Genomic DNA, 62,594 nt, shown 5'->3' on the forward strand with positions numbered 1-62,594 from the left:
TTAAAGCGCCTACAAGCAGGAGCAGGGGCCAAGGGTTCAATCCCCGGGTCTGCCATACCAGCCCACCCCTGGGGTGCACTGAGACCATAATTGAGACTGGGCATGGTGGTGCACACCTGTAATCCCAGCACTTGGGAGGCTGTAAACAGGAGCATCAGAATGAGTCAGATCTAGTAGTGAGACCCTGAACACCCTATAGGCCCCTCCCTAAAATAAAAAAATTTAAAAAAAAAACAAAACCCTGCACCACTAGCAAGGTAATATGGGAGGAACCATCCCCAACCGTTGCTTTTGCCAGCCTCTTATCTTGCTGTGTTATTGGACTGTGCGGGGTCTTAATTCCTCCTGTGATCTTTTTGCTGGTAATGGGAATGGATAGAAAATAGTTGGGTTGATAATCCTTGTGCTTTGTTTTCCTCCTCATTTGCTTGTGCTTGATTGATCCCTTTTCCTCCCTCCTCTTTGAGTTCATCTGAGGCACCACAGTGACTTCACAAGCATCGGCAGTATCCACAGTGGCAAACCACGATGCTGACAGCACAGTCCTGGGACGTGCCCTCTTCTCCAGACCTGCTGTCACACATGCTGGAACGTGGTGCCCCGGGGCCTCCCAGGGTCCAGGGGAAGAGCGGATGGGGGTTGCCTGTCTGTCTCTGCTGGACACCAGGCCGTGAGCTCCACGCAGGGTCCTCTGCGAGCCCTATCAGAAGGCCACAGGGTCTGCGATGCAAATGGAAGACAATGCCCAAGGAGAAGGCGAGGACTAGAGCCTCCAGAGAAATAGGAACAGTCTTTCCTGCCCCCTTTTCTACCATTCTGGGACAATCCTCCCTAGAATGGGTCTTCCCCACCCAGAACTGTGCTGCGTTAGTTTAGTTGGATAGGTCTCACTCACCACTAGCAAGGTAATATGGGAGGAACCATCCCCAACCGTTGCTTTCGCCATTAACTGTCACTTTTTTATTTTATTTTTTATCTATTTATTTTTTGCTTGTATTTAGTATAGGCCAATCAATCTTCAAAAGGTACCACACTGACCAGATTATCAACATACTCTAAACTCCTTTAATGCCAACCTGATCACTTGCCAAGTAACACCTAAAGCCCTAAAAGAGGCATCCAAGATTTCCAACAGTCCAAACGCAGCCTGCTAATTTCACCTCCCACCTTTTCCCCACATGAGTTCTGCTGCCACCCCATGTTCCCTCCGTGGCGAGGTAACCTGCTTGTCCACACTGTACAGCACATTCCAACCGTTGTATCCTGGCTCAGTCTGTTCCTACCTCTCTGTGCTCCCTGAAATTCCATCCATTCATCAAGAAAACACCACCTGCTCCATGAAGTCCTTTGGGCATCCCCTGGGAAGCAGTCAGTCCTTTCTCCCCAACTCCTAGTATTTGCTCTCACATAACTTAGTCTTCCTGTCGCTCTGCCTATTCTTCAGTGAATTTTCTCCATGTCTTTTTTTTTTTAGCCTCACTTAACTATAACTTAAATATAACTCTTTGAAATTGGGATCGTATATTACTACTCCATTACAATTGCTAATATGGTGTGGATAGCGAGTAAATATTCGCTGGATCTAGGAGCTGGGGAGATAGCTCAGCAGCATAAGTGCCTGCCCAGCAAGCACAAGATCATGAATTTGATCCTAGTACTAAAAATAAAAATAAAAACAAAAATGCTGAATCTATGTTAACTAGAAAATGAAATTAGCAAGGATATTCCCCGGAGGTTCACAGGAGGGAGAACTTGGCCCTATGTCCTCCATAAGATCAGTACACCCTCGAGGGGGCAGTCTACTGTTCCCAAGTCTGGCCACCTCCAAAGGCTTACTATGGATCCTCCACTGTCTCCAGCCTCGCATGTGGGATTCCAGGGAATTGTCACAATGTCCAGACACAGAGCCTTGACCAGCTACGAGGCAGGAACGACAAGTGTCCAAACTATAGGTCACCTGGGTGCTTAGACGCTGGGACAGTGCAGCCATGACGTCCCAGATGCTTAATCTTCCCACTCTCACCTCACTCTCAGAGTGGGGTCCCCAGAACATGGTTGCCCTTGAGCAGGGAGGATCAACCATGACATCAGGTCCAGCCAACAGTGTCAAGATGGAGTGGGTGTCAGAAGACTTAGAGGCCATTGACGACTTCTGGTTTGCCCTGCACACACCCCAGTGAGTGGTGTTGTCCTTTTCTGATCCCTGTGGTGTGACATAAAGAAGGGCTAGGTGTCAGCTGCTGGCCACTCCATCCACTCATTTCCCTTGAGAGCTGTTTTTCCAACAAAGCAAGGGTAGCAGAGGGGCCTTGAGAACCGCCTTCCCCTACCCTGCCGAGGAAAAGAATTCCCAGTGCTGTTGCATCTCCGTGGGCATGAAGGAGCTTCTCAGAGTGACTCAGCACTGGCGTTTGGAAGGGGATTGGGTTGTGGAGGTTCTGTAACTGGCTCGCTGTCAGGAAGTGGGGCTGTCCACAGGGCCAGTCACTGTGAGTGTGTTCCAGAGCGAGGGATTTTCTTCCCGGTTTCCTCCCTGCTCTTGGCATCCTGGTGCCATGATGCAGCTGCCTTCCTCTGCCCCAGACCATTTCTGCCTTGCACCAGGTGACCTTGCACTGAAGCTTTTGACACCACGAGCCCAAATAAGCCACTCTTCCTTTAAGGTGCGGGTGTCAGGTATTCTGTCCCCATGATGAGAAAGGGACCAAGACCCTTGAGCTGGAGTCAGGTGAAGGGAGGTGGCTAGAGTGAGAACTGGCCCAGACCCCGGTGCGCAGCAGACACCTGGCTTGGGCCAGGCCTGCGGGGCGCCGGCATTTAGCTTCTGCGCATGTTCCTGGAGCCCGAGGTGCTACCCACAGACCTGCCGCTGCCTGCATAACTGAACCAGAGCTGCCGCAGCAAGCAGAGTACTCTTCCCTGAGGGTGTCGAATGGCAGCCACCTTATTCCACTAAAACCTCATCAGTAACCAGGGCTTTACCAAAACTTCTGACAAATACCGATAACATACTAGGGCAGGCTTGCCTTGTGCCATCCCAAACTTCCTATAGGAAAGTCCTAACCTCTAGGACCCAGAATGTGGCCTTATTTGGAAGTAAGGTTGTTGCAGATGTAATTAGTTAGGATGAGGTCATTAGCATAGGCTCTGATCCAAGATGGCTGCTATTATAAAGGAGAGTTGGACACAGACACCCACACAGACAGGGAGTGCCTCACAGAGACACAGGGGAAAGGCGCCACCTACAAACCAAAGAGCAGGGTCCAGAGCACACCCTTACCTCACAGCCTCAGAAGCACCCAGCCCAGGGATGCCTGGATTGCAAGCTTTAGGCCTCCAGAAGTAGAAAACAATAGATACCTGTTGTATGAGGGCACCTCAAGCATGTCACTGTTAGAGCAACCTTAACAATGTAAGCAAAGACTCAAGAATTCTCACTCTAGATCGTCCTAACAACAGCTCAATGTGCGAAGTCCTTCTATTGAACTTCCTTGTCCAGAGAGGACCCTACCGCGCTGAGAGGCTAGGAATCTTGCCCAAGGTAGTACGTCTCTGCGCCGTTATTTGACCTCCGCTGCTCAATTCTGAGTCCTTTCTTTGCACCATCTGCTGCTGCCCGAGCAGGGGAGATGTTCTCCTGCCTGATGCTGCCGTGGGTCCTGGGCTCGGAGGAGCTGTGCCTGTCATCCCACTGTCCACGTGGACATGCTCAAGGCACTGCTGTCAACGCAAATAGACTTACCGCTCGTGCCGCCCAGGACAGACAGGAGTGTCAGCTCCAGTTGGCTACACAGCTCTGGAGTGGCCAACGGGCCAGCGAGGAATCACAGTGGAGTCCAGGCTGGCAGGAGGAGTCAGGAAGGACAGCCAGGAATCACTGAGCTAGGGTTACTTCTGCAGAGCGAGTGGCACTGGATACCTTGAGAAGCCCACGGGGGTTCAGAGTAACCAGGAACAGTTGGGCAATTATGCTGGACAGTGCCCAGGGAAGAATCAGGTGACAGAAAGCATAAATGCAGGCTCTCAGACCCACATGGCCAAAGAAGCTGCAGTTCAGGGACAGAGTCATCCCATGGCTGGGAAGGGAGGGGAACCCCTCAGTAAAGATGCTGCCCAGACTCAGAAATGGTCTCAGGGGCTGAATCCCTGAGTCTGAGTTTGGGAGGAGCAAGTTGTAGAGGAGAAGAGGCTTTGCGGAACTGCCAGAGAAAAAACTCCCTTTCCATAAATGAAGCAAAGCGGGGAGTCTTATGTAAAGTGATGGACCACCCTGCAGGCCACATGTTTTTATGTGGGGTTCCCCCTCTGGTGATCGCAGGAGTCGTCGTAACAGCTCCCAGGAGGAACGCACCCCCTTCATTTATCTCCCCACACCAGGCCGACTTCCCACCGCATTACAGGCCCCACAGATGCCTCAGCCGATTTCTGAGGGTTCCATGCACTATCGGCAGCCACCACTTCCTTTCCCAAGTGTCTGGGGTCTCAGATACGGGCTTACAGATGAAGCACGTGAGACCTGACAGGCTTCAGGCAGCTGGTGGCAGGGGCTGCTTCCCGCTGAGCTGTGCTCGCCCGCCTTCCCAGCAGGCCTTCACATCCTAAGATGTGCACGTCCACCTCTCTCGGGACATAAGCAAGCATGTTTAGCGTCAGTTTATGTATTCTAGTGCATATTATTGAAAAAAATTCTAAAAGAGGCAAAATTTCCAACTTCCATCTTAAGTTGGCCCTACAGCAGGAAGGGCAAAGAGACTTCGCCCAATTTCCAAATTTGATTCGTTGGTAAGGGCTGCCGGAAGCTGTACAGAGAAGGGTCCTGAAAAAGTGATGTCCCTGGATCAATGCCCCTTGATCCACAGAGACAGTGCCCAAGAGCGCGGCTACGAAGGGTGGGGCATATATGCTACACATGTGCAACTCCAGGCCTGGTACTTTCTTTCGGCCCAATGCCCTCACCCCCATCTTGTTGGTGCCACAGTGCAGGGCCACAATTCCAGCCTCTTTAGCACCAGCGTGAAGCATAAAGGCCGGCGCATAACAAGCGTCCACATTTCTGCATTGATCCATCAGATTTTGGGGAGATCATCCCAATTCCCAGATTCTATAAATCTAAACTGGGTTATAATTCTATAAATTATTTATAATTCTATAAATCCCAGATTCTATAAATTTAGCACACCCTAAACTGGTGTTTCTCTCCAACACCCATGCAGGGAGACACTGGAATGAGCGGCATAATTCTCAAAGTCCTTTGGGGTAACAACCTCACAAGCAGTGTCTCCAGAGCCACGGAGATGTCCCCACTCTCCCACCTGGTGGCAGCATCTGCATGACACTATGCTATGGACACACTTCAAAAGCTGAGGACGGCGTTCGTTCCTGTGCGGGGTAAGCATGCTGCGGAAGCGAGAGCCTGGGGAGGGCTCTCTTGGCTGCGCGCTCGGATAGCCCGTGCTGTGAGCAACCCCACACTTCTCCTGCCCCTGTCCACTCCAGATGGCCCCGGGAGCTCCTTGGCTTCCTCCCTCCGCTTCCTCAGATTGTGCACCACTCCTTCAGCAGTGCTCTCCCTCACTGACTCCTGGATAGCCAGCTGCACAGGGAGCTCTGCATTCCTCCCTGCCCGCTCCACAGAAGGCGGCCAAAGTGGCTATTCCCGGAGCACTGTTCTCCCCCCCTATACTGTGGCCTCTCAGACAGTGGTTAGGAAAGAGAGTAAGTTATAACTATATGCGCTGAATGAAGAAGGAAGTCCATGGTTGATCATGAAGGTTTTGAAGATCCCAACCGGGATGCAGGCAGCACCAAAGCACCCTCCCCATAGACCCATGAGTTCTGGTGGGCTTTGGGCCAAGCAACTATCCATGGCTGCAACCTGTGCAGAGGAGAAGGTGTTGTGAAGAATAGCTACTTTTTTACTCTATATCACTATGTTATTTAATTGTTTTTAACAACGAAAATATATTAATTGTGCAATTTTTTAAAAAGATGTAGGGGTCCAGGGATATAGATTGGCCGTATAAGCAAGTGCCTGCCTGGTTCAACCCCAGTATCAAAAAAAAAAAAAAGTAGGATTCCAGAAGGAGGAAACCGACCAAGGACTGACGACTTCCTGCTTCTTGAAGAAATAAAGCTTAACCATGCGCTGGCTTGCAGGACGCCAGCCGCTGGCTCATCGGAATGCCTCCAGGAGGAGGGAGGGGTCCTGCTGGAGGTGCTGGGTGGAGGCTCAAATCTTTTCCACTCAGCACTGAGACATCACGAGAGGGTGACCACTTTCTCCCCACTGGATGCTGTGGCCTTTTCAGACTCCCAGCTGCTCCCCAGTGGCTGCTTCTTCAGCCTGAGCCAGGCTACTCTCTGTTCACCAGAACCACAGCTACTTCTCTTAAGCAGATGGGGAGGGCACCCTGGGCTGCTGCTGTCCTTTTGCACCTTCCTCAGGCTTCTCCAACTCCACCCAGTGACTCTGAATGCAAACAGGGAAGCCCTAGCTTCCACTCGGCCCTGCGCCCCCTCACTACACACCCTGCTGCCCACCATGCCTCAACCCATGGAAAGCAACTAGGCCTAGCAGCTGTAGCTTCCACCACTGGAGTAGAGCAGAGGAAGCTAGAGCCTTGGACACCCTCCTACATCAGACAAGAATCTCCCGCCTGCCCGAAGAAAAGGCCTGGCAATGTCACTGGGCAGCGCTGGTCCTTGTCCACATTAAGTCGCAATCATATCTTGGACTAATCAGAGAATATTATACCGCGCCAATATATTCCAACCTCCTGTAGTGTGCCTTTCTGTTCTGCAGAAGCTGATAAAAGAAAACGGCTCTAGGCTCTTCTCAACAGGTGACTCTCTAGAGAGGACTAGGTTCACCAATAACAGACACCAAAGCAAGACAGAGCCCCAAAGGCCCAGCTCCTGCCCCTCCTGCTGTTTCTGCAAGCAGCTCTGCTGCAGAAGTGATTGCTTTTCCTGCGGCCTGTAGCTGCAGCTCCTGGGCTCGGATACTGGCATGCAGTGTACAGAGAAAGGCTGGATGTTCTTCTGCCGTTATGTTGCAGAGAAGTGGCATGGCTCCCTGGTGGCAGCAGTGCCAGCTGGCAAGTGGCTTCCTGGGAGTAAAAAGTGCTCCGGACTTGAAGCACCCCATCTGGAGTCAGGTTGGGGGACTCGGAGCCCACAGACAGATTTCCTCCACATCCACTCCTCCTGACCACCCCAAAACCTGGAGGTGGCGACCAGCTCTGTGAGCAGGCACAGGCGGCCTGGCTACGGAAGTGCTGGGATTCTGAAGTTCAGCTGCAGAGACTTAAACAGTTTCACCTTTACAACCATCTCCTCTAAATTAAAGCCACCAAATGCTCCCCCAAAATATCCAACCCACTCTATTCTCTCACTCTTCTCCCCACTGACCCCACGCACACTTACCTGAAAACTGGCAACCAACCAAATGGAAGTGCCATTGGTTAACTGAAGACACAAATGCAAGGATTTGAGAACGTTCACAGGCCCAGTGGTTGTCAGAGACTCAACTTCCCTTTATGACCTTGGTGATGTCTGAGACAAGCTGTACAGCTTCGAAGGAGAAGTGGAGGCACAGATTAGAAGGCGGTGCCTACTGCTCTTGCCTTCCACCTCTAAGTCATCAGTGTCACATGCCAGCCGCCAGCAGCCTGTCTCCTGCACACACACTCCTTCCCGGACACTCTTCAAAACCCGCTATCTGTACATTCTCCTGATAAATATTTACAGTTCAAGAGACTGCGGGCTGGACAGCACACAATGGCCATGGATCCCACCCACAGTGGTTCTCGTTCGGTGTCAGCCTGGCTTGTAAATGTCTCCGGGTGCAGGGCAGGGTGTCCTGGGGATGAAGCTATAAACATATCCTGCCTGCTGAAGCCCTAAGGAACACAATCATAAACCCAGAGACTCATGGCCCTTGAGTTTTAGTTCTCCGAGGGACTAGTGTGAGGAGAACATAGATTTGACTTCTGAAAAGTGACTTTTTTTTTTTCATGTTAAGTAAAGAAACAGTGTCTGGATCATCTACTCCCTGAAAAGATCCCCTCACACAGCTTCTAGACTTTTCCGAAGCCCTTGTCTCTTTTGAGAATGTGATTAACGTTCCAGGGACTCCTCCCCATCATATGCACTTGTATGGGAAACACTCAGAGACCGAGGGATGAACTGGGGGCAGGACTCGGCCTTCCAGGAATTGATAGGCTGGCAGAGAAGGCAAACAACAACGCGCATGTCAGTGGAGGGGGCAAGGTGACCAGGGTTTGAAGCTTTGGGCGCTTGAGTACTTACAGAGCTCAGGGAGACAGCGATCCATTGTAAGGTAAGAGCTAGGCAGAGCACAGAGGAGCCCATCCTAAGTCCTCCTTGCACACTCCAGGCTCCTGCGGAAGGTCTGTGCTCCTTGATACCCGAGTTAGACGGCCTTTGACCTTCTGAGCCCCATGGGCTGAGAAATGACCTGCTGTCTCCAGCATTTCTGCTGGTTCCTTGGGAGGATGCACGGTCTCTTGACCCTTCTAGTTCTTGGAGCTCTGGTCCTCTCACAACATGTCTGTCCCCATAGTATGTTTTCCCCAACATAAAATTTAATCATTCCTTTGGATTCAATAATTAAAAAAAGAAAGTTCACACCGAGCATTTACTCAGGCTTTGTGGAAAGTGTGGGGGACGGAGTAGGGGTTCTGAGAAATGATATAGCATAATACAGCACCTGACTTTCTTTCTTTCTTTTCCTTTTTGGTGGAACCAGGGATTGAACTCAGACCCTTGCACTTGCCAGGCAAGCACTTATTCTACTGAGCCATCTCCCCAGCCCCAGCACCTGACTTTCTGCCACCCCTAAGTCTTTCTGCCTTTTCTCTACACTTGTTCTCTTTCCTCTCTTTTCAGGAGCAACTCAGAAAGCTCCTGAAGCCTTGGGGTGAGCTGACACCTAGGCCTAGGCTAGGAACGGGGTTGGGGTTCTGGCAGGGGATACCCTCTCTCCAAGCACTTACCAGCACATCCTTCCAAAACACACACACAGTGATTCTTCTAAGAGGAATCCAGCAATAAAAGTCTCCATCCTACTTGGGGTGGTTGGTTGGAAAGAAAAAAACTCCACTCTGGCTAGATGCAGCGAGGGTGGATTTATGACAGGGTATTAAGTGTCTTACAGAACTACAAGGAGGGATTTAGAAAAGAGTTTAGGTTGAGGTTTTGGCAAGGCTCCCCCAAGACCTGGGCCACCAAAGGAGCTGCAGGCTGCTGCTGACTAGGAAGCAGCTTGCTCCAGGAACAAGGCTGCTTCTGCCTCCTCCAGGCCTCCAGCAAAACAGATGACCCCACCTCCCACCCCCACCTAATACCCAGTAGGCTAGTGCCAGGAGTCCAGACTGTCTGCTTCTGCTTGCAAAGAAGCCTCAGTCCCTTTACTGCAAGGACAGCACAAACACTAGAGTAGAGAATGGTCTCTGTTGGCAATGGCCCAGACTCCCACAGTGCATCTGAACCCCCTCTGGAGTCCCAGTCACAGGGGAGTCTGGGAAATGCAGTTGTTTTAGCTTTATGGCCTTATGGCTCCGACAGGGAAGAAAGTTGATCAAGAGTCTACTGTGGATATGTAAACCATACCACATCATTTTAAATGGGAGGAGGAAGATAAGAGTGAGAGAAGGGAGCTTATTTTTATCAGTCACCTACTAAATACTAGGTAACTATTACTTATTTAACTCCTATTTCATGCTCCAAGTATTAAGGCCACATTAAAGGTGTGAGAGCTAAGGTCCACAGCAGCCATTTTATTTGCTCCAAGTCTCACCAGGATAGATGAGTCCCAGGACAGAGGGAGAACCCCACACCAACCTCCTGGAGTAGCTGAGGACACACCAAATGTTCCTTGTGGTCTCTACTTAGATGTCCTCTCTGCACAAGCTCCTCCCACTTTTGACACCCTCGTCATCTCAAGAACCACCCCATCTGCTGGCTTCTGCCAGCGCCACCATCCAGGTGTCCTGGGCAGGACTGACATGCTCACTGCCCCCTTCTGGAAGCATACAGCCCACTTCTCAGGTGGCCTCTCCCAGGGAGCCTGCTACTGCTGCCCCCAACATCACCGGCTCTGGAACACTGAGCGCACAACTGCTTCATAAATCCAAACCCAACCTCAGCCTCTGGGTAGTTACCCTGGCAAATTCATCCTTGTCCCTTTTTCAGTCTGCCATGAGAGTGTTGACCTTACCCTTTCAAGTGGTGGCTCTGGATCTGAAGTCTATTTTCTTGTTCCAGCTATGCTGTACCCATCACTAATCTCTGAGCTCCAAAAGCAAAGGCCCAACTGGCAGCTTCACACAGTGGTCAGACTTGATTTCCCTGGGTTTGCGTGGACCTCCCAAGCAGCACCAGCTCACAGCTCACCTCATGCTGCTTCCTACAGCCCACTCTCAAGGCGCAAAGCAAAAGAAAATGGTCCTATAGAGACTACAAGCATAGTGACTTTTATCAGAAGGGGACTTAGAACGCCTCTGACCCTGCCAGGCATTGTGTCTTTTACATAGTGTGATGGTAACAGCTACTGCTTTGGGAATGCCAGGAACTGTCAATGCCAGTACTTAGGTGCTGTAGCTATGATTTTGGGTTCTGGCCATACAAAGATCCTAGGAAACTGTTCTCAGTTTTAAGAATTCAAGCCTGGCCAGGTTTTAGACCTATGTGCAGTCTCAGAGTTACCACCTCACCATGCTGAGACTCGAACTTCCTAGGTGGGCTCCGATTTGGATGCCCAGCTGCTGTGCCCTGCTGTCTCCCTGGCAGAAGCTGACTTGCCAAGGGGATTTTTGCTTCCCCTTCCTGCCTAGCCCAGAACTTGGTGTAGGAGGTTTGTTTTTTTTCTAGTCCCTCTACCACTGTCAGGAAAAAAGTCAGGCAAACAAACAAGGATAACTCTTCTCTTTTCTCATTACTATCCCTTCTCCAAGAGGGCTACTAAGACCAAATCTCATACAGCGTGAGATAGGTGACACTCTACCTTGGAAAAGCAACCTAAGATTTAGACTCAAAGAGCCCTGAGTTGGAAACTGAGCTCCACTCCTTTATATCCAAGCAGGTAACTCTCTGAGTTTTATTCATTATTTATAAAATGGGATAAGTGATGTTCACTTCCCCAGTTTCCTGCCTTTTTTTAAATTCAGAAAACTTGGCCTGAGTCTCATCTCAGCCCCTGCAAGAAACAAGATCCTTTTAGAGATTTATTCCTCAACAGATTTGAATTGTTTCATTTTCCTTATAAGGCAGAAAGGCTACGGTTTGTCTTGGTATTAAGAACTATTTTCTTCCTCTCTGTCATATACATAAAGCTCTAAGGACCATGCCAGCTGCATCATGGTCACATGGAGGGCCAAGAGGCCCAAGGAGGGGAGGAAGGAGTGGCTGGATCCATCCCAGCCTTCCCAGGAGTTCTGGAGGGAAAGGAGCCATGCTGAGGTTTCCAGATGCAAGAAACAGAAAAGCAGGCTTCGGTGTGTTAAGCAATCGTGAGGCTGTATTGACTGATAGAATCTACAGCCTAGAGGCGATGCGGGCTTGTATAACGGGCTATGCAGTGGCTCGTGGTTTGGTGGCTCAGATCCCAACTGCAGGGCCCACGGCTGCAGCTCTCCATCAAGCCTCTCCGAGCCAGCCTTTCCTGGCATAGCGGGATGCTGTGTGTAGCTCCCAGGGCCACCGGCTTGCTCACCACACCTGATGGGTCAGTATGACTGGACGCTCACTCCTAAAGCAACGACAGTGGCCACGGGGGTGCCGGGGATTGGCTTGAGGCCAGCGGGAACCTTCCCTGGAAGCTAAGAGTTAACTTAATCCGAGACCTAAATCACACGGTGGCTGTACACAACAGTGGGGAGAGCACAGGGGTCTGGAATGGTTACTCGTGCACTGCACTTTTTCAGTGCTGGGGTGCTGTGCTGTGTGTGTTGGTGAGTACGCCCGCTGGGCCAGCGGGTGTGAATGCCTGTGTGCATTGCGTGCATGAAGTGTGTCCTTTGCCTGTGTGAGCGTGCGTGTGCGTAAGTGTATGTAAATTCTGTGTGATTGTGTGTTCATGTGAAGTGTGTATATATTAGTTGAGAAAACCCTAAGTCTAGGCCAATGTGGTCTCCGTGTACGCTGGAGTCCTAGGAAGAGCAAGATAAACGTCACCTCCCTTTCCACCCAGGGCTGGCTGGCCACACCACCCACGCACTGGGGTCCCTGTCCTGTGCGGCCCTCTGCTGCCCTCTGCTGGGCCATCGCCTGCACGGCCCGGGCGCTCGGCCACGCGGTCACAGCTCTCCGCCCACGTTCCGCCCATCCGCTGGGCCAAGGGACGGAAGGCCGCTCTTCCCTATTCCCATCGGTGCTTGTTATGCTGGGACCTGTGGACAATGTTTTACTCCTGAGTCCCGTGTCCTCAGTCGCTTTCCATCTCCTCCCTCAATTTTAAGGGAGGCAAAGGGGTAAATTCAGAGTCAGGGTGGGATTAAAAGGGCTCGCTCTCCACGAGTCTCCTGCTTACTGCGTGCGCTGTTTGCTAGACTTCGCGGTGGCGCTAAGGCTAGAACGGGAGTGCAGGAGAAGCTGTGCCCGCACGAATGGAGCGTCCCGCCCTGCACAATGGTGAGGTCATGAGTCACCGCGAAGGAAATAAATGAAGCACTGGGGAGGACTTGGCCGAGGCCAAGCTCCGGGAGGACACGGGACGACTTGAGGACGAGTCACCCTCAAGGGACAGAGGGCTGCGGTGGTCTTCTACAGAAAGAAGCAAAAGTAAAGGACCAAAGCAGCGTGGGGCCCTGGAGAGCTGCAGCAGGAGGGAGGACCCGAGGGAAGATCCGGAGAAGCCACCTCGGGGCCACAGAGCAGGAGGGTGGCGTCCTCGGCCTTTGCTGGGCCTTCCTCCGCCCGCCCGGCCGCTCCCTCCCACCTATCTCGAAACGCTCGAGCTCCCTGGGACCGACCTGGCTTCTTCTGCCCACATGCTCCCTGCTGCTCAGTGGTCTCGTCCACGGCCACGGTTCTAAACACCATTGACACAGAGGCTGGTGTCTCTGCCTCCTCCCCTTGAGCTCCAAATCCACCCAGCAGCTAACTGCTCTTTGCTTTCCGCCTTGTGATTTTTCAAACTCCCCAACCATAACGTTGTCACCATTACGCTCCTCACGTAACTCGAGCCCCCTCCTCCCCTTCACTCCCGGACCTATTTCTCCTGAAGACTTTCTCAGCTCAGCAAAAATAAGAATATTCACTGTTTTTAAAAAGTCCCTCACCCCCCCAAACCGCTGCCATTTTTCTATTTTATGTATTTTATTTTTATTTATTTATTTATTTAGTATTTTTAGGAAAGGGAATACAAGGTATTCAGGGTCTCACTACTAGATCGGACTCGTAGTGATCCGCCTGTTTACAGCCTCCCAAGAGCTGGGATTACAAGTGCGCACCCCCACGCCCAGTCTCAATTGCTGTCTCAGCAAGCCCCAGGAGCGAGACCAGCATGACAGGCCTAGGGATGAAACTCCCGGCCCCTGCGCCTGCTTGCAGGCACTTTAACCCTCTGAGCTATTTGGCTGGCCCTAAAATTTGAGGGGTTTTGTTTTGTTTTTTGGCTATTTTAGGCTGCCTTAAGGGCAGATCTGGTGCAGCTTCTTGGAGCTGGGAATCGAACCGCGGTCCTATGTGCCTGACTGCATTTGCCCAAGTGGTACATTTTTCTATTTTAAGTGAACACATAAAGAAGAAGGTAAGTTGAAGTGATCAAGACAGGGACAAAAATAAGGGCTGCTGGGAGCTAGTGATGACTTCTAGTCCTCATTCCACTCCCAACGGTCAATGTTGTGTTGATTCTACCTCTGAGATGGCTCTTAACTGTGCCTGTTATCCTCCTTCCCTGGGCCCACGCCAGGGCTGGGCAGCAGCCGCCTCTGCACTGGCCTCCAGGCACCTGTGCCTTCTCCCAACTGGCCCCCATGTGATGTTCTGTGTACTCTGAGAAGCTGGAGCGTGTCACCTCCCTACTCCAGATTCATTAACTGTCTCCCTTTGAACTTAAAGCCAAGCTCCTGAAGGGGTCCACGAGGTCTTACAAAACCTGGCCCAGTTTTCAGTCCCATTTCCTGTCTTGATCTCATCCCTACTGGTCTTTCTAAAATGCCTTAAAAACCTAAACTGTCCTTCAAAAGTGGATAAATTGTCCATCAACCACATAACACCAAAATGTATAGTAGCTAGAGATAATAAAGTGGGATCTGGATGGCTAAAGAGTGTTGATGACATGTGGAAAGATTTTTCAAGACAGCTTAAGTGAAAAATGAAAGTGTGTTGCAGAGGAAAATGATCCCCTCTGTGTACACCCCAACATTCGCCAGTCGGGGATGCGCACAGGTCTCAGCTGGAAGGTGAGCTTTTTAACCTCTGAGGAGAAAAGGTGGGATCCATGCGATTCTGTCTTTTCATTTTGTATCTCAAGTAAACCTGAAGGTCTTGGAATATTTTACTTTGGGTTTATATTACTCATAACTGTTTTTAAAACCCCATTTGTTGCTTCTCACTTTGAGCCCTTTATTGTATGCTCTGTCCTGATCACAGCCCTCCTCTGGGCATTGTCCCACGCAGCAGGCCTCCTTAGTGGGAAGCCCGGAGGGGCTCGTGCAAGAGGAAGAGAGCCTCTCTTGGCATCTTGTGGAAACTGAGATGGTGGGTGTGTCCTCCTTACTTTTTTCTCGCTGTTTTTGTTTGTTTGTTTTTGTTTTCTGGTACCAGGAATTGGACTCAGGGCCCTGCACTTGCCAGTCAGGTGCTTTTTCCTTGAGCTATCTCCCTGGCTCCTTTCATTCACTGCGAACACAAAATATCCAACTCCCACAAGTTAAGGGAAGAAAGGTTTATTTAGCTCACAGTTTGTGGAGGTTTCAGTCCACACTCAGCTGGCTCCAAGGCAGGGTGCCGTGGCAGAGGGTCAATCATTTGTGGCAGTGGAAGACAGCAGGAGCAACAAGAAAGGGGAACAAGTCTCTTTCGGCCCCTTTTATCTTATCCAGTCTGGATCAGGGCAGTGCCAATCCAGTCAGTGGAATGATCTCACAATCCCCCAGCCTTACTCCAAGCCCCCTTCATCTTAGCATTGCACTGTGACTGAGTCACAAACGCTACATCAGGCACCTCTGAAAAAGCCTGCTCCCCCCTTGATAGCATGAGGCTGTGAGTGGGACATCTAGGCACAAAGCCTCACAGTGGGGTAGGACATACGGTGGCCCTACACTAGCACGGGCACAGAACACCACTCTGCGATCTGGCAGCCTTGAGACCCATAACGTTTCCACAGACCCCTCACTGAAAACTAGACCCCTTCCTGCTCCTACCATCTGAGGCCTCCTGCCCAAACCCATGCTCTCAGCACCCAGGCCTCCAGTAACTGGGTGGCCTGCACCCTCTCTGTCCTCTGGCCTGGTCTGCTGTATATCCAACCACCAGATGAGCGGTAGCCTGGCCTGAGCAGACAACTCAGCTCTTCTCTGGTAACCGCACCTTACCCTCTCTGGTGAGGTCTGAATTTCTTCCAAGCATGTGTGCTTCTTTGGATAGACCCCCCTCCCCCCTAAGAGAACAAAATGATTTTCCTTACATTTTACAGTTACTCTTGTATCCCAGCTAATAATTTCTTCTATTAAACTTCCTCTAACTTACTGTATGGACCCTAAGATGCTGTGATAGTGTAAGAAATATATACCAATATTTGCCAGTTCCTGGCATAGGGCCTCCTAATTCCCTAAGCAACTGTGGTTGCTCCGTGCATCATTGGTTCTAATATGTGGCCTTTGATGGCAGTCCCTGACACAGAACTCCTAACCTCTTGGGATCTCCCACATGATAGGGCATCTTTCACTCAAATGAGGTGATTTCTGGTGAGCTCGTGGGGGCCGGTCCCCAAAAAGGCCAAGCCATGATTAGAAGCTGGAACTTATCCCCAACCTTTATCATCCCAGTGGCAGAGAAAAGCTGGAAATTGACTTGATGATTAAAAATGTCTAGGTGGTGAAACCGCCATAAATGTTCCTGATCTAGAGGATTCAAAGGGTACTGAGGTCTTGAACCCACAGATGATGGTGAGCTTCGGGAGGACATGGAAACCCCAAGTCCCTTACCCCACACCCTGCCCTATGCATCCCTTCATCCAACTGTTCATCAGCCTCCATTATCATATCTTTTATTAATATAATAAGGCATCAAGAATAAGTATTTCTTTGAGCTCTGTAAGCTGCTCTAGCCAATCACTGGATTGAGAGGAGGGAGTCATACAGATCCCCAATTTATAGCCAGTCGGTCAGAGGTACAAATGTCTTGGTCACTTTCTTATGGCTGGGACCTGGCACCCAGCATCTATATCTTAAGGGAGGAGAGTCTATTCTGGCTCACTGCTCCAAGCCAGGGTAGCTGCTCCACGGCCAAGCGGCATGGCGGAAAGGCCTACGCAGAGGAAAGGCACTCGTGAGATGGTGGTCGGGAGGCAGATCACAATGGAGGAGCTGGGGATAGACAGAGCTTTCCAGGTCATGCCCCGGTGACCTTCCTCCTCTGAGGCAACCTTCTAACAGCCGGTCAGCTACATCAGCCCCAAGACTCAATCACTTTCAAAAAGGCCAGCCTATGAACTCAGAGAGGCTCTTGGGGACATTCTTAATCTAAATCGTAACAAAAGTCGAAACCTGTGGCTTGCAGCCAGCATCTGAAACGGTGATGGGGGTCAGTCTTGCGGAACTAAATCTCAATCTCTGGGTCGTGCTACTATCTCTAGGTGCTGAGCGTCAGCAATGTAATTAAATTGCAGGACACCAGGCAGGTGGGCACTGCAAAACTGCTGCGCAGGATTACGCCACACACTTCCTGACGACCAGAAGTACCTCTACTGAGTAGTGAGTGTGAGAATAGAGGAATTAAAGTTGTTTTATTATTTTGTATGTACAAACACTATTTCACCAGTGGTTTCTGTCTTATCACCTGTGCATTTATAGCACTTACCCTAATTTGTTAATTAGTTTATTTCTTTTATGTAATTACTGATGGCTTATGTGTCTCCCACAGAACATAGGCTCTGTGTGACAAGGATCCTGGGTTTCTTTGGCACCTTCTCGCCCAGTACACAGCAGCTGCTCAGTAAGTCTGTGTTGACGGCGTGGAAAGCAGTAAAACGCAGAGATTTAGAGCTTGCCTTGGAGCCGTGTTCCACGGGCTAAAGTCCTGGATTAGCCTTCAATAACTGCAACCTTGCCAAGGTACTTAGCCGGGTGTCTGCTTCCTCATCTACAAAATGGGAATTACATCAGTGCCTACTCTGTAAGATCCCTGTGAAGACAAAGCTAGCTAACATACATTATAGAATTTAGGAAAGTTCCTGGACGTGGGAGTGCTACAGAAATGATGTTCACTGGCATTTGAGAGGCTGAGGCAGGAGGATCATTGCCATTTTGAGGCCATCCTGGGCTACAAAGTAAGCTGGAGGCCAGCGTAAAAAGATCCTGTCTCAAAAAGACAAACAATGACTTTAAAAATAAAAGGAAAATGAAGACCTGGAAGGAAAGAAAGAAAGAAAGAAAGAAAGAAAGAAAGAAAGAAAGAAAGAAAGAAAGAAGAAAGAAATCCTAAGGGCAATGAAGCCAGTCTGGAGACTGGTGGAATATTTTTGGGGCCAAGGCCCTTATAGGTTTTTTGGTGTTTTTTTAAATTTTATTTTTATTTATTTTCTTTTATTTATTTATTTATTTATTTATTTTGCAGTACCAGGGATCAAACTCAGGACCTTGCACTTACCAGGCAGGTTCTTATGCCACTGAGCTATATCCCTGGCCCCCTTTCTAGGTTAAAAAAAAAAAAAAAAAAAGTAATCATCTTTATTTATTTATTTACTTGGTGCAGGGTTTCTCTACGCAGCTTGAACTTGTAGTGATCTTCATGTCTCAGCCTCCTCAGTGCTGGGATTACAGGTATAATCCTGGTTTTGGTGGCCTTCGCATCATGCTGTACTGAGATTGAACCCCAGTCCTTGAGCTTGCCAGGCAGGTGCTTAGACCTCTGAGCTATCTCCCCAGAGCTCCTTCTAGGTTTATTATTATTATTATTATTATTACATATAGACCTATACAAAGAATTGGTTAACACAAACACAAAAGGAAGTGAGGTGTCATGTTTACTAGAGGTAGGAAAAGTATACTTTGCAGAGTGTAGGGCAATTAAAGTTTTAAAAAGAAGGGGAAGGGGGCCAGGGAGATGGCTCAGTAGAATAAGCACTTCCCTGGCAAGCACAAGGGCCTGAGTTCAATCCTGGGTTCCGCAAAAAAATAAATAAATAAAAATAAATAAAAAGAAGGGGAAGAAAAGAGAGAAATACAGTGCAGAACTGGTCACTGGGAAAGAAATCAAGTGGTGGCCAGGAGGTGAGGCTGCTGTCTTTTGTAGCCTCCATTTCTACATCAGATCTAGGCCTTCCTATCAAAAGTCTATGTGCTCTTCCACCAGAAGGACTGAAGAGGGCATTCTCTGATTGGTCCTGGTTCAGGGTTTGGACACTATTCTGCACATGTGTCTTGGGTCTCTGTGATGGACAGGCGATGCCCGGCGCCCCTGCCTCAGAACGGTCACCACCTTCAATCTTATGAAAAACTGTCGAGTATAAGACCCTACTTGTGATGGCTGTGTTTAGCGTCCCCAACACCGCCGGTGGTCCTAGGTTGCTGGCCCTTGAGTGTGTAATTGATTCATGGTGCAAGGGTGTGAGTGCTACACCTTGAGGGTGGGTGGCCTGGGTACAATATAAGGCACAGAAAGAGGCTTTCTGGGAGTTACTTGCCTTTGTCCTCTGTCACTTGCTGCTTGAGTGTTTTGTTGCCTTCTGCCTGTGATGTCCCTTTGCCATGCCCCTCTGCCGTACAACCCTGCCTTGGAGCCAGCTGACTAGGGACAGAAACCTTAACAAACTATGAGCTGAAATAAACCCTTCCACAGGCTGGCAAGATAGCTCAGTGGACTAAGCGCCTGCTTGGGCAAGTACAGGGACCGGGGTTTGATCCCAGTACCACATGCTGCGGTGGCACACACCTGCAATCCCAGCACTGGGGAGGCTGAAACAGAAGGATCACTACAAATCTGAGCTGCACAATAAGACCCTGTACCAAATACATTAAAAAATTGGGCTGGTGAGATGGCTCAGTGGTCTAAAGCACCTACTTAGAACAAGCTTAGCAAAGCACAGGGACCGCGGTTCAATCCCGCAGCACCACATGCCAGTCAGTCCCACCCCCCATGTGCTGAGCTGGCCACACACACACACATAAATAAATAAAAATATTTTTTAAAAAATTAAACAAAAAAAAACCCCCTTTCCTCCTTTAAGTACCAGTGTCAGGTATCTTGCGTTAACAAGAAAAGTAACTTAATAGCTCAGAGGACTAGAGCGCCTGCTTAGGTAGACTTAGGGACTGGGGTTTGATTCCCTGTGTGCCGTGCTGGCCCCTCCCCCAGGGCCGCACTGAGACAGGGATTGAGACTAGGCGTGGTGGTGCCTGCCTGCAATCCCAGCACTGGGGAGGCTGAAAACAGGAGAATCACTGTGAGTCCAATCTATGTAGTGAGACCCTGTACTAAATACATTTAAAAAAGAAAGAAAGAAAAGTAACTGAGACACTACTACACACACATACAACAGAAGTGCAGAACAGTGGGAAGGAAGGCCTAGCTCATTATAAACAACGCAAAATGGCTTAAGCTGCCACATGGTGATTAAATTCCCAGCTTTTCTGAGACTGTCCCCGTTTCAAAAACTGACCATCTGAGCCTAGGAAACTGCTTGACTTCAGGCAAATGGGGTCAACAGATGGTCCCGCGGTAACCAGCAGTTGGCCAGTTACTCTAGCTGTCTGCCCAGCAGGCCCCCTTCATGAGGCTGTGAGCCCCGTCTCTGGCTCCAAAAGCCACGATTCGGGGTTGGAAGAGAAGTCATTCAGGTGTGGGAAAGGAACTAGATGAATGCTGATCCAGATAAAGAAGCATATTTTTAATGGAAATAGCTTAGATCTGGAAAAGAAAAGAATGTGACCATTCTGGTTCTGCCGCTTACCAGTTGCACGATGTTGGCAGTGCAGGAGCTCTCTGAGCACCAGTTCCTGGATCTGTGAGGTAGGCATCACCAGTCCCAACTTTTGGGTTGTTATTCGTGGGGTTTTTTTGTTTTTTGTTTGTTTGTTTGTTTGTTTGTTTGTTTTTGCAGAACTGGGGATTGAACTGAGGCCCTTAGGCTTGCCAGATAAGCGCTTATTCTACTGAGCTATCTCCCTTGCCCCTTACGATGTTATTTGGACTCAACAGCCTGTGTCCCAAGGGACCTGCAGTGCCTGATTTGGTGTGAGCATCCATGGTGTCGTGAAATTTTCTTTCTGCGGTCCCATTCTAGGCTAGCTGGAGAAAGAAGGAAGGGTTCGCCTTTAAGCTTCTGGCCTGGACGAGGCCAGTGGTTACCAAGGAAACAGCCGGTGCAGGCAGATGTAGCCTGGGGCTAGACCCACCTCGAGTTGAACACTAGCCCAGGACAGGATGCTCACTGGAAGGGTAACCAGGTGACTTAGCCTACACACAGTAAGTCCCAAGGCAAGTGCCCAGGGATCTTCTGCAAGCCTGGCCTAATTACCACGTCCCTGACTATGCAGACTGGGCTTTGGATGCCCTGCTGCTAACCTGGAGTGCAGCTTGCTGCTGCTGCTGGTAGTGGGTGTCTGGCTTAGTTCTTTTTTAAGAATGTTGAGAACCTGGATAAGACCCAACCCCCATAACAGTAGGGGCAGCCTCAGCATCCCCAGGGAGCCAGATGGGGTACAGATCCTCCCCTCCCGGCCACGCCCACTGAACCTGCCCTAAGGCAGAGAGGTCTAGAAATCTGAGTGTGGTCTCCTCTCCACATGATCCCTGTTAAATCAAAAATTTTGAGGTGCACTATGCTAAGGACAGTCCTGTCTCTGGAACACAGAAAAGGGAAAAGATGTTTCCAAAGTTAAAAAAAAAGAAAAAACCTCTCCCTTCATCCCACTATAAAACAAAGCGCTATTAATGTTGGCAAAAATCTTGGTATCAACCCAAAAGGGGGGCCAGGGAGATGGCTCAGTGGAATAAGTGCTTCCCTGGCAAGCACAAGGGCCTGAGTTCAATCCCCAGTTCCGCAAAAAAAAAAAAAAAAAAAAAAAAAAAAGTAAAATTAAAACAAGGCTGACATTTAGATCCTAATACCTTTTTTACAATTACCTCTGTGAATAGATCTCTCCTGGCGGAGCAGCCTGCCCTCTGGACTAGGCTTGTCAGCATGACTGGGCCTTAACACCACCCGGGCCCAAACTGGCCAATAAACTGGCTAAGTTTAAGCACACTGAGCCACTAATTTGATCAACCCTAATGTACACAGTCAAGCTGATTTTCTGCCCTAGTTGAAGGTATGAATGGTTGTAATGGTGTTGGGGAAGACTTAAATTTTTATACTTTAGACATAAAATCAATCATCCCAGGGGAGCCAGGTATGGTAGCGCATGCCCATAGTCCCAGCACTCAGGAGGTTATGGCAGGAGGATTGCTACAAGTTCAAGGGTAGCATTGGTTTCACAGTGGGACCCTATCTCAAAAAAGAAGAAAAATAAAATCATCCTTGGGACAAATAATAAGAATTCTCACTGGGGCTGGTGAGATGGCTCAGTGGTCTAAAGTACCTACTTAGAACAAGCTTAGCAAAGCACAGGGACCGCTGTTCAATCCCCCAGCACCACATGCCAGCCAGCCCCGCCCCCTGGTGGGCTGAGCTGGCCACACACACATAAGTAAATAAATAAATAAATAAATAAATAAATAAATAAATAAAGTAAACCTCCCCTAAGAATAAGTATTTTTAAATACTTCTACTTTTTTATAAACAAAAATATCATAATATGGAGAATTTAAGATAATTCAGGCAAAAGAGCCTATCTTTTTTTAAAAAATTGAAATAGCTTAGCACAACTTTTAGGAATGAATGTGAAGAACTCTTCCCTTTTCAAGGTTCTAAAAATACCTTCAAAATATTTGCCTAACTACTTCAGCAGAAAACTTCATCTACACAAAATAATAACATGGAAATTCCACATGTACATTTGCTTTTAGAAGCAAAATTCTTCTCCATGCTTTCAAGTGTGGCTTTTACAAAGCAAGGCAAAGTCTGCTTCAGATCTGAGCATCCTCCATTTTCCCTACTCTGGAAGAGGGCAGGATTCAGAAAGCATTTCTTCCAGAAGGTCGATGGCAGAGAAGGAAAGACTGCACACACAGACACACACATTTTCAAGAAAAAGGGAGAAATACAATGTGGTATGTGATGTTCTTCCAAAGTGAATTAGTTCAATGTCAAATTGTTATTGCAAATAACAGTGAAAACATAAAGGACCGTGAGTCTTAAAAAAAAAAAAGAGAGAGAGAATGATAACAAGGTAAGTTATCATATCTGTCATGATTACAATATGTTGGAGATAATTAACTTATGAAGCGATGAGATCTAATTTGGCTCAGGTTATGGAGGTTCTGGTCCATGATCAGTAGATGACCCCACTGCTTCGGACACGTCATGGTGGGAATGTGTGCTGAGGAAAAACCGTTCACGTCACAAGCCAGGGAGGAGAGGAGAGGAGAGGAAAGGGCTCCCACCCTCCCCCTGTGGGGCTTCCCTGGTGACCAAACAGCCTCCCACAGCGCCCCCTCTAGAAAGTTGTCTCTCCTTCCAACAGTGCCACCCCTAAAACCAAGCTCTTAGCACATGGGCTTTTGAGGGACATTTGTGATTCAAAGTGTAACAGGAGGAGAAAAACCTGTTCCTGATTCCTCTCAGGTATGAGCACATGTGTGAGAGTGTGAGAGTGTGTGTGTGTGTGTGTGTGTGTGGTGCCAGAAGTTGAGCCCAGAGTCAAGCACTCTACCTTTGTCATGTCTTAGGGTTACTCTGAAGATTATATGAATTTCTTGTACATAAAATTCTGATGATTCAGTTATGCACTTATGAGGATGTATAATTTTTATGTTAAAAAGTCTAGTACTAGGGGCCAGGGAGATGGCTCAGTAGGATAAGCGCTTGACTGGCAAACTCAAGGATCTGAGTTCAATCCCTGGTTCCGCCAAAAAAAAAAAAAACCAAAAACAAAAAGTCTAGTTCTTTTTTAGTAAAAATTTTTCATTCATTTTAATCTACAGGAACAAATCTCAGATGTTGAAATCTTAACTTCCAGTGTGAATGTATTTGGAGGTAGAATCGTTATAAAGATAATTAAATTGAAATGGAGTCATTAGGGTATGCCTTGATCTATTCTGACTGATGTCCAATAATAAGAGGTAATTAGAATTTACAAATAGAGGGACGATCATGTGAATGTACATGACAAAGGCCAAGGAAAGAAGCCTCAGGGGGGAAAAAAAAAACACAACTCTGGGGCTGGGGAAATAGTGTGGTGGTTAAAGCACCTGCTTGGCAACTGCAAGCACTGCCTGGGGCTCGATCCTTGACACCACATGCAGTGCCCGCCCCTGAACCCCAGGCACACCATGCCAACCACCGAAAACAGGCATAGTAGTGCACGCCTGTAATTTTAGCACTGGGGAAGCTGAGACAGGAGGATCACTACAAGTCTCAGCTGCGTAGCAGCACCCTGTACCATATACATAAGATTTTTTTTTAATTAAAAGAAAAAACCAACTCTGCCAACACCTTTACTTCAGATTTCCTCTAGAATTGTGAGAAAAATAATTTCTGTTGTTCAGGCCACCCAATCTGTGGTATCTTGGTATGACAATCCCAGGAAACTAACTATAGCTTCTTATTCTTTTAGTAATTTATACAAACTTGTTAAAATACTTCTATATGTGTCCTTCATACCATTGAAGATTTCATATGTTCTTTATAGTCAAATATTTTTTACATCTTTTAATTAAATAATTATCATAGTTTGCCAACATGTAAAATAACTTATTTCTCAGACTGGCTAACTATATATACAGTATTTAGTAATTCTGTAACTAACGAGAGAAAATAAAAAGTATTTACAATCTATCTGTAGTCCAAAAAACCCATGCTGGGCAGGGCATGGTGGTGCACACCTGTAATCCTAGCACTCAGGAGGGTGAGGCAGGAAAATGACCATGAGTTCAAGGCCAGCCTATACTACATAATGAAACCCCGTCTCTAAAAATAAATAAATATATAAATAAAATACATACTGACCAAATACACTAATTATTTTACCCTGACCCGATGCAGCCAGGCCCCGGATGGAACATCCATTTCGTGAATAAATATTACACAGCCATACCAATTAAAATGCAATCTTTAAACCCATTGCAAAATAGCATCGACAGCTGTAAAATCACTACAGCTAACTTCATCAGTGTCTGCGACAGGTAGTACAAAGCAAAAGGCTGACCATAGCTCTGTGTCAGGAGCGGTAGTTGGTTCAGTTGCCAGGATCGTGACAGATGATTCCCTGCCACCCGGTCCTCTCCAAATCCTCGCAGACCAGCAGTCCAGAGCTTGCTCCTGAGCCTTCTCTTGCCACTCACTCCCCACTAGCTCTCTCGCTGAGATCTCGTCTAATCTGTTTTAAATTTTATCCTGCCCATGGCTGCCAGATTTACCTTATAGCTCAAAAGCTGTCTTTTGATATCCAGCTCCAGTCCGACGTGGGCACGTGGCTGTCTTGGAGACGTGGTGAAGCAAAACCCAGCTAGTAATCCACTCTCACCCACAAGTGTGCCTGCCTTAATCTTTCCTGTCTCTGGAGAGAACACGTCATTCACCCAGCTGCTCGGGCCAGAAGCCAGAAGTCATTGACACTATCTTTTCATTGACCTTGCTATCTAATATATTGGCAAGTCAAGGTAATTAGATACTGATAATCAATCAACAGATCAACTGATGGATGGATGGATGGATGGATGGATAGGTAGATAGATAGCAATAATCTTTTTAAAAATTTTTTTGTTCAAGACATGGTGCTGCTATAGAGTTCAGGCTGGCCTTGAACTCACTTTGTAGCGCAGGATTGCTTCACATTTGAGGACATCCAGCCCAGCAACAATCTTCGTCTGTAATTCCAGCACTCAGGAGACTGAGGCAGGAGGACTACCATGAATTCAAGGCCAGCTTCCACTACATAGCAAGACCCTGTCTCAAAAAACACAAGAACCAGCTGGGGGAGGTAGCTTTGCGATCTCCAGTACCGCATGGGGTGCTCGCACTGTGCCTGCCCCAAACCAGGCATGGTTTTATTTATTTATATTTTAATGTATTTGGTTGTTATGAGATCTCACTACGCAGCTCGGACTCATGGTGACCCTATTTTGGGATTACAGGAGTGCGAGTGGCTGGCTGGGATGGCTCAGTCCACCCTGGGGGTGGGGCTGGAGTGGCATGTGGAGCCAGGGATCGAACTGGGGTCCTTACGCACTTGCGTAAGCAGGTGCTTTAGTCTGCTGAGCTATCTCGCCGGTCCCCCTAGTTGCAATTTTAAAGTCACTTGTCCAAATCCCAATCTAAATTGAGTTTCCCTATTATTCAATCATAGAGTTCTGCCATGTCAGTTAGGACCCCTTTAATGGCCAGCAACTAAAAGACCAAACATATTAATAGCATGTTTAATACCAAGGATAATTTTCAGCATGAATAACAGCCAATCACTGCTACACATACTTTCGTTTAATGCTCATGTTATAAGCTTTAAAATGAATTGAGCAATGTTTCTTAGAAATACTCCAACACAGCATTCCCTAAGCACATGTAGGCATGTGAAATAGGGCTCATTCAACTAAAGAACTGAATTTTAAATTTTATTTTTAATTAGTTTGAGTTGTTGAAAACTAAAGTAGGTGAGCTAGGTGTGGTGGAACATGCCCGTAAGCCCAGCACTGGGGTGGCTGAGGCACAAGGATTGCTGCAAGTTCAAAGTCAGCCTCGGATGGATAGGGAGGGAGCTCAAGACCAGGCTGAATCAAAGCAACAAGCAGAAACACCAGAACGACACCCAGGATTTGGAAGTAGATTTATTTATGTCAGTGGGCACCAATCATTCCCAGAATATCAGGCCTCAAAGGCCCAGGGCAGGAGGTTTTTACAGAGTTGTAGAGGAGGGGATACAGAAGTAGAATACTTGGCTGTTTCTGCTTGGAGACAAAAACCACCAGAACTAGAACAGGAGTTGTTACCTGGGCAACTGAAGTATACTGGGGTATTTTCCACTACAGAGTCACAAGCTAGACTCTGCTTTAAAAAAAAAAAAAAAAAAAAGAAAACCAGAAAATAAAAGCACAAAACAAACTCCTAAAGTATGAGAGCCTTTTTTTAGCTATAAATTTTATGTATTTGTGTATTTATTTTGTCTTTTTGCGATAGAGTCTCACTATGCAATTCAGGCTGGCCTTGAGCTCACTCTGTACACCAGAATGGTCTTGAGCTCACAACGACCCTCCTGCCCCAGGCTCCCAAATCCTGGGATTACAGGCATGAAACACCACGCCAAGCTTTCACCTATGAATTTTAAAAACTCAAAATATAGAGCCACTTAAAATTAGGCATCTGGAGCTGGGGAGATAGCTCAGTGAAATAAATGCTTGCCTGGCAAGTGCAAGCTCCTGAGTTCAATCTCTGGTACCACAAAAAATAAATAAATAAATAAATAAAAATAATAATTAAATTAAAATTAAGCAACTAAGTACATATGTTAAACATATACTGGATTTTCAAGACTTACTAAAAATGCAAATTACTTTAAATTTTATATCATCATTTGAAATGATAGTGTATTGGATATACTGGGTGCAAATAAAATACATTACTAAAGTTAATTTCATCTTCTTCCTATTTCTCATAAGGTAGTTACTTAAAAACTTCCTAGCATTGTATTAGGAACGCTGAAGTAGTTGCACAACCAACAGGAGGAAAATCAAAATGAAACTGGGATTTTTTAAAAAACTTAAGTGCGTAACACGGCTGGCCTGGTTGGAGTTTGGGGCCAGAGTAACTCACTCCTGGGTGAGCCTGAAAGCGACTGTGGTAATCCAGAGGAGTGATGAGTGTAGTCTGGAGTCAACTGAGGTACTGGAGATGAAGAAAGGGGGTGCATTTGGAAAACACTTGGGAAGTAAAATCGATGCTGTTTACACCTTTATTCAAGGACAGCAGGGCCCTAGTGGCCTTTGGGGGGCTGAGGCAGAACTGGGCTACATAACGAGACCCTGTCTCAGAAACAGCAACAGAAAGTTTATTCAAGGAGGTCCTCTGACTTAGTCAAAACTCTGATCACAATCTAAATCAATCAAAATCTACAATCACTTACTCGCGTTATATAATGTAATCAAACCTCAATTACAGGTTGAAATAAAACTCTTCGACCATCTTATTAAAGTCATAAATCTATTAAATTTATCTATTAGATTACACAATTAATTGTAACATGTCCGTTCAAAGCGACCACAGAGGTATCACCGGTGTGACCTCAAGGACGACAGAGCTGATCTATCCGGCGATCTTCAACCTGGACAGTCAGACGGCCAGGCCCCGCCCACAGAGACCACGTAATCACAGGCCCCGCCCACGGGGGCGTAGCGGCTACGCCTTCCGAGCGTTGCTTAAAAGCCGCGCCGACGCCGGGCTCCTCCGAGGTCGCAGGTTCCGGAGGTTCCGCGGTCACTGGAGGTTCCCAAGGAGCTCGGGCCACCTCAGGCGGGACTCCCCAGAGCCGCCGAGGGAGCCGCGTCGGCACGCTCTCGGTGCGCAGTGCTTCCGGGTCAGGGGGCGGGGCCTCCGGAAGTGGCCGGGCGCCGTCCGCTGCTCGTTGTTTGAGCGTCTGACGGGAAGGAGAAGCCGGAGATTCGGCGGCGCCGCGGGGCGGCAGTCACGACCCGATTCCGAGCCGTCGCTGGCCCACGGACGAGCCGGAAACGAGGACCCCCGGTGACTGAGCGGCGGGGCGGCGCGCGCGCTCACCTGCGGTCCTCACCATGTCTCGGGGCTCCATCGAGATCCCCCTCCGGGACACCGACGAGGTGGGTGTCGGGGCTGGGAGCGGGTGGGGGCCGCGGTCGGGAACGGCGCTCCCGCCCCCAACACCTCTGACTTCGTTCGAGGAGAGCGCGCCCTTCTCCCGCGGGATCCGGGATCGCAGCCCCGGCGCGCGCCCGCTCCCCTCCTGCGGCCCGCGCGCCCCCGGGGTCTGGGCACCCCGCGTCCTGCAGCGGGGGTCCGCGCCGCGAGAGTTGCCGCAAGTTCCCGGCCAGCCTGCTCGCTCGTGGTCCTACTCCACGAGCGCCGGAGCGCGAGCCTGCCTGATCAACTGTGAAGCACCTGCGGGGGGGAGCGGGGGGCGCTGCTGTCACCGCGGGCCACCTGTGCCCGGACTCGGCGTCTGTCCCCCGGAGTCCGCAGGCGCTCGCCCCGGGCGTCTGAGGAACGCGAGTCTGCCGCGCTGCACGGTGCGCGCACTGCGCTCCCGGGGCGGGGTAGGGCGCCCGAGACGGCAGCCGCCCGCCCCCCGCGGTCTGCGTGAACAAGGTGCTCAGCCTTGAGGGTCCTTCTTCATACATGTCTTACTGTTTGCCCATTTGCCTGAGATACAATGTTGAGACACAATTCGCTTGCACGATTCAGTGGTCTTTGCATATCTGCCACGTTGTGGAGTCACACAACCCTATGATCTCTATCTTATTCCAGTATATATTCCCTATTATTATTTTTGTGCCCACATTCAAGCCGTCTCTGTGACACACCAATGCTGCCTCCGTGATTTATGGCATACAGTGGTTTCCGCTCTGCATGGCCTCTAAGGTCTCGTTTCTCAAGGTGTCAGAACGATGGCATCAGCGTCTCCAGGGTGCTTTTTGGTGCCTTACTTGGGTTATAGGTTAAGGAGTATTTTGTTTTGTTACTTTTGAGTGAGCAAAGCATTTGTTCTGTAGTTGTGGTAGTGCGGGACAGCCAGCAGGGCTTGTTTGCTTCTGTATGTTTTTACTTTAATATCACCACGTAGGGGCCGGGGAGATGGCTCAGTGGAATAAGCGCTTCCCTAGCAAGCGCAAGGGCCTGAGTCCCCGGTTCTGAAAAAAAAAAAGAAATATATATATATATATATATATATAATCTGTCGCATTTGTTCTAAATTAACTTGTATTAGGTCAACCCTACTGCACGTGAATACATACCCTCTGTATATGCATGTTGTTATATATTCAAGAAAAGCAGCAGTTAAAAATATGTGGATTTTAAAAAATAATAATCGATAAAACCTAAATTTTGTGTTTTAGGTCATTGAACTTGATTTCGATCAGTTACCGGAGGGGGATGAAGTTATTAGTATTCTCAAGCAGGAACACACGCAACTGCACATATGGATTGCTTTAGCGGTCAGTATTCATATAACAAAGTATTTGTTGACTGGGAAAATGTGTGGTTTATGTTTTCCAATTTAATAATAGCCAGCTTGGATATATGATAAGTAATCATATCGTTTTTATGGAACTTAATTATATTATTTTGGAACAGTGAGGGCAGTTGGCCTAAATGATGTGCCACTCTACTAGTAAATAAGTATAAATTACTAAAAGCAACATTTGGGGCTGGGGAGATGGCTCAGCGGAATAAGTACTTCCCTGGCAAGCGCAAGGGCCTAAGTTCAATCCCTGGTTCTGCCAAAATAAATAAATAAATAAATAAAAGCAACATTCTTTTACATTCAGTAGTACTGTGTTGAGTTTTGGATGATGTAGTGATTATGCAATGAAGACTGGTTTATGTATTGTTTTTTTGGTTTTTTTGAGGAACCGGGGATTGAACTCAGGCCCTTGCACTTGCCAAGGAAGTGCTCATTCCACTGAGCCATCTCCCCAGCCTGGCTTATGTATTGTGTAAATACACTGTAAGAAACAATGTTCTACAACATAAACATTTCTACTTAGCACTGCTTTCTTTCTTTTTTTTTTTTTTTAATGTATTTGGTACAGGGTCTCTCCTGTTTTCAACATTCCCAGCACTGGGATGACAGGCATATGCCACCACGCCCAGTCTTGGTGGCCAGCTCAGTGCACCCAGGGACAGGGCCAGCACGGCATATGATGCCAGGTGTCGAACCCTGGTTCCTGCATTTGCCTAGCAGCCGCTTGGTCTGTTGAGCTATCTCACTGGCCCTTAGCACTGATTTCTATTACTGTAAAATACTCCCCTAAAATACTCTAAAGGTGATTAGGTTCCAAGCTAACCCACGAAAAGCCTTTCTGGATGAAGTTTATATCAAGCTTATGTTTTTATGTCTTATTTAACCCCCTCCATAATAGGACTGACCAGAAGTTCCTGGGAAGATCCAACCAGAATGCCTACAGTTTTACACCTTTTACCATGTGCCATGTTTCCTAGCATTGTGTTTCTTGTGTAGGTGAATAGGTAATAAAATAATCACTGGTAAGCAGATATGTCACAAATTGCTTTTATATTAAAATACATAGGAGGTTCCTGATACTGAAATGTCAGAGAAGTAGGTTTGGAATTGGGCTTGTATCTAGTACTCAAGCCAACTGCAACAGTATCCTATCTTTGATGTAGATATACAGAGAAATGTTTTTATTAACCAGAAGTGCCAGGTTTTCCCATTCCATAGAAACAAAGCTGTTGATCCTTGTCATTCATTTTTTAAACCAGAAGGGAACTTTGGGTTTTGGGTTTTTTTTTTTCTTCAGTACATAGGCCTCCTTAACAGCACTTACCCAGAAGATGCAGTGTTGGAGGATTAGCGTGGCACCTGCTGTAGAGTGAGGTGATGAAACCCTGGGACATAGGTTGCTACAGGGAAAGGTGCGGTCTTTAGGATTAGAGAAGCCTTCATTCCAGTCTTGCTTAACTGTCACTACTTGTGTGACCTTCAGTGTGTGACCTAAACTCTGAGCCCGCTTCTTCACCTAAAATACCTGCTCCTAGGGCAATTTCACAGATGAGAGAACACGTCTGTGAAGCTCTTGGCGTAGTGTGTGATCTCACATGAGGTGGCTAATAATGATAGATACTCCTTTTATAGTCACAAATGAAACAAGTACCAGAGGGGGGAATACAGCAGGCCCAAAGTCACGGATAGTTTTTATAGATATAGACCTAATCCATCATCGCCGCCTTTCTCAAGCAGTGAGAAAGAACATTTTAGTTTGAAATCAACTGTTGCTAGATAAGAGCCAGACTGGAAACATTTGAAGTGACTCCAGTTTCCTGAACAGCTTTTTTAAAGTCTGAATGACCTATGATAAACTGCACATATTTGAGGTGTACCACTTGATATAATCTGTCATATATGCACCTGTGGAACCTTCACCACATTCAAAATTGGTGAATATGTACATCGCCCTAATCTACCTTCTCCAGCCAACCCCCAGTTGCAAACAGTTACTGGCCTCTGGTTATGGAAGACCTTTCGTGTGCATCTTCTCGAGTTTCTTATTGGAACTACACAGTCTGTGCTGCTTTTTTTTTTTTTTGGTCTAACTTCTTTCAGCATAATTGAGATTTCTATATGCTGTAGCATGTATCAGTAGTTCATTCCTCATTGCAGATTATCCATTGTGTGGATATACCAGTTTATCCCTTTTCTTATTCATCCCGACCTGCATTGTTTTCAGTGCTTTGCTATTGTAAATAGAACTGCTTTAACCATTTGTGTATAGGTTTTTGTGTGGATAGGTGCTTTAGTGATTCTATTTTGATCTTTTACGTTATAGCTGGAATACTACAAGCAAGGAAAAACAGAGGAGTTTGTAAAGTTGTTGGAAGCAGCACGTATAGATGGCAATTTGGATTACAGAGATCATGAGAAAGACCAGATGACTTGCTTGGATACATTGGCAGCCTATTATGTACAGCAGGCTCGGAAAGAAAAGAATAAGGACAATAAGAAGGATCTTATCACACAGGCAACCTTGTTATATACAATGGCTGATAAAATTATTATGTATGATCAGGTAAAATAAATCATTTCTTTCAATTTATGAAAGGGGAAAAATATATGAAAGTGATATGTGTATTTGCAGATTTTTTTTTTTTTTTTTTTTTTTTTTGAGAGTTTTTCTTGGGGCCGGGAAGATGGCTCAGTGGAATAAGTGCTTCCCTGGCAAGTGAAGGGGCCTGAGTTCAATCCCCGGTTCCAGAAAAAAAAAAAAAGAAAGAAAGAAAGAGTTTTTCCTAAAATAATAATATTGGGGCCTGGAGAAGGAGTCAAAAGTTAAAGAAGAGTTGATGGATAGGATCAGTGTATAATGTGTGCATATATGGAAATGTCACAGTGAATGCCATTTATAAAATTAATATGTGTCATAATAACATTGTTAATGCAGTTGGAAAAAAAGGATTCATCCTTAAAATTGAAATTCTTTCAATCCTAGTACTGTTGAAGTAAGTATATAAAACTTGCCCACATATTGAGTCAGTAATCCCAACATTTCCAGGTGACTTTCACTCATATTTCAAGGACTTTAAACTTTACTTTTTGTCATTATTACTGGCACAGAAGTTTTGTGATTCAGGATAATTTTTCATTTTGTAGGCTTGGGAGATGGTTCAGTAGAATAAGTGCTTGCCTGGCAAGCTCAAGAGCCTGAGTTCAATCCCCAGTTCTGAAAAAAAAAAAAAAAAAAAAAAAAGTAATTAAGAATTGCTTATTTGAAACTTACATTATACTTCATAGAATTTTGTTTTTCTTTTTTTTTTTTTATTTTAGGGAAGGGTCTACAGGGTGTTCAGGGTCTCATTACTATATCAGACTTGTAGTGATCCGCCTGTTTACAGCCTCCCAAGAGCTAGGATTATAGGCACACACCACCACACCCAGCACAGCAGGCCCAGGGTTCGAACCCCCGGCCCCTGCGCCTGCTTGCAGGCACTTTAATCCACTGAGCTATTTGGCTGGCCCTTAGTAGAAATTTGTATTATGTTCTTCCTCCTGTTTTTTTTTTTTTTTTTGGTTTTCTTGAGATAGTCTCCCTATGCAACTTACACTGGTCTTGAGCTTACTTGGTAACCCAGGCAGGTATGAACTTGCAAATATCCTCCTGCCTCAGCCTCCCAAGTGCTAGGAGTACAGGCGTGTGCCACCAGGCCCAGCCCTACCTCCTTTCTATATGGTTTTCTTATATTTTAATCTTACACATTCATGGTAAGTTGTAGTTAGTCCTTAATACAGTAAAGCCTAGGGTGATGCATTACCTTACAGAACCATTTGTTGGGAAGAGCCTGCTTCTGCCTACTTGAAGGTGACAAAATGGATCAAGCCGATGCACAATTTCATTTTGTACTCAACCAGTCTCCAAATAATATCCCAGCCCTTCTTGGTGAGTGATCTGTGGCAGTCATGTTGGGAATCCAGTTTTCCAGCATATGTGCAGACTGTATCGCCCTGTAAGTGCCTTCCTAGCTGAGCTGGGCTGCAAAGAAGAGCATTGTTTTGCTAAATGTGAAGCTGTCTGTAGCATAGTGTTGTTGAAATTATAGAAATAAACATATGCCAGTTAAAAATAACTTATTATTTGCTTCCAAAATTCAGTAAACATCTACTTAACTACAAGTTATTTCAGCTGTTATTTTATAATATATAAAGGATTTTTAGGCATAAATCAGTACGTCCTGCTCGAATTTGAAATCACATTCACTCTTCTCAAGTATTTCTTATCGGTAGATGTCTTTAATTTAGGAAAGTCAGGGTAAACTGCAAAGCATAGTAGATGTGACAGTGTGTGTTGATTTTTTTTTTTTTTTTTTTTTAACCATTACAGGTAAAGCTTGTATTTCATTCAACAAGAAGGATTACAGAGGAGCCCTTGCTTACTATAAAAAAGCATTACGCACTAACCCAGGATGTCCAGGTGAGAGAAAAAGTGTAGTTCTAAGCCATGAATGGTCAACTCAGGCTACTGAAATTTGGCAGTGGCCTGTGAAGTGAGCTGAGGAAAGATAGTGTTGGGGTATTGAAAGGACAGAATCAAGGTGATTTCTTTTCTTAAATGTATTTAAGTTGGATAGCAGATCATATTACAGTCCTTTTCCCCTGTATATTACATTTTTTTCCAAAATGCCATTAGTCTATTTTTGTTGAGTTCCAATTATGTGTCAGGCCTGTTCTAATACTGAGAATATGGTAATGAACCAATGAGAAAAAAGATGTTACTTCCCTGTAATTCAGTTTCCAATAGGGAAAATTAAATTTTTTTAAATGTACCATGTAACATAATTGGCAATGGCTAAGAATAAGAATGGAGCCAAAAAAGGAAGCATTAGGAGTTGTTTAAAAGGGTGACCAGGGGGCAAGGGAGATGGCTCAGTGGAATAAGTGCTTCCCTGGCAAGCACAAGGGTCTGAGTTCAATCCCTGGTTCCACCAAAAAAAAAAAAAAAAAGGGTGACCAAGAAAACTCATCAAAGATAATAACATTTGGGTAAACATCTAAAAGAACTAAGAGCCATGCACATATATGGGAGAATACCAGTCCCAGATAGAGACCGCATAGGAAGTACAAAGATGCTAAGGCAAGAGTGTGCCTGGTGGGGCACAACTCCTAGTTGCTGAGGAAGCTGAGGCAAGAGGACCCCAAGTTTCAAGGTAGTCTGCGCAACTTAAGTATGACTCTGCTTCAAAGTAAATTTAAAGAGGCCATGACTGTAGCTCACTGGTAGCATTCTTGCCTAACATGTTTGAGACCCTGGGTTCAACCCCGAATACTGAAAAAAAAGTATTCCTAGCAAATTTGGAAATTGTGGGGAGTCTGTATCTGAAGTAGGGCACAAGAGGAAGTACTAAGAAATGAGATCAAAGGTACAATCGGGCAGTAATCATATAGGGTATCCTAGATTATTACGAGGACTTCATGTTTTAACATGACAAGTAGGAAGCCTTTGGAAAGCATTGGGCAGAAGAATGGTGGATGAGACTTACATTTAAAGGGATCATTTGAGGAGCCTTTTTACTAAGATGGTGAAGAAGGAAGCCCCTGCCCCTCCCAAAGCTGAAGCAAAAGCAAAAGCAAAAGCTTTAAAGGCCAAGAAGACCATGCTGAAAGGCTTCCACAGCCACAAAAAGAAGAAGATATGAACATCACCCACCTTCCATCATCCCAAGACACCATGGCTCTAGAGGCAGCCAAGATAACCTCGGAAGAGCGCCCCAGCAGAGACGAGCTTGACCTCTATGCCATCATCAAGTTCCCCCTGACCACAGAGTTGGCCATGAGAAAGATCGAGAACAACAACACACTCGTGTTCATTGTGGATGTCAAGGCCAATAAGCACCAAATCAAACAAGCTGTGAAGAAGTTCTATGACATCGATGTTGCCAAGGTCAATCCCCTCACCAGGCCTGATGGAGAGAAGAAGACATATGTTTGACTGGCTCTCGATTATGGTGCATTGGATGGTGCCAACAAAATTGGGATCATCTAAACTTGAGTCCAGCTGGCTAATTCTAAATATGTATATTTTTTCCCCAGAAAGTAAATAAATCATTTGAGCTTCTGAGTTGAGACTAGAATGGACCAAGGAGAAGAGGGTGGGGACAGACATGGATTAGGGAGAAGCTCTTCCGGTCGTTCTGGTCCCAGTTGGCCTGTGGCTCACGCTGGGGTGGCATAGTGGAGAGTGTACAAGTGGTCAGATTCTACATATATTCTGAAGGAAGAGCTGATAAACGTGATGTGTGAGGTAAAGGGAGCAAGAGTCAAAGATAGGGGCTGGTGAGATGGCTCAGTGGTCTAAAGCACCTACTGAGAACAAGCTTAGCAAAGCACAGGGACCGCTGTTCAATCTCCCAGCACCACATGCGAGCCAGTCCCGCCCCCCGGTGGGCTGAGCTGGCCACACACACACACACACACACACACATAAATAAATAAATTTGAAAAAAAAAAAAGAGTCAAAGATAGCTCCTTGAACAAGCAATTAGAAGAGTGGCATTGCATTTTACTGCCTTTGGAAAAGTAGCTTCAGAAGATCTACTTGTAGACATTGAGAGTTCGAGATGCTTTTAGAGTGAACAAGTGAAGAGGCCAGACCTTTGTCTTGGAGTTCATGAAGAGATCTGGGCCAGAGCAGTGAATTTGGAAATCATCACCATGCAGCTAGAAGAGGAGCTGTGCCTGCAGCACCAGTGCAGTGAGCGTAGACCAGAAGAGGTCCAGGGAGGGCGCCCCAGAGCTCCGTTATATGTAGGGGTTAGGAAAATGAGAGCGAATCAGCAGCGAAGCCAAGAAGTACCCTCCTGAGGTGGAGGAGGAAACCGGGCTACGCACAGCGTCCCTGAAGCCAACTGAAAGTGTTCCTAGAAGGAGCGGGTGACCATCACTGTTAGGCCAAGTCAAGTAGGGACAGGATGACTGATCAGTGGCTTTAGCCATGCATGAGCCATGAGTGCTCTTGATGCAGGCAGCTTTGCTCATGGTGGAGTGAGTGCAGGAGACAGCAGAGGGGAGGAATAAGGCAGCAACGTTAGATCTGGCAAGGAGCATTGCCCTCGGGAAGAGCAGGAATGGCTTGGCGCTGGCAAGGGACATGGCATTAGGAAAGGATTTTTTTTTTTTTTTTGGTCATGTTTTCCATTTTTTCTTTATTCATCTCAAAACCATACTATCTGTGTCACTTTAATCTTATCTAAACTGATTAAACATTTAGAGATGTGAACTTTCTTTCTTAACACATGGATATTTTGCTAAAAAAGCATATTTTTAACTGTCCTTTAATGCTGTCTTTTTTCTATACTTAAGACTCATATCTTGATTTATACACAAATAAAGTTTTTGTATCATATTTTCTTTATTCATCATTATGTCATACTTTTGAATTTTGAATAGCTGCAAGGGAAAAGAAAGAAATGGCTCTTAAGATTGCTTAGAGAGTGTTTCCATAGTCAGTAAAGGTTTAATAGGTAAACTAAACTCTATAAACTTGAATTCTTTTATGGGTAACACCATTAAGCAAGAATGTACAGTACATGATGGGCCAGTATGTGGATCTGGATCTGTCGAAAGTAAATAGTAAGTAGTGGATTTTCTGTTATACTTAAAATCATCTATGATTAAGAAGCTTTGCTGATAGAAAGGCACTGCTCCAAATTGTGAATGAGATTATGCAGAATTGCAATTTCCTTTTCTTTTTTTTTTTTTTTTTTTTTTTCCTTGAAGATGTTGACTTCCTTCTGTAGATACTTTGTGGGCAAATAGCATCTGGATAGGATTTTGATTTAGTCTGAACTCTTGCTAGGTTGGCATCAAACTCCAGCTGTCGTTGGACTTTCATTTTGCTTTTCGTTTTCTTAAGTTACTATCTTTGTGTTTAACTCTGAAAATTTCCATCCCTTTTTCTTTATTAGGTCTTTGTGCTTTTCTTCATGTAAGTTAACTTTTTTCTATATATCTTGATAAAGTCTGCTTATTTCTATCTTATGTTCTTCCTATTTGATTTTGATTTCACGTGCAGGTTTGGTGATATTACTCTTAGGTTCCTGTTCTAGAGATTTTAGCTTTCCTTTATCACATCAGCATTTCTTTTTAGTTTTTCATTTTCACCTTTTTTAAATGAGCCTTCCTTTGTCTGGATTACTTTTAATAAACAGGTTGTCTTTTCCAACTGAATCTCTGGTATGCTGTTCATTCCACTGATGTCTATAGTTTTCTTTTCTGTCTTTGAGAAATCCTTTATAAGTTTGTCAGTATTCACACTGCTAATCTTTTTTGTACATCCTTCACTGCTTGGATCTATGCTTGAACCACGGTTGTTGAAGGTCTCAACCACCTCAAATGGTGAGAAAGGATTTTTATAAGATAGAAGAATGATTATAAATGGATAAGAATGATACAGTAGAGGAAAAGATTTTATGAGGCAGGAAGGATATTGAAGGTTTGCTAGAGCAGTGTCCTCAGATAGATGCGGAAGGATCCAAAGCCAGTGGAGAGCTCGGCCTTTGCATTCTCACAAGGCTTGGAGAGGAGGAGCATGCACAGTTCTGAAGGGAAGGAGAGCATGGGGGTTATCAGACACCATATCTGCGATCTTCATAGAATTTTTGATAAATAAATAAATAAAATACTACTATTAAAAAAAAAAAAAAGAATTTTTGTCCTGTTTATTGCATTTCAAAAGTTGGAAATTAGGGCCGGCAAGATAGCTCAGCAGACTAAGTGCCTGCTTTGGCAAGCACAGGGCCCAGAGTTCGATCCCCAATCCCAAATGCCACGCTGGCCCCACCCCTAGGGCATGCTGAGCCTGCGACCAAGTAATCCCAGCACTGGGGAGGCTGAAAACTACGAGTCCGAGCTGCATAGTGAAACCCTATACCAAAGTACATAAATGAAAAAGAAATGGTAAATTGAGCTGGGTACAGCAGAGAGCGTATACAGCAGGGGTGTTGGACTACAAGAAAAATACCAGTATTAGTTAGAGGTGTTCTATTCTCTGGTGGAAAAGGTACCCATTGGAGGGAGGAGAGGTGAAGAATGATACGCTCTAATCACTTGTGAACCAAGTTTTTGGTCAGCCAGGAAGTTACGTAGTGTCCTGGTACTGAGGCTAACTCATACATGGAGACTGTTTCAGCATTGTTGTAACTGCACCCTGAAAATGCCCCAGTTTGATGGATTTCTTTTTTCTTAGCTGAGGTTCGTTTAGGAATGGGCCATTGCTTTGTGAAACTGAATAAGCTGGAGAAAGCTCGTCTAGCATTCAGCAGAGCCCTGGAACTTAATTCTAAGTGTGTAGGAGCACTGGTTGGACTGGCTGTTCTAGAACTGAACAATAAAGAGGTATGTGAGAGAAAGGGTATATAGTTTCTGACTGATTTATCAGATCTGTAGCACCGTGTGTGTGTGTGTGTGTGTGTGTGTGTGTGTGTGTGTGTGTTTATGTGACTTGTTCAGGCACACATCTATAATCCCAGCACTCAGGAGGCTGAGGCAGGAGGATCATCGTGAATTTAGGGCCATCCTGGGCTACATACTACCATGAACTGTGTAGTGAAATCCAATCTCAGAAAACCAAAACAAATGAAAATCTCCTGGGCCGGGGAGATGGCTCAGTGGAATAAGCGCTTCCCTGGCAAGTGCAAGGGCTTGAATTCAATCCCCAGTTCCACCAAAAAAAAAAAAAAAGAAAAAAGAAAAACTCCTAAATTCTAAGTTTGGTGACTCATTATTTGAATTTTTTTATTCTTGGTGAAATTAACTAAGACACTATGCTAAGATCTGAGCTTAGGGTTATGGATAAGCTTATTTCTTGAGGTTATAAAAAAAAAAAAAACTTTAGAAAAGTGGTAATAGTCTTTTTCAGTCTACCCTCTTGCATTGTTTCCTTTTAGGCTGATTCCATCAAAAATGGTGTCCAGCTGCTTTCCAGAGCATACACAATTGATCCCAGTAACCCCATGGTATTGAACCACTTGGCAAATCACTTTTTCTTCAAAAAGGTAATGGAAGCCATTTGTTCTTTGTTTGTTTGGTTTTGGTTTTGGGGTGTTTTTTTTTTGTGTGTGTGTGGTGGAACCGGGGATTGAACTCAGGCCCTGTGCTTGCCAGGGAAGTGCTTATTCTACTGAGCCATCTCCCCGGCCCCAAGCCATTCACTCTTAAATCTTGATTTTTGTTTTCCTGAATGCAGTCAATACTTCATTTTTTAATTTCAAAAGAAATTTGAAAAAAAAACTTTTTTCCAAATTAGAGTTTGTGTTAGTTACCCAGGCATGGGTCCATTTGTTCATTCATTCACTTAATATTCCTTAGCCTGGGCCAGCCAAATAGCTCAGCAGACTAAAGTGCCTATTAGGCAGAGTGCAGCGACCAGGGTTCGATTCCTGGCTTGCTATGCTGGTCCTGCCCCTGGGGCAAGCTGAGACTGCGATTGAGACTGGGCATGGTGTCATGCACCTGTAATCCCAGTGCTTGGGACGCTGAAGATAGGAGAATCACTATGAGTCTGATCTACATAGTGAGACTCTGTAGACCCTATAGATCCTATACTAAATACATTTTAAAAAATATTCCTTGGCTCTTTGTATCATGCCCAATGCTGCAGTAAGGATTTGATGATAAAGAAGACGTGGTTTCTGCGTTCATTGAATTCAGTGTCATTGAAAACACCAACATAAAGCAAGTGGAAATGTAGAAGTAAAGGTCTCTGCCCACTGATGATGGAGAAGGGAGGGAGTGGTGAAGTGGCCAAGCAGGCTTTCACCACCGCGGCACGCTCCAACCTTCAGTGTAGGAAGGCGGTGGGTGGGTGGGGGAATGGCGCAGGTCTGGGAAGTAGTCTGAGCAGTTGGGCTCGGTGGAGCATAGCGTCTGGCGTGACAGGCCACGCATGGGTTCCAAGTAGTGAGGAATAAAATTGTGCAATAGAATTGGATGTACTTACATAGCCAACAGGGAATCTTTGGCAATTTGTTGCTTTTTTAGCATGTAGATTGTGGTATATTTTCAAATTTGCTACTCATTCTGTGAAAGCAGTACTATTTTTAATTCCTTAAAACATGAAGCCCAAGATTTTGTTGACAAAGTTTTATTTATTTATTTATCCTTTTTCTTTTTTTTTTTTTTTTTTGTGGAACCAGTGATTGAACTCAGGCCCTTGCGCTTGCCAGGGAAGCGCTTATTTCACTGAGCCATCTCCCCAGCCCCTTTTTTCCATAATTTTATTGAGACACAAATAGCAATGAGACAGTTTCAAACCAAATTGGTAGGACAGGACTGGTGAGATGGCTCAGTGGTCTAAAGCAACTACTTAGAACAAGCTTAGCAAAGCACAGGGACCGTGGTTCAATCCCCCAGCACCACATGCCAGCCAGACCCGCCCCCTGGTGGGCTGAGCTGGCCACACACACACAAATAAATAAATAAATAAATAAATTAAAAAAAAAATAGAATGTAACTATATATCTATCCTAACCACTTTGAATACACAGATACAAAATGGACATTCATCTGTATCCCCCTTTTTTGTTAAGTTCCATCATTTAAATATTATAGGTGTGTAAACTCAGCAAAATATTCTAAAAGAGTCCAGTAGCCCATAATAGTAATGAGTCTTCTGCTTCACTGGCAATGTCAGAAATTGTTGACCTGAGTCCCCCACAGCTCAACATAACAGCATGGCTTTACTTCTTATACTTCGTTTTTATACTTTTCTGCTGGATGGTTAAGATCAAGGTAAAGCAGGACCTATACAACAAGAGTTGTAGCTTTTGGGTCTGAGAAGGTCAGTGAAATCCCCTCAGGATTTATCCTGAGATCCTGTACCTCAGATTGTAGAACCTTTGTCAGTGTCAGCCATGTGGATGAGTCACGGCCATTGTTTGGCCAGTGTGCTCTCTGTGAAAGCCTGAGAGATTGACAAAGTTTTTATATACTAAACATGAAAATTTAATCAGCTATAATGAAATCAGTTACTAAATTGTACTAAAAAATTTTGGTTGAATAGCAATTTTGGTAAAGGTTCACAAAGCTGTGTCAGTCTTATTAGTGATAGACAATGTTGCTGTTGCCAGTATGTATGCAGCACCTGCTAAAGTGTATTCTGGGAAGTCTGTAACCCTCACAACAGTGCTGTAGAGTAAGTAATCTTATCCTCATTTTGTGGGTAAGTTGAGGCAGAGTGCATAGCGTGAGGCCACACAGCACTGAGCACAGTACTTTGCACTCTCTGGCTATACAAGCATACTCCCTTTTCCTCGTGAATTACTGATTAAGCTGCAGGCTCTACATGTTGGAGTACTAAGGGCAGCTGCTGGGGGAGAAGGCAGAAATGTGTGTATAGGTAACCCAAGCGTTATGGGGTCACCCGGCGCCACTCAAGGAGTTTCCGTTGTGGCTTTCTCTGCAGGACTACAGCAAGGTGCAGCACCTGGCACTCCATGCCTTTCACAACACCGAAGTGGAGGCCATGCAGGCTGAGAGCTGCTACCAGCTGGCTCGGTCGTTCCACGTGCAGGTCAGACGATCTCAGAACAACCTTTCAGCTCTGTGTGTCACTATTATCGTTGCCTTCTGCTTCACTTTCCTGGTCTCGTTAGTGCTGTGTACACACTCATCTTGTTTTCTTCTCATGTTGTAGGAAGATTATGACCAGGCTTTCCAGTACTACTATCAGGCCACACAGTTCGCCTCATCCTCTTTTGTGCTCCCATTTTTTGGTTTGGGACAAATGTACATTTATAGAGGTGACAAAGAGAATGCATCGCAGTGCTTTGAGAAAGTTTTGAAAGCTTATCCTAACAATTATGAAACGATGAAAATCCTCGGCTCTCTCTATGCTGCGTCAGAAGATCAAGAAAAAAGAGACATTGCCAAGGTAGTTTTTAAACTGTTTTCCATTAGCTACTGCAAGCCTGCCAGCTCCCACTTCCCATTAGTGCTATGGAGCTGTGGCAGAAGCAGCTGTTAGTGAGCTTGTTCTGGCTTAGATAATGAGCAGTTGTAAGCAGTTTAAGATAGCCACCTTGTAGGCCAGCATGGCGGTGCATTCCTGTAATCCTGGCACTCAGGAGGCTGAAGCAGAGGCGGGAGGATTGCTGTGAGTTCGAGACCAGCCTGGGCTACAAAGTGAGTTCAAGGCAGTCTGAACTGCATAGTGAAATCTGTCTCAAAAGGACAAAAAAAATGATAGCCATAGTTTTATTTCTTAATTTTGACAGCATTCATTTAATGATTTCTTTCATCCCAGGGCCACTTGAAGAAGGTCACAGAGCAGTATCCCGATGATGTTGAGGCTTGGATTGAGCTGGCCCAAATCTTAGAGCAGACCGATATCCAGGTAGTTGTCGTGCTTTTCATCCCGTCTGATGCGTGTTTGGTAGGTGTGGTGCAGCATTTCTCTTTTACTTTCACGTACACCTTCCTCTGTCCACCGTAAAAATACAGGGTGCCCTTTCAGCCTATGGAACAGCGACACGAATCCTGCAGGAGAAAGTACAAGCCGACGTCCCCCCTGAGATCCTGAATAATGTTGGCGCCCTGCACTTCAGGCTTGGAAACCTGGGGGAAGCAAAGGTAGGAAGTCGGAATGCTCCGTGTGGATGCCTGGTCCAGTTGAACACAGGCTTTTATTTTTTGAGGTGTACCAGTGAAGTCTTCTAACTGTTGTTTTTTTCTTCCTCGTAGAAATATTTCTTGGCCTCTCTGGATCGTGCAAAGGCAGAAGCTGAGCACGATGAACACTACTATAATGCCATTTCTGTTACCACATCGTACAATCTAGCCAGGCTGTATGAGGCAATGTGTGAATTCCATGAAGCAGAAAAACTGTACAAGAACATCTTACGAGAACATCCCAATTATGTTGATTGTAAGAATTTTAAACTTTTCTTATATAACCAATTCCTAGATTCCCACAATAGTGGCAAAAGCTTTGAAAATTCTGGTGTCCCCTTCAAGGCAGATACAGGGCTTGAAAACATGCAGGTTCACTTTTATTTGTACTGGAAAATAAAAAAAGTAACACAAACCCCTTGACCCGTACTCCGTGATTAGACATGGTCAGTGGTTCAGCTGGCTTTAGTAATCACTCTGTGGTGGATTTGGTTTTGTTTCTGAGACAGGGTCTCATTGTGTTGTTAGGCGGGCCTTGAATTCACTATGTAACCCAGGCGGGTTTTGAACTCACAGCGATCCTCCTGCCTCAGCCTCCCAGCTGCTGGGATCACAGATGTGCACCACCACACCCAAGTATCAGTGTTTGCATTCAATATTTTACTTACAGTAGTCCTAAAGTGCAAAAGCAGTGATGCTGGGGCTGCAGCTCGGCTGATGCAAAGCCATGAAGTGCTTCGTTTCGAGTGAAAAGGTGAAAGGAAAGAAAGAAATCGTGCTGAGGTTGTACAGTATTTTGGTATTTGTTCTATTGTACTATTAGGTATTGTTAATCTTCTACGGTGCCTAATTTATAAATTTATTTATAAGTTATAAATTCATTTATAAATTATAAATTTATAAGTTATTTCATAAGTTATTAATACATATACAGATAGATATAGGTATCAAAAAAAATACATGTCCAGGACAAGCCGCTCTCCCGAGGGTCTAATACTCTGCATCTCCTGGGACGGCACGGACCACTCGAGCACGATGGGGCCGTAACCATGGGCCTCGCTGCTGGCGACTCTGATCTGAACGTGCTCCATTCCTGCTGGCACAAGCCACCGCCGTTATCTGCACAGCTGTTCCGTGAGGCAGCATGGGACAGTCACACTGGGTTACACCTGTGTGACGCTGCATTTAAGAGGAAGAGCAGTGGCTAGAGCCTCTCTCTTCTAACTAGTGGGCCCTGGCATCCTATGCTTTCACTGTTTTGGCATATGACAAGCTGTTTTTTTTGTTTTTATTTTTTAACTGGGAATCAAACTCACGATTTGGCACGTGCCAGGCAGGCTCTGTGCTGCTGAGCTGTATCCCCAGTGATAAGTAGCTTTTTAAGGAAAAGTAGCTGGCAGCAGTATACTGTGAAGAAGAAATTGAAATAGACTTGTCCGGGCTTTTAAATAACTCAGCTTGAGCCAAGCCTGGAGCACGGCACCAGTGTAGGAGACGCAGTGGAAATGGTGAAGCGGAGCCTCCAGCCCCAGGGCCACATGCGGCAGTTACTTTTACTTGTTGAGCTGGTGTTTATTCACCCGTGAGGCTTTTCTGTTTGTTATATGGATGTATTAACACAGAACACTTATTGTAAAAGTATGACTAAAATTACGCTCTAAGTGTGGTGGTGTGTCCTGGTAGTCTTTGTACTGTGGAAGCAGAGGCAGGAGGTTCCCAAGCTCAAGGCCAGTCTAGATTATAGTGTGGGCTCTGTCTCAATAAATACATAACTATCCATGATAGCCAATCATTTGAACATAAAAGCTTTTAATTTTTATTCTTATCACCTATTGATTTTACAAATACTGGGTTTCAGGGCATGCGTTTTGATCGTGTCCGTCCTCCTGCTGCCCTGTCCTGTGCCCTTCCTCTCCCTCATTTCCTTCTGCCTGTCTGATAGTCTCCCATCTTTCCTAGTCCACATGTTTGCCTCTCTGACTCTGGGTCATTTTGCTTAATGTGATGCGCTCCTTTTTCCTGCAAATGACAAAATTTCTTTCTTCTTTATGGCCAACTAATACTCCATTTTATTAAAACCTTTTTAATGTGTGGTTTCAGGTTATTTGCGGCTAGGAGCCATGGCCAGAGATAAAGGAAACTTTTATGAGGCTTCAGATTGGTTTAAGGAAGCTCTTCAGATTAATCAGGTTGGCAATATTGACTCATAGGTTTAGAAATAATTATTTTCCTTGTCTAACTCCTCAATCAGTTTTTCCTTTTAATGGCTATCATGTTTCTAATGAATTGGCGTCTGTATGATTGGTTGATTTATTTCTCATATACTTACTAAAATACTAAAGAGTATAGTAGGTTAAGTGATTAACCATGTAACGATAGGGCCCATATTTTCATAGAAATCTCTTCTGTTTCCCTCCTTGTGCCTTCTCTTCTCCCACTGTCCTGTCATCCACATTGCGACAATGACCTGGTTAGCACATGCATGATGCCCTTTCAAGTGCACTTCACTTAAGATTTAGTTAGTAGTACTGGGCCAGGGCGGCAGTGCCTGGCAAGTGCAAAGTCCTGAGTTTGATCCCCAGTACTAAAAAAGAAAAAAAGATTTAGTACCCTCTGAGAAAAGTATGTGGAATTGTGTAGTATGTTGAGTAGAACCGTGTGGATCAGCTAAACTTTCTACTTGTGCCCACACCAAGATTTTATGTTTAGGCTATAAACATAAAGAGATATACAAATATGTATGTATACGCAAACAGCTAAAAGAGAAAGTGCTGCACATCATTGTTTGTTCTTGCCAAAGGGCAGCACACTGACGCTTATACTGTATTCTGTTCTGTTGCCCTTTGTGTGCTGATAACTACACACCATATTGACTTTCCAACTCACAAGGGTTCTTCACCATCAGCGTGAAAACCACTGAGGGAATGTGGCTTGGAAACCTCTCCACCTGTCGGTATGGTGGGAGGAGGATTGATCGCCCTCAGTCTGAATTGCAAGTTTTGATTATTCCTGTCTGTTTCAGGACCACCCAGACGCTTGGTCTCTGATTGGTAATCTTCACTTGGCAAAACAAGAATGGGGTCCAGGCCAGAAGAAATTCGAGAGGATCCTGAAGCAGCCATCCACACAGAGTGACACCTACTCCATGCTAGCCCTTGGCAACGTGTGGCTCCAAACATTGCATCAGCCTACGCGAGACCGAGAGAAGGTAAGCTCTTTGTGCATCTTTAAATAGAACCCATAGTCTACACTCTGCTTTGACTTTTCTAACAGCACATGACTTTTACAGGAAAAGCGTCATCAAGATCGTGCTCTGGCCATCTACAAGCAAGTTCTCAGAAATGATGCGAAGAATCTGTATGCTGCCAATGGCATAGGTGATTATGGGTGACTTGGTGTCTAGGTGACTTGCAAATTAATGTCCTTAGAGCAGTGCTTGTAGATGATGGAGGCTTTTTCTCCAAATACAACCAGTGTAGGTATTTTTAAATTGGAAGTTTAGTCGTTTCTCTGGTTGCAGTTAAAATATTTGTAAACATGAGTCTTATCATTGCAGGAGCTGTTTTGGCCCACAAAGGGTACTTCCGTGAAGCTCGTGATGTGTTTGCCCAAGTAAGAGAAGCCACGGCGGATATCAGCGATGTGTGGTTGAACTTGGCGCACATCTATGTAGAGCAAAAGCAGTATATCAGCGCTGTTCAGATGGTAATGTTCTGCCCCTCGAGATGCCTCAGTGTCACCTTTGTTGATGAGCAGGTGTTTTCCCAAGCACACTAGCCCTGAAGTAGCCATCATGTACTTCAGACAGAGATGATTACGTAGTGGCCAGGCCCTGAAGTCCCGACAGCCATGAGTCCTGGCTCCTTCCCTGAGTCCATGCCTTGGATAAAGAGCATCCTCTTCAGCCCATGTTCCCTGTCTAGAAAGTGGAGATAATTGTTCCTTAATGTCAAAGAATTTTCCAGTAGGAAAAGTACTTGATGCTAACATGCCTGACAAGTGTACTTGTACCCAGTAAATAGTAGAGTTTAATGTTTGTTTGTTCAGTTTCTGAAACTAGACTAAGTTTCAGAAAGGTTAAATGACTTTTCCTTTCGAGATGAGGTCTTTCTGTTGCCCACACAGCTCTCAAATCTGTGGGATAAAGAGATGTTCCCATCTCAAGCTCTCAAGTATCTGAGCCTACAGGTACCCACCACTATACTCAGCTTAAATTAATCTGTTTTTCAAAAGAAAAACTCTATGGAATAAAGTTTCCTATTGAGATTTTCTAGTGCTTCTTGTATTTCTACAGTGGTTGAACTTGAAATCAAAATTGTACTCCTGTGTATATCATAATAAATGTTAAGAAGCGCAGGGGCCTGAGTTCAATCCCTGGTTCCGCCAAAACAATAAAAAATAAATAAATAAATGTTAAGGAAGTTCTTGGGCTCTGGGATAGAGTATGATCAGAAAGAACAAACTTCTTGAAGAGGTAGAAGAAAAGAGCAGCCCAGCCTTTGGAAGGGGCTCACCTTTTCTCTCAAAAGAATGGGCCATTGTCCACTTGCTCCAGAACCCAGTCTACATGTGATAGCCTCAGAGGCTGTGTTGTTTGAGAAAAGCCTTCCTGACCTATGCAATGACAATGCTGCCTTTTATAAATGCATATTAATTAGCAGGGGTATTCAGGAACATCTAACTATTTTCCATAAAATTATTTTTCAGTTAGCTGTGATGGGATATATTGTATGCTCAAAAGGTGCCGTGTTTATGTCAGAGTGAACACCAGTGTTACTGTGTTGGGTTTAGCCAACATGTTAACAGAACTAAGACTTCTTAGGCTCATGGCCAGTCGGTTCCCCAGATCCTAAAGAAGGGTGTTAAGGAGTTGAACTGAAAGTGTCCAGAAGTAGGACTTCAGGAAGTGGTCATTGAGTGTATCAAGATAGGATAGCCTGAGACGTGGGCAAGGGCTTCTAGAGCAGGGGTGGAGCTTAGGGATGGAGAGCTTGCCTGGCATGCGTGAGGTCTTGGGTTTCATGGCCAGCACGGGCAGAAAGAAAACGCATACAGGGGGTTTTTATGTTCGTGCACATTTCAAATGGGAGAAAAGCAAAGCTACTTTTAAGTGTGTAGTTTTTCTTTGATCAGCTTCTAGTGTTGTGAAAGTATATGCTGGTGAATGCCATTTCCTAAATTCTCCGAAACCCAGCCATTCGAAGAGTAGACTGGGTTTTTTTGTTTTTTTGGTTTGTTTGTTTTTTGTGGAACTGGGGATTGAACGCAGGCCCTCGCACTTGCCAGGCAAGGGCTTATTCCACTGAGCCATCTCCCTGACCCCAAGTAGACTGTTTTTTCCTAGAGCTTTGACATTGCTTTAAATTTTGCTTCAAAATGGAAAGATCTCCTAACTGCTGTTATATTTATAATTAAATCTTTCTTTGTAGTATGAAAACTGCCTCAGAAAGTTCTATAAACACCAGAATACTGAAGTTGTGCTCTATTTGGCCCGGGCCCTCTTTAAGTGTGGCAAATTACAGGAATGCAAGCAGACTTTGCTGAAGGTAACAGGGAGAACTTGCTATTTTTCCCTTCTAGGCCTGTTCTGCTTTGTGTTTTCAATTATTTTGCATGTATGTTTTACATACCTACTAGCACCCAGTAACATCATTTTCATATGATTAAGTCATGTGAAATCTACACTTTGTGTTTTGTTTTCAGGCTAGACATGTGGCACCCAGTGATACAGTTCTTATGTTTAATGTGGCCTTGGTCTTACAAAGATTAGCTACCTCTGTCCTAAAAGATGAAAAGAGTAATCTGAAGGAAGTCCTTAATGCTGTGAAAGAACTGGAGCTTGCACACAGGTAAAGATTTTGTAGAAACCACCTCTGAAATGATTTGTTGCTTTAAAACTTGTCTGAAAGCCACTATCCCCAAAACGTAACTATTAGAGGCCGGAGATGTAGCCCGGTGGTAAAGCACTTGCATAGCCTGTGTGAGGCCTTCGGCCTACCAAAGCCGAGTAATGGTACCCAGTACCACAATTTTTTTTAAAAAAGCCAAAAGCCATTGGAATCATTCTAGCACTATAGAATCGTAGCACAGAAGCTGAAGACAGTTGCCCAAGTGGTGCCAAACCAGGATCCTTCCAGATTGAATGCCCCTAGGCATTCATGCCCCAACCCCTAGAACTTGCTGGCTGGCTTGCCTTAGCTTTTCATTAATATTACAATGCCAGAATCTAGCATTTTTACACATGCCAAATTTTTTAGACTTATTTGTGTTGGTTTTAAATTGTATACCAGTGTGTCGTAATGTAGGATGTATTGATTTTCATGGAGCTGGGATTAAGATCTTAATCTCTTAGATGTTACTTAATCGATTCCTTTAGCGACATTCAAAATTTATTTAATCTGATAGTTTTTATTTGATGATTCAGTGTGTCATGAAATTAAAACCTGCATTTATTTCTTCAGGTTTTGTCTAGCCATATTTACATTCTTGTGAACATTTCTTGCCTTGTATGGTAAATTGTGTTTCCATGGACTAAGTCTCCCAACCTCCGTGCATGACATATTTAGTAAATGATGCTCTAGAGAGGGAGCAAATTGATCACAGCCCCATGAATGAGAATGGAAAGAACTCACCAAATAGGGCAAACAATTAAACACAGGAGAATAGGAGGTATACAGTGGTAGTCTTTCAGTTATTCTTTTGTGTATAGCAGCAAAATATTTCCATCAGCACACTCTACAAATGGACTTCTCCTGCACCCTATGGGTCATGATTCCATCTGGGTCTAAAGGGTGGATTTCAAAGAAATAGCTGTAACTCAGTCCCATGAATGGCACCTGGCCACCAGTAACTGTCATGGTCATTATGCATGTCCACAACACACTAGAACTGTCTGCGATATCCTATCCCCAAACTGTTAGAAGTGCTGGTCATTTATTTGACATTCCAGTATTTATTTTATGTTTTATTCTTAGTACTTCTTTACTATCATGAAAACTTTTTCATAGTTCAATTGTTTTGAAACATTTAATTTTTAATTAGTATTTAATTTTCTGAATATTGCTTAATCTTAATTTTTGTTTTAAGATTTATACTATGCTATATCTTTGACTTACAATTTATTTAAAAGACATTGTATGATATCTTCTAGTATTAAAAACTTTAAAAAGTATTTTTCCATTTTCTGTTGACTTTATATTACTTCTTCCCTGTCTTTTATACACACATAGACACACATATATGAAAAAAAAAAATACATGTATAATACATGTACATATAAGATTGGTACACGCTTATTCCACTGAGCCATCTCCCCGGCCCTGGTACTGTTTCATAGAAATCTTCAATGACCTTTTATTTATTTATTTATTTATTTATTTATTTTTATTTATTTGTGTGTGTGTGTGTGTGTGTGTGTGTGTGTGTGGCCAGCTCAGCCCACCAGAGGGCGGGGCTGGCTGGCATGTGGTGCTGGAGGATCGAACCGCGGTCCCTTGTGCTTTGCTAAGCCCGTTCCAAGCAGGTGCTCTAGACCACTGAACCATCTCACCAGCCCTTCAATGACCTTTTAAATAAGCGTTCATCTAATATATTTTGTATAGTCCTGCATAACTGTCATTTTGAGAGCTCTTTATTGTTCATCCAGGAGCATACTGCAACTTCTCTTGCCTTCTGAATTATGCTCTTTACTATTTCCTGTATGCTACGTCTAGAGGTACTAAAATATTTCAAGTGTGTATAACTGGAAAATATTTTACTTTTAGTTTTCAAAGGTATGTTTGCTAAGTATAAAATACAAAGAGGACAGATCTTTTTTTTTTTTTTTTTTTCAGTCCTTTAATTAGTCTAGTTTCTTACACATTTGGTCTTTTTTTTTTTTTTCTTTCTATTATGGAATAAGATGCTATTTAATTTTGTTCTTGTGCAAAAGGTTTGTTTTTCTTGGAAATGTGGTATTATAAGTTGAACTAAATTCACAAATTTTAAATCTTTAAATATTTATTGTCTACTCCTTTCTACTTTGAGAATTCTAATTATATGAATATAAGTTTCTTTGTTTTGACACAGTGAACTATTACGACTGATCTGTAAATTCTTTCTTCATTTTTATTTTGGACAACGTTTATTGTTCATTTATGTTTGTAAATAATTTATTTACAATTTGCAATCTAAAAAAATAAAAAATGACATATTTAGTAAACTTAAATGTCATTGTTCAACTTCATGAATTTACTGATAATATTTAATCTATATTTGCCTTTCTTGATGAACTCTTATTTTATTAAATATACCAAGTGTTTATTGATGAATCTTTTCTAAAATGAGTTCCATGTGTGATTTCCTTATTGAGGTCCAGTCCTTGATGCATTCAGTATATTCAGACAAGTCAGTAAACATGTGAACCTTTGCTCAAACTATTTTTTCCAAGCTGTTCTTATAGAATCAACTAAAAATCTAAAGGGCTTGCCTTAGCCTTTCATTACTATTACAATGCCATAATCTAGCATTTTCATACATGCCATATTTTTTAGACTGATTTGTGTTGGTTTTATATTGTATACCAGTGTGTCATAGTGAGGGTATTAATGTGCTATTTTTTTAGTAAAAATATTTTATTTTTTCATTCCATGTAGATCCTTCAGTTACTTGAGTAAAGTGGGAGATAAAATGAGATTCGATTTGGCCCTTGCTGCTACCGAAGCCAGGTAATGGTTCTGTCTGTGGAGGGTGGCTTTAGGAGCGGCAGTGACACTGGAGTAGCTGCAGAGGGTCATAGCAATGAGCAGGAGCTCCTGCCCTCTAGGGACCCTCACACTCAGGGACTCTGTACCAAGGCTTTTCCCCTCCAGGGAATTTGGCAAAGTCGATTTGGTACAAGTAAATACTTTTCTCATTCAGTGATGTCAGCTTTGTCATCAGAATTAGATAGGATCACTGAGTGTTGTGAGTCACATGTGAAGATTATGTTGGAAATCTGTGTGACTGTGCTGTGAGAGGACATTTATAGTTTAGAAACATAGCATGGGCGGCAGCATTGGCTTGTGATAAACCACATGAAGTGTACTCATGAAGGCTTGACGTAGATAGCATCCAGGCGCCTGCTTCAGATTTTTCAGCACATGTAGGGAAAACACACCCTCTGAGATTTTGAACAAACTGCTATGTGTGTTCATGTTTCTCTAAATTTGAAACATTCTAGGCAGTGCTCTGACTTACTGAGCCAGGCCCAGTACCATGTGGCCCGGGCGCGCAAGCAGGACGAGGAAGAGCGGGAGTTGCGGGCCAAACAAGAGCAAGAAAAGGAGCTGTTGAGGCAGAAACTTCTTAAAGAACAGGTACCTGTTGCATGGTTCAGTCGTGCGTCGATTAGGGGATGCAGGGCCTACATACACTGTGTTAGAAGAAAAATAGGAATATAGTCACCAGTGTGTTTGTTGTAAGAGCATTTCTTTTTCCTGCTTTTTTTTCCTTCATAGGAAGAGAAACGCCTCCGAGAAAAAGAAGAGCAAAAAAAACTCTTAGAACAGCGAGCCCAGTACGTGGAAAAGACCAAAAATATTCTTATGTTTACTGGAGAGACTGAAGCGACGAAAGAGAAGAAAAGAGGTGGAGGCGGGCGGGTAAGATACGGTTGTGGCAATCACTGACAGCATCAGGCTCTGTCCTGTGGCTTTCAGATATGAAGATAATTGGTTACATTTACTTTGTAGTTCTTAACTTTGATTTCCTCCATATGGAATCATGCAGTGGTACCCAGTACAGATGACAGGTAGCCTGTGAGTGTGCGTGCGGATCAAACGCAGGGCCTCCTACAAGCTGGGTGGATGTGGATCTACTGAGTTATAACCCAGTAGGTCCCTCATGATGGTGGTTCAACTTACACTTTTTTGACTTCACAGTAGTGCACAAATGATAAACATTCAGAAACCACACTCTGATTTTTATCTTTTCTGGGGCTGGGTAATATACAGTGTGATGTTTTCCTATGTGCTAGGTGGCAGCACAGCGCTGGCACTCCCCAGGCAGCCACATGAGAAAGGGGGTAACCAGAGGGTGCCTGCTGGGGCTGTGGTACTGTGCAGCATTTGTGGTTCATTTGTCAGGACACCACCTCGTCCTGAATTGAACGTGTTTGGACACACATTCTGGGGTCAGCTGCATGCCCTCTACATCGTAGTGACCTCTAAGTAATGAGTGATTTTGCACAACCAATTTTTAACCCTGGAGCCAGCCTTCCTTTGGGGTCTCTGCAATGTAGGCCCTGCCGGCTCCTTCAGCATGGCTGTGCAGAGGCCCTCACCTGGCAGGCCCAAGAACGTGCCAGGAGACCTCTCCTACCCCTCCAAGTCCTTTTGCGGCTCCACCTGCTGATGGCTCACTGTGCTCTCACTTGGCTTTCAGCGCTCCAAGAAGGGTGAATTTGATGAGTTTGTCAATGATGACACTGATGAGGACCTGCCAACAGCAAAGAAGAAGAAGAGGAGAAAGGGCAGTGGAAGCGAGCCCGAGGGAGAGGACGAGGAAGGCGGCGAGAGAAGAAGGAAGCGGAGGAGGAGGTACGTGCCGTGGCGTTCTCGGCCTTCCCGGGTGGCTCCGGTGCCCTGCTCTCTAGCTGTCCTCCAGGAGCTGCATGTGGGTCACCTTTGCCCTTCTTGTGTTTCTAAAATTGTGAGTTTTTTTTTTCTTTTGAATGCCTGTGACTTTTGGAAGAAGACCTGGACTATACCTGTACTCATGATGTGCACCCTGGGCAAGGCCACAGGGCCTGGCTGCTGTCCCTGGCATGGCAGTAGTGGTGCCCCCCTCATGGTTTTGCCAGTCATGAAATGTGGATGGGGGTGAAAGTGCCCTTAGAGCGCCCTGGAGTCCAGCGCGTGATGAAGGGTGCCCTGCCCTCCCCTGTGGAGGTACCCTGCGAGTTGTCCTGCTCTCTCTCTCCTGGTGCTTTCCTGCCCAGAACTTTCCGTTCATCTGGCATACCCAGGCCTGTCTTTCCCAACCCTTGGCCACCTATAGGTGGGAAAGAATCTAGTGGATTTACTTAGACACAAACAGGTTGGAGCTGCGAGGAAGACAGTAGCAGGCTAGAGTTAGTGGCTAGGAAGAGGAGGGATGAGGGTGGGCCCTGCAGCCTGGATCCTTTTCCTCACTCCCAGTCACTCCACCAGTGCAAAATCCAGACTTGGGCAGATGCGGGAGCCTCATAGGACATGGGGCATAGACCTCACATGAACCCAAGCCCTTTGCAGACTCCTGAGACCCATGTCACAGGAGTGTCCAGCGTGGCTGAGGTCGGCACCACACAGAAGGATAGACGTGTTGATGGCAAAGTAGTCGTAGACTTTGTAGGCGTGGCGTGCAAGGCTCATGACAGACTGGGTGTTTATCATTTCAGACCTCCTAAGGAAGAAGGATCTGAGGATGATGAAGTGGAAAATGGCCCCAAACCGAAGAAGCGCCGCCCACCAAAAACAGAGAAGAAAAAGGCTGTGAGTTTATAACACAGTATTTTGGAATCCATGTTTTCCCTGAAGCTTGATTTCACAGTTCATGAGGGTCTGTGTGAGTGCGTGTATAGTACAAGCCCGCTTTATGAAGTGTCCTGATTCATCTAGAGTCTTGACTGAGCTGTTAAGTTTGCCGTTCTGTCTTTAGCCCAAGCCAGAACGACTGCCGCCTTCAATGAAGGGAAAAATAAAATCCAAAGCCATAATATCATCAAGTGATGACTCTTCAGACGAGGATAAGCTGAAGATTGCTGATGAAGGGTAAGAGTCTTTGCCTTGCTGAATTCTCGTAATGATGTGGGTAACCAAGATGACTGCTTGTCAGCCCGTCTGGTCTAGGGAAAATTCGCTGCGCTTTTGCCTTGTTTTTATAAGAAGGAAAACAGAACCTTGGAAGTAACTAGCAGTTACTTTCTGGTCATTGTGCCCAGATATTTTCACTCCAGTTTCTTGGAATTATATAACCAGGAGAAACCTGAGTACAACTCTTGTTCCAGTGCTGTCATGTTGTCCTGCTACATAGATCTCCCTCAGAAAAGAAAAGCTATTTCAAAATCCCATTTCTTCAAGATCTTAGTTGAGATTTCCTAAGTGACATCATCCTAAGTAAATAGTGTCATTTGCTGCCTGGCTGTTGACTGACCAACCATATTGTGAGTGGCCTGACCTGGTCTTGTGGAGACAGGGAGTTCTGTGGCTGGTTCCTCCCCTGCTGGCCAGTGGTGACTGACCCTTGAAGACTCACCCTGGGCTGCACGTAGAGGCTTCTCCTTCAGCTCACAGCCTGACTTTGCCTCGAGCTCACTGTGCTCCCCCTTTGAATTCCTAGACCAGAACTCTCAACACTACTACACCATGTTCCTCTGTGGTCATCATTCCATTTGGGTGCCTATTCATGAAAGAGGAAGAAAAACACATAGATCCCTAAATCCCCAGAGAGTTTTTGTTTGCTTTTTTTTTTTGGAGACAATGGAGAATCACAAGCCAGACCATGGTATAGTGAGATAAGTGGTAACACTGAAGTTTCCCATTTGTTGCTGTAGGGACCATAGCTTACATAGAGTTGTTGATGGTAGATGATGTTAACTGGATGGTTTTTGTGAGGGAAGCTGGTTGAATTGGGGATCCCTGGTTGGTTAGGGGTTGGGAGCTGAGGTTGGCTGCTGGTGGAGACTGTGGAGACCCATTATGAAGACTTGCAGCTCACTTGCTCTTTTTTTTAATTTTTATTTATTTATATTTATTTATGGGGGGGGGCTGGCTGGCATGTGGTGCTGGGGGATTGAACCACAGTCCCTGTGCTTTGCTAAGCTTGTTCTGAGTAGGTGCTTTAGACCACTGAGCCATCTCACCAGCCCCATCACTTGCTCTTGAGGTGACTCACTAGCGCAAACTTGATTGCTTTTCCTGAAAGCGGTGTTTGCCGTGGACTCCTCCTGTCAGCCTGGGGTGCTGGTTTGAGGCCCGCATGGAGTAGGGGGAATGTGTAAGTGAAGATAGAGGAGCTGGGGCAGGCTGTAAGCTCCTGGGCACATTACCCAGCGCTGCATACACTCACACTCGGGGACGGAACGTGAAAGTGGAAGTGTCCAGTGTGTGACACTGAGCTGTTGCCTGGCCTGTGTTCCGAGGTCAAGGCCAATTTTATTTGAGCCACTTGCATCAAACTTTACCCTGACCACTATGAGAAATGTTTGTGTATTTAGCCAGATGGAGTGAAGTGGATTGCATCACAGAGGACCCACTGGCCTTTAATGTACATACAGCATCCCCTTCTTAGCCACTCTTCCTCACATTCTTACAGAGTGACCCGGGTTATGTGACATAGATCTGGCAACTTCTTTCAGATTTATGCACAAATAGCCTCTCTCCAGCCCATAGCAGTGTTTAGTTTGAAAAGGAAGTCAAGTATTTCACCTCCCTCGCCCCTTCCTAGATGGAGCTCTGTACATTTGCTATTCCTTCCCAGAGTTACTTCCAGAACCAAGGAAGATGCCAGAGCAGTCCATGTGGCTGGCCAGCTGCCCTGGGACTGGAGGCAGCTCCTGGCCTCCAGAGCCTCCAGGAAGCCGCAGCGCCCCAGTGGCACACACGCTTCGTTCCTTCCAGTATCAGCTAGGAGGGGAGCTCAGGAGCACAGAGCGCAGGCTGACTGCTGTGTGCAGCAGGCCTCGTCATGGTAGAGGGTCCACACATGGTAGCAAAGCCCACGACAGAAGTAGTGACCTCGCTCTCCAATGTCTGAGAGTATAGATGGTCGTAGCACAGGGAAGTGTCCCCGTCAGCTGCAGGACTCCGGTCTGGGAAGCTGTTGGAGATTCTGGGCTTTACCTTTGTGACTATATATTTGTAAAGATAAACCAACATATCCCTCCCTCTCAATTTTGTATGTGAAGTTGAGAAATGCTTCATTCTGATGAAAGCCTGACAGGACCCCACTGTGAGTTGTCCCTGCGGATATGTTGACTGGGAGCTGAAGTGCCTTATTCTTTTCGAACCTTTTATTTAATGGTGAAAAGCTTTGTAGAGTAGCACACAGCACAGCTGTCAGGGTCCCAGCGGAGCCCCGGGCCGGAGTACTGTGTAGGCCGCGCCCTGGGAGCCTCACTTGTGTCTCCTGCAGACATCCCCGGCACAGCAACGGCAACAGCAACAGCGACTCGGAAGAGGAGGACCAGCGGCCCAAGAGGCGGGCCTCATCAGACAGCGACTCCGACGACAACCAGGACAAGTCTGGCAGTGAGGCCGGCAGCCCCCCGAGGGCCCGCAGGCCTCCGCAATCGGAGGAGGAGGAGGAGGATGAGGGGGACTCAGACAGTGACCAGCCGGCCCGGAAGCGGAGGCCCTCAGGCTCCGAGCAGTCAGACAACGAGTCCACACCTTCCGGGAGAAGCCCCTCGGGAGCGTCGGAGAACGACTCTCGCCCGGCTTCTCCCAGCGCGGAGTCAGACCGCGAGTCGGAGCGAGGGTCCGACAACGAAGGTTCTGGCCAAGGCTCTGGAAATGAGTCGGAACCAGAGGGATCCAACAACGAGGGCTCCGATCGGGGCTCGGATCGTGGGTCAGATGATAGCGACTAGGGGCTTCATCTCCAGAGGAAATTTTTTTAATATATGAAAGCTGTGACAAAAATGTTTCAGATGTTTAGTCAATTGTGAAATTTTTCTTAAGGCCATTTTTTTTCTATCAGTTTGTATATTACTAAAGTCAGACATGTTGTGTGCTAGAGTCCAATATTTGAATCTCTTGTGCAAATGAGACTGTTCGTTGTGGTACAGTTCCACCTGTCATATGTGAATTCCGCAGTAAAAATAAACCCAGAAGAAGCCTAAGCATTCCTACAAAGGGTAGACCGACGCCGTAGTTGATGTCCCCTTTGTACGTTAAGCAGCATAAACTGTTCTGAGTTTCATTGCAGTCTTTTGCTGAGTGGTGCAGAAGCATGGTATTAACGTCTTTGTTCTCTTTGGAGTAGAGATTGGGAATATTTTTATTTCCTGGAGTAAGAGATGTCTACTGTAAAATTGCACCAAAGAACATAGGAAAAGAAAGTGTTCTTCACAGTGTCCTTTGGCAGCCGTGCAGATGAAGCCAGAAGTGCAGGCTTCCTTAGGTTGAAGGTGTGAAAATGCTTTTTCTGTTAGTAGGATGCAAAAACTTCCCTGGCCCCAAAATAAAATACTTTCACCAACTCTTAGTGTTGTTTTCTTTGTTGTTCCATAGCATTTGCATGTGACAGTTTAGCATAACTAAGTGAACTCAATCTGCTTTAAGCCTAAGGTGGTTTCCTCAAGAATTTGGGAGTTCTTCACAACTCATGGAGTGTTGTTTTGTTTTGTTTTGTTTTGTTTTGTTTTGTTTTGTTTTGTTTTGTTTTGTTTTGTTTTTTCCGTGGAGTGTTTTTTTAAAGATAAAAGCAGTTAGGGCCAGGGAGATGGCTTAGTGGAATAAGCGCTTCCCTGGCAAGCGCAAGGGCCTGAGTTCAATCCCTGGTAAAAGATAAAAGCAGTTAATATGGATTATAACAGTTTATTATTATTAACAAGTATGAGTAAATGTACTAGAAGGCACTGAGAGCGCAGAGAGATGTCTTGCTAGCCTCAAAAGCCGAGTGAAAAGCTCATCCCTGAGGTGTGGGGAGTGGGGTGCTGGGTCTGTGGAGGGTGGGGGACAACCAGGAGGCTGTGGCCCAGCCCCCAATGGGAGAAAGCAGGCAAGAGAAGGTTTGCTGAAGGACAGGATCCTGAGGAAGTGGAGCGCTCCAGAGGGGACAGGCACCTCAGGCAGGCGACAGGGCACACACCAGCTGTAGAGCCCTGACTAGCAGAGCCCACTGCAGAAGGAGGAGCCTGAGCTGTGGGTGGTGCAGGTGGTGCTGCGGGAGCTCGGCCAGGTCCCCGGTTGCTTTCACCTCTTTGCCTGCTATTAAAGGGTGTCCACATTCTTGGAGGTGAGTTAACTTCCAGGGAACAAGAGTCTATCCAAGTGAAAAAGCCTTTCCCACCTTGGTCACTGAGGGAAAGCTGACCCGCAGGGTGGCCTTTGCAGGTTCCAGGTCTTGGCTACAGAGGTGCATTTGAGTGCGTGTCCCGGTTGCAGTTTGGGAGTCAGCTCTGCCTTTGTTTCTCTTGGGCATGTGTCCAGGGGAGCGGGAAGCTACTCTCCTTCAGCCGCGCCACCCACCCCAGAAGGCACATGAGGTTTGCTTGCATGCAGCTTCCTTCAGGGGCGAGCGGGCTTGGCAGGGCCCTCTGATAAAGGCATCTGGACTGGGAGACTGACCCGCTGCTGCTGCCCTCGGAGCTCGCAGCAGCACCTGGCCTTGGAGCCAGGCCCCTGCCCGCAGAGATGAGCCTTCCACCAGGGCTGTAGCTCAGCAGCATAGTGCCTCCTTGGCCAGTGTGAGTGTGTGCATTTGAGTCCCGGTTCCCAGAACAGAGAGATCAGCTTGCCTTCCACCAGTGGGTTGGTATCTGAAGGTGCTATAGAGAAGTCAGCTAGGAGCAGGAATGTTGGACTCCAAGAGTCTTCTCAGAGAACATGATCTGCATTCTTTGATGTTAACTCAAAGCTAGACCAAGCAACACCACCATAAAATCAGAGCTATGGAATTTAATAATAATAACTCATTCTGAATCTGAAACTTTAGGCCCCTCATCCCCCAAATATCAATGTTTTTATAACAGTTGTTTCAGCAAATGACTGTCATAGCAAAGGGTGACACCTAGTTCCCAGGATTATTAGAGAATTATAAATTAGGGTAGGTTAAACAGTAAATATACATTTCTAATAAAATTATCCATATGATCAAGCTAGCTCTAAATGGCTCTATTCATCATGTTCAGCTTGCCTGGACCAAGTGGGGACTGGCCTGGTGGTTCTTTAATAAGTTGCTGTTTTATTATGCTTCCTAGTTCCTCTTGATAAAAAAAGTAGCTTTAATCTTCAGGAAATGTGACTTTCCTGGGGTTCTAAAGTCTTGCTTGTTTTGTCGCTGCTAATGAACAGTTTGCATGTCTGGGAATGTTCAGTTGCCAAATAAGACAAGAAATTCCTCTTAAAGGAGAATTCCATCCAACTGGAATTCGGAGTGCGTGAGCAGGTCAGGTGCGGCTTCCTGGTAAGTGCTCTGTTGGTGACGCTCAGTTCTTCCAAGTGTTAAACCAGGCATCGGCGGCACTTCACTGCCGCACTGGGAACATGGCGGGGCGCATGCTAGGGTACACACGGGCACGGCCTCGGCATCCTCCCTCTTGGGGTGGAATAAGTGAACATACTGCGGCTCCCTGGGCGGCTTGCTGTGTGTCAGACCGTGGCCATGGGAAGGGAGGCCACCCTGGCTGAGCCTGGCTCTGACACGTGGATGGGGCAAGACGCTTCACTTTTTAGCCTCAGTGTTTCCATCTTCATGAAACAAAGTTAGGAATTCTTGTAGCATTCCAGGATCTTGCCAGAGAATTTAGGGTGAGTCTGCACGTCGGCTGCATAAAGAACGAGATATGTTTGTTTCACATAATCAAAAACCATGTATGCCATGCCAGGCCTAAACATTCATAGATACTGATCCATTTCTATTTTTGCTCATAAAATTGTGCAGATGGATTTGGCTCTTGTTGTTTCAGTGACATTTGTTACCTTTTAAAGTACTGAGTTCTGGGCTGGTAAGATGGCTCAGTGGTCTAAAGCACCTACTTAGAACAAGCTTAGCAAAGCACAAGGGACTGCAGTTCAATCCCCCAGCACCACATGCCAGCCAGCCCCGCCCCCTGGTGGGCGGAGCTGGCCACACACACACACACACACACACACACATAAATAAAATTTAAAAAAAAAAAATAAAGTACTGAGGTCTACAAAATATCTCAACTTTGTCCGCATTTGCTTTAATATAACTAATTAACCCTAACTTGCCACAGCTGCATGATTCTGGGGCAAATATGTGTTTGTTTATGAAGTTCATGGCCAGGACAGCGAAGAGGACACTCATGGGGTGCAAGGTACGGGGGTGGGGGACTGGGCTGTCAGATCTTTATTTAGAAGTCACAAAATTTAAATTTATTTTCTGGCCACTGTTATCTTTTAAGTAGACCTCTCTAGTGCCAAATGGTGGTCCTTAAGAAAGAAGTCTGGCTGGGCATGGTGACACATGCCTGTGATCCCAGCACTCTCAAGGCTGGGGCAGGAGGATTATTGTGAGTTTGAGTCCAGCCTCTGCTACAAAGTGAGCTCAAAGCCAGCCTGAAATACATTAACAAGATCCTGTCTCAGAAAGAGAGAAAAAAAAGAAAGAAGTCTGTAGTCAAATAAGTTATGAAGACACTGTGCTTTTAACCCTGTGGCACATAGGAAGCTTTTGGTTAACAAATAATAGGAAGTCTGCTTTAAACCGATTCAACAAGGAGAGACATCTGTGCCCTGTACCTGGACGTGTGTGGGATGCGTGAGGAAGGCGTGGCGCTGGCTGCGGGTGGTGGCTGCACTCTGGGGAGCTGCAGGAGAACCCCAAGCTTCAGCCCAGCCTGGGCAACTCAGCAATTTAGCAAGACTTTGTTTCACAGTTTAAAAAAAATGAAAAAGGATGGTGATATAGCTCAGTGTAAAGGCCCTGGATTCAAGCCCCAGTACAAAAAAACCCATTCAGTATTATCAAAGACTCACCTTCACTCATACTTTTCAGCACAAACCCAGGAGAGGTGCTGTGATGAAGCGCAGTGTGCGCCCCGCGGAGGCGTCCCATCCCCCTTCCTCAGCTGTGCTGCTCTCCTTTCCGGCTCAGGACACTTCTGAGTGCAGGACTTGCCCCGCCTAGAGAGATCGCCCTCTTCTCTTGATGCAGGTTATAACTGGGGCCTTGTTACTGCTGTGCTCCCTTGGAAAGGCGGGTGCGTTGGGACCTCACCTCTGCCCAGCTTGCTCTGGTCCTGGGGATGGAAATGATGCTTGTCCCTCCCCACCAGACAGCAAGCTTGAGGACAGGGCCTCCTTTTCATCTAGTTTGTAAGGACCAGTTCTAAGGCTAGCTGCTAGTTTATATTTCATTTTTTAAAATTATATTTTAGAGAAGAGGTCGCTGGCCTCTGAGCTCGGCTCTGCAGGGTGTGTGGGCACCATGTCCAGCCGCGAAGGTGGCAAGAAGCCCCTGAAGCAGCCCAAGAAACAGGCCAAGGAGATGGACGAGATAGAGCATTCAAACAGAAGCAAAAGGAAGAGCAGAAGAAACTGGAGGAGCTAAAAACGAAGGCTGCAGGAAAGGGCCCCCGGCCACAGGTGGAATTAAGAAATCTGGCAAAAAATAAACTGTTCCTTGTGTGTACAATGATGACGACCCTGGATTCCATTCCTATTCAGATATCTGGATGCCCTGCGATAACATCTCTTGACACCCATAACTACAGTGAAGTGTGTTCTTGGAGTCTGTTGTACATGTAAGAATAAAATTTTATAA

The 62,594-nt window shown here is 45.7% G+C and overlaps 1 protein-coding gene and 1 pseudogene across 1 annotated transcript; both read left to right on the top strand.

The window, feature by feature from the left end:
- Nucleotides 1-27,733: 27,733 nt before the first annotated feature.
- On the top strand, nt 27,734-58,341 carry Ctr9 (CTR9 homolog, Paf1/RNA polymerase II complex component). The gene is made up of 25 exons (XM_004634875.3): nt 27,734-28,110; nt 29,365-29,463; nt 31,816-32,055; nt 33,303-33,420; nt 33,862-33,951; nt 38,722-38,870; nt 39,422-39,529; nt 41,938-42,045; nt 42,169-42,405; nt 42,778-42,867; nt 42,975-43,103; nt 43,215-43,398; nt 45,243-45,331; nt 46,165-46,350; nt 46,432-46,519; nt 46,699-46,847; nt 48,572-48,688; nt 48,846-48,991; nt 51,776-51,847; nt 52,342-52,477; nt 52,619-52,762; nt 53,544-53,698; nt 54,538-54,631; nt 54,798-54,910; nt 57,273-58,341. Exons 1-25 carry the CDS (start codon nt 28,066-28,068, stop codon nt 57,727-57,729), a joined length of 3,543 nt encoding a protein of 1,180 aa, XP_004634932.1. The 5' UTR covers nt 27,734-28,065; the 3' UTR covers nt 57,730-58,341.
- On the top strand, nt 35,054-35,520 carry LOC111817700 (annotated as a pseudogene).
- Nucleotides 58,342-62,594: the final 4,253 nt, after the last annotated feature.

Source organism: Octodon degus, unplaced genomic scaffold (genome assembly GCF_000260255.1).
Source record: "Octodon degus isolate 3935 unplaced genomic scaffold, OctDeg1.0 scaffold00067, whole genome shotgun sequence".
Taxonomy (NCBI): domain Eukaryota; kingdom Metazoa; phylum Chordata; class Mammalia; order Rodentia; family Octodontidae; genus Octodon; species Octodon degus.

Excerpts from the sequence above, each read along its gene's own strand:
- Ctr9 (XM_004634875.3), top strand. The coding sequence starts at position 28,066 with ATGTCTCGGGGCTCCATCGAGATCCCCCTCCGGGACACCGACGAG. Across the intron at positions 38,871-39,421 it reads TAGAACTGAACAATAAAGAG|GCTGATTCCATCAAAAATGG; the intron begins GTATGTGAGAGA and ends GTTTCCTTTTAG. Across the intron at positions 46,520-46,698 it reads GTATGCTGCCAATGGCATAG|GAGCTGTTTTGGCCCACAAA; the intron begins GTGATTATGGGT and ends TTATCATTGCAG.